The sequence below is a fragment of the Micrasema longulum genome, unplaced genomic scaffold, assembly GCF_059751315.1.
Source record: "Micrasema longulum isolate JH-2025_06_02 unplaced genomic scaffold, ASM5975131v1 h1tg001529l, whole genome shotgun sequence".
Lineage (NCBI taxonomy): Eukaryota > Metazoa > Arthropoda > Insecta > Trichoptera > Brachycentridae > Micrasema > Micrasema longulum.
The window spans coordinates 92,789-164,877 of NW_028278712.1; the positions used below are offsets into that span (position 1 = coordinate 92,789).

Genomic DNA, 72,089 nt, shown 5'->3' on the forward strand with positions numbered 1-72,089 from the left:
CACCATAACACGATGTTTCTTTACAAATTTAATCACCCTAAGACGACGTTTTTTCACGAGTTTAATCACCAAAAGACGGTGTTTGTTTATGCATTAATTTACCGAAAGACTGTGTTTCATTACGACTTAGATCAACAAAAGTCGGTGTTAATTGGTGCTCACCGAAAAACGATTTTTATTGACAACTTAAATCACCAAAAGACGGTTATTATTTGCGCATTTATCCACCAAAGGACGATGCTTACTGACTCTTTTTATAACCAAAACACGAGTTGCATTTACTTTTTTGGTCACCATAACACGATGTTATTTTACATATTGATTCACCCAAAGACAACGTTTTTTTCTTTCTTAATCACCAAAACCGGAGTTTCGTTTCCTTATTTAATCACCATATGACGATGTTATTTTACAAATTTAATTGCCATCAGACGACGTTTTTTAACGAGTTTATTCACCAAAAGACGGTGTTTGTTTATGCAATTATTAACTGAAGGACGGCGTTTTATTACGACTTTTATCACCAAAAGTCGGTGTTTATTTACGCATTTAATCTCCCTACGACAGTGTTTATTTACGCATTTACCTACCGAAAGACGGTGTGTATTTACGCATTTAATCACCTTAAGACGGTTATTATTTACGCATTTATCCACCAAAGGACGATGCTTACTGACTCTTTTAATTACCAAAACACGAGTTGCATTTACTTATTTGGTCGCCATAACACGATGTTATTTTACAAATTAAATCACCCTAAGACGACGTTTTTTCACGAGTTTATTCACCAAAAGACGGTGTTTGTTTATGCATTAATTTACCGAAAGACTGTGTTTCATTACGACTTAGATCAACAAAAGTCGGTGTTAATTGGTGCTCACCGAAAAACGATTTTTATTGACAACTTAAATCACCAAAAGACGGTTATTATTTGCGCATTTATCCACCAAAGGACGATGCTTACTGACTCTTTTTATAACCAAAACACGAGTTGCATTTACTTTTTTGGTCACCATAACACGATGTTATTTTACATATTGATTCACCCAAAGACAACGTTTTTTTCTTTCTTAATCACCAAAACCGGAGTTTCGTTTCCTTATTTAATCACTATATGACGATGTTATTTTACAAATTTAATTGCCATCAGACGACGTTTTTTAACGAGTTTATTCACCAAAAGACGGTGTTTGTTTATGCATTAATTAACTGAAGGACGGCGTTTTATTACGACTTTTATCACCAAAAGTCGGTGTTTATTTACGCATTTAATCTCCCTACGACAGTGTTTATTTACGCATTTACCTACCGAAAGACGGTGTGTATTTACGCATTTAATCACCTTAAGACGGTTATTATTTACGCATTTATCCACCAAAGGACGATGCTTACTGACTCTTTTAATTACCAAAACACGAGTTGCATTTACTTATTTGGTCGCCATAACACGATGTTATTTTACAAATTAAATCACCCTAAGACGACGTTTTTTCACGAGTTTATTCACCAAAAGACGGTGTTTGTTTATGCATTAATTTACCGAAAGACTGTGTTTCATTACGACTTAGATCAACAAAAGTCGGTGTTAATTGGTGCTCACCGAAAAACGATTTTTATTGACAACTTAAATCACCAAAAGACGGTTATTATTTGCGCATTTATCCACCAAAGGACGATGCTTACTGACTCTTTTTATAACCAAAACACGAGTTGCATTTACTTTTTTGGTCACCATAACACGATGTTATTTTACATATTGATTCACCCAAAGACAACGTTTTTTTCTTTCTTAATCACCAAAACCGGAGTTTCGTTTCCTTATTTAATCACTATATGACGATGTTATTTTACAAATTTAATTGCCATCAGACGACGTTTTTTAACGAGTTTATTCACCAAAAGACGGTGTTTGTTTATGCATTAATTAACTGAAGGACGGCGTTTTATTACGACTTTTATCACCAAAAGTCGGTGTTTATTTACGCATTTAATCTCCCTACGACAGTGTTTATTTACGCATTTACCTACCGAAAGACGGTGTGTATTTACGCATTTAATCACCTTAAGACGGTTATTATTTACGCATTTATCCACCAAAGGACGATGCTTACTGACTCTTTTAATTACCAAAACACGAGTTGCATTTACTTATTTGGTCGCCATAACACGATGTTATTTTACAAATTAAATCACCCTAAGACGACGTTTTTTCACGAGTTTATTCACCAAAAGACGGTGTTTGTTTATGCATTAATTTACCGAAAGACTGTGTTTCATTACGACTTTCATCACCAAAAGTCGGTGTTTATTTACGCATTTTATCTCCCTACGACAGTGTTTATTTACGCATTTACCTACCGAAAGACGTTGTTTATTCACGCATTAACTCACCGAAAGACGATTTTTATTGACAACTTTAATCACCAAAAGACGGTGTGTATTTACGCATTGAATCACCTTAAGACGGTTATTATTTACGCATTTATCCACCAAAGGACGATGCTTACTGACTCTATTAATTACCAAAACACGAGTTGCATTTACTTATTTGGTCGCCATAACACGAAGTTATTCTACAAATTTTATCACCCAATGATGACCTTCTTTTCCCGCATTTAATCACCGAAAGACGATGTTTGTTTATGCATTAATTTACCGAAAGACGGTGTTTATTTACGCATTTAATCTCCCTACGACAGTGTTTATTTACGCATTTACCTACCGAAAAACGATGTTTATTTACGCATTGAATCACCTTAAGACGGTTATTATTTACGCATTTATTCACCAAAGGACGATGCTTACTGACTCTTTTAATAACCAAAACACGAGTTGCATTTACTTATTTGGTCACCATAACACGATGTTATTTTACAAATTTAATCGCCCTAAGACGACGTTTTTTTACGAGTTTCATTCACCAAAAGACGGTGTTTGTTTATGCATTATTTTTCCGAAACACGGTGTTTTATTACGACTTAGATCAACAAAAGTTGGTGTTAATTGGTGCTCACCGAAAGACGGTTTTTGTTAACAACTTTAATCACCAAAATACGGTGTTTATTAACGCATTTAATCACCTTAAGACGGTTATTATTTACGCATTTATCCACCAAAGGACGATGCTTACTGACTCTTTTTATAACCAAAACACGAGTTGCATTTACTTATTTGGTCACCATAACACGATGTTATTTTACAAATTTAATCACCCTAAGACGACGTTTTTTCACGAGTTTAATCACCAAAAGACGGTGTTTGTTTATGCATTAATTTACCGAAAGACTGTGTTTCATTACGACTTTCATCACTAAAAGTCGGTGTTTATTTACGCATTTAATCTCCCTACGACAGTGTTTATTTACGCATTTACCTACCGAAAGACGTTGTTTATTTACGCAATTACTCACCGAAAGACAATTTTTATTGACAACTTTAATCACCAAAAGACGGTGTTTATTTATGCATTAATTTACCGAAAGAGGGTGTTTATTTACGCATTTAATCTCCCTACGACAGTGTTTATTTACGCATTTACCTACCGAAAAACGATGTTTATTTACGCATTTAATCACCTTAAGACGGTTATTATTTACGCATTTATTCACCAAAGGACGATGCTTACTGACTCTTTTTATAACCAAAACACGAGTTGCACTTACTTATTTCGTCACCATAACACGACGTTATTCTACAAATTTAATCACCCAATGATGACCTTCTTTTACCGCATTTAATCACCGAAAGATAATGTTTTTTTCTCTATTAATCACCAAAACAGGAGTTACGTTTCCTTATTTTATCACCATAACACGATGTTATTTTAAATATTTAAACACCTAATGTCGACCTTCTTTTTCCGCATTTAATCACCGAAAGACGATGTTTTATTTCTGTCTAAATCACTGAAAGATGATGTTTATTGTCTCTTTTAATCAACAAAACAGGAGTTGCATTTACTTATTTAGTCACCATAACACGATGATATTTTACATATTTAATCGCTCAATGACGAACTTTTTTACGATTTTATTCACCAACAGACGGTGTTTGTTTATGCATTAATTTACCGAAAGACGGTGTTTATTTACGCATTAAATCTCCCTACGACAGTGTTTATTTACGCATTTACCTACCGAAAAACGATGTTTATTTACGCATTGAATCACCTTAAGACGGTTATTATTTACGCATTTATTCACCAAAGGACGATGCTTACTGACTCTTTTAATAACCAAAACACGAGTTGCATTTACTTATTTGGTCACCATAACACGATGTTATTTTACAAATTTAATCGCCCTAAGACGACGTTTTTTACGAGTTTCATTCACCAAAAGACGGTGTTTGTTTATGCATTATTTTTCCGAAACACGGTGTTTCATTACGACTTAGATCAACAAAAGTCGGTGTTAATTGGTGCTCACCGAAAGACGGTTTTTGTTAACAACTTTAATCACCAAAATACGGTGTTTATTTACGCATTTAATCACCTAAAGACGGTTATTATTTACGCATTTATTCACCAAAGGACGATGCTTACTGACTCTTTTATTAACTAAAACACGAGTTGCATTTACTTATTTGGTCACCATAACACGATGTTTCTTTACAAATTTAATCACCCTAAGACGACGTTTTTTCACGAGTTTAATCACCAAAAGACGGTGTTTGTTTATGCATTAATTTACCGAAAGACTGTGTTTCATTACGACTTAGATCAACAAAAGTCGGTGTTAATTGGTGCTCACCGAAAAACGATTTTTATTGACAACTTAAATCACCAAAAGACGGTTATTATTTGCGCATTTATCCACCAAAGGACGATGCTTACTGACTCTTTTTATAACCAAAACACGAGTTGCATTTACTTTTTTGGTCACCATAACACGATGTTATTTTACATATTGATTCACCCAAAGACAACGTTTTTTTCTTTCTTAATCACCAAAACCGGAGTTTCGTTTCCTTATTTAATCACCATATGACGATGTTATTTTACAAATTTAATTGCCATCAGACGACGTTTTTTAACGAGTTTATTCACCAAAAGACGGTGTTTGTTTATGCAATTATTAACTGAAGGACGGCGTTTTATTACGACTTTTATCACCAAAAGTCGGTGTTTATTTACGCATTTAATCTCCCTACGACAGTGTTTATTTACGCATTTACCTACCGAAAGACGGTGTGTATTTACGCATTTAATCACCTTAAGACGGTTATTATTTACGCATTTATCCACCAAAGGACGATGCTTACTGACTCTTTTAATTACCAAAACACGAGTTGCATTTACTTATTTGGTCGCCATAACACGATGTTATTTTACAAATTAAATCACCCTAAGACGACGTTTTTTCACGAGTTTATTCACCAAAAGACGGTGTTTGTTTATGCATTAATTTACCGAAAGACTGTGTTTCATTACGACTTAGATCAACAAAAGTCGGTGTTAATTGGTGCTCACCGAAAAACGATTTTTATTGACAACTTAAATCACCAAAAGACGGTTATTATTTGCGCATTTATCCACCAAAGGACGATGCTTACTGACTCTTTTTATAACCAAAACACGAGTTGCATTTACTTTTTTGGTCACCATAACACGATGTTATTTTACATATTGATTCACCCAAAGACAACGTTTTTTTCTTTCTTAATCACCAAAACCGGAGTTTCGTTTCCTTATTTAATCACTATATGACGATGTTATTTTACAAATTTAATTGCCATCAGACGACGTTTTTTAACGAGTTTATTCACCAAAAGACGGTGTTTGTTTATGCATTAATTAACTGAAGGACGGCGTTTTATTACGACTTTTATCACCAAAAGTCGGTGTTTATTTACGCATTTAATCTCCCTACGACAGTGTTTATTTACGCATTTACCTACCGAAAGACGGTGTGTATTTACGCATTTAATCACCTTAAGACGGTTATTATTTACGCATTTATCCACCAAAGGACGATGCTTACTGACTCTTTTAATTACCAAAACACGAGTTGCATTTACTTATTTGGTCGCCATAACACGATGTTATTTTACAAATTAAATCACCCTAAGACGACGTTTTTTCACGAGTTTATTCACCAAAAGACGGTGTTTGTTTATGCATTAATTTACCGAAAGACTGTGTTTCATTACGACTTTCATCACCAAAAGTCGGTGTTTATTTACGCATTTTATCTCCCTACGACAGTGTTTATTTACGCATTTACCTACCGAAAGACGTTGTTTATTCACGCATTAACTCACCGAAAGACGATTTTTATTGACAACTTTAATCACCAAAAGACGGTGTGTATTTACGCATTGAATCACCTTAAGACGGTTATTATTTACGCATTTATCCACCAAAGGACGATGCTTACTGACTCTATTAATTACCAAAACACGAGTTGCATTTACTTTTTTGGTCACCATAACACGATGTTATTTTACATATTGATTCACCCAAAGACAACGTTTTTTTCTTTCTTAATCACCAAAACCGGAGTTTCGTTTCCTTATTTAATCACCATATGACGATGTTATTTTACAAATTTAATTGCCATCAGACGACGTTTTTTAACGAGTTTATTCACCAAAAGACGGTGTTTGTTTATGCAATTATTAACTGAAGGACGGCGTTTTATTACGACTTTTATCACCAAAAGTCGGTGTTTATTTACGCATTTAATCTCCCTACGACAGTGTTTATTTACGCATTTACCTACCGAAAGACGGTGTGTATTTACGCATTTAATCACCTTAAGACGGTTATTATTTACGCATTTATCCACCAAAGGACGATGCTTACTGACTCTTTTAATTACCAAAACACGAGTTGCATTTACTTATTTGGTCGCCATAACACGATGTTATTTTACAAATTAAATCACCCTAAGACGACGTTTTTTCACGAGTTTATTCACCAAAAGACGGTGTTTGTTTATGCATTAATTTACCGAAAGACTGTGTTTCATTACGACTTAGATCAACAAAAGTCGGTGTTAATTGGTGCTCACCGAAAAACGATTTTTATTGACAACTTAAATCACCAAAAGACGGTTATTATTTGCGCATTTATCCACCAAAGGACGATGCTTACTGACTCTTTTTATAACCAAAACACGAGTTGCATTTACTTTTTTGGTCACCATAACACGATGTTATTTTACATATTGATTCACCCAAAGACAACGTTTTTTTCTTTCTTAATCACCAAAACCGGAGTTTCGTTTCCTTATTTAATCACTATATGACGATGTTATTTTACAAATTTAATTGCCATCAGACGACGTTTTTTAACGAGTTTATTCACCAAAAGACGGTGTTTGTTTATGCATTAATTAACTGAAGGACGGCGTTTTATTACGACTTTTATCACCAAAAGTCGGTGTTTATTTACGCATTTAATCTCCCTACGACAGTGTTTATTTACGCATTTACCTACCGAAAGACGGTGTGTATTTACGCATTTAATCACCTTAAGACGGTTATTATTTACGCATTTATCCACCAAAGGACGATGCTTACTGACTCTTTTAATTACCAAAACACGAGTTGCATTTACTTATTTGGTCGCCATAACACGATGTTATTTTACAAATTAAATCACCCTAAGACGACGTTTTTTCACGAGTTTATTCACCAAAAGACGGTGTTTGTTTATGCATTAATTTACCGAAAGACTGTGTTTCATTACGACTTTCATCACCAAAAGTCGGTGTTTATTTACGCATTTTATCTCCCTACGACAGTGTTTATTTACGCATTTACCTACCGAAAGACGTTGTTTATTCACGCATTAACTCACCGAAAGACGATTTTTATTGACAACTTTAATCACCAAAAGACGGTGTGTATTTACGCATTGAATCACCTTAAGACGGTTATTATTTACGCATTTATCCACCAAAGGACGATGCTTACTGACTCTATTAATTACCAAAACACGAGTTGCATTTACTTATTTGGTCGCCATAACACGAAGTTATTCTACAAATTTTATCACCCAATGATGACCTTCTTTTCCCGCATTTAATCACCGAAAGACGATGTTTGTTTATGCATTAATTTACCGAAAGACGGTGTTTATTTACGCATTTAATCTCCCTACGACAGTGTTTATTTACGCATTTACCTACCGAAAAACGATGTTTATTTACGCATTGAATCACCTTAAGACGGTTATTATTTACGCATTTATTCACCAAAGGACGATGCTTACTGACTCTTTTTATAACCAAAACACGAGTTGCATTTACTTTTTTGGTCACCATAACACGATGTTATTTTACATATTGATTCACCCAAAGACAACGTTTTTTTCTTTCTTAATCACCAAAACCGGAGTTTCGTTTCCTTATTTAATCACCATATGACGATGTTATTTTACAAATTTAATTGCCATCAGACGACGTTTTTTAACGAGTTTATTCACCAAAAGACGGTGTTTGTTTATGCAATTATTAACTGAAGGACGGCGTTTTATTACGACTTTTATCACCAAAAGTCGGTGTTTATTTACGCATTTAATCTCCCTACGACAGTGTTTATTTACGCATTTACCTACCGAAAGACGGTGTGTATTTACGCATTTAATCACCTTAAGACGGTTATTATTTACGCATTTATCCACCAAAGGACGATGCTTACTGACTCTTTTAATTACCAAAACACGAGTTGCATTTACTTATTTGGTCGCCATAACACGATGTTATTTTACAAATTAAATCACCCTAAGACGACGTTTTTTCACGAGTTTATTCACCAAAAGACGGTGTTTGTTTATGCATTAATTTACCGAAAGACTGTGTTTCATTACGACTTAGATCAACAAAAGTCGGTGTTAATTGGTGCTCACCGAAAAACGATTTTTATTGACAACTTAAATCACCAAAAGACGGTTATTATTTGCGCATTTATCCACCAAAGGACGATGCTTACTGACTCTTTTTATAACCAAAACACGAGTTGCATTTACTTTTTTGGTCACCATAACACGATGTTATTTTACATATTGATTCACCCAAAGACAACGTTTTTTTCTTTCTTAATCACCAAAACCGGAGTTTCGTTTCCTTATTTAATCACTATATGACGATGTTATTTTACAAATTTAATTGCCATCAGACGACGTTTTTTAACGAGTTTATTCACCAAAAGACGGTGTTTGTTTATGCATTAATTAACTGAAGGACGGCGTTTTATTACGACTTTTATCACCAAAAGTCGGTGTTTATTTACGCATTTAATCTCCCTACGACAGTGTTTATTTACGCATTTACCTACCGAAAGACGGTGTGTATTTACGCATTTAATCACCTTAAGACGGTTATTATTTACGCATTTATCCACCAAAGGACGATGCTTACTGACTCTTTTAATTACCAAAACACGAGTTGCATTTACTTATTTGGTCGCCATAACACGATGTTATTTTACAAATTAAATCACCCTAAGACGACGTTTTTTCACGAGTTTATTCACCAAAAGACGGTGTTTGTTTATGCATTAATTTACCGAAAGACTGTGTTTCATTACGACTTTCATCACCAAAAGTCGGTGTTTATTTACGCATTTTATCTCCCTACGACAGTGTTTATTTACGCATTTACCTACCGAAAGACGTTGTTTATTCACGCATTAACTCACCGAAAGACGATTTTTATTGACAACTTTAATCACCAAAAGACGGTGTGTATTTACGCATTGAATCACCTTAAGACGGTTATTATTTACGCATTTATCCACCAAAGGACGATGCTTACTGACTCTATTAATTACCAAAACACGAGTTGCATTTACTTATTTGGTCGCCATAACACGAAGTTATTCTACAAATTTTATCACCCAATGATGACCTTCTTTTCCCGCATTTAATCACCGAAAGACGATGTTTGTTTATGCATTAATTTACCGAAAGACGGTGTTTATTTACGCATTTAATCTCCCTACGACAGTGTTTATTTACGCATTTACCTACCGAAAAACGATGTTTATTTACGCATTGAATCACCTTAAGACGGTTATTATTTACGCATTTATTCACCAAAGGACGATGCTTACTGACTCTTTTAATAACCAAAACACGAGTTGCATTTACTTATTTGGTCACCATAACACGATGTTATTTTACAAATTTAATCGCCCTAAGACGACGTTTTTTTACGAGTTTCATTCACCAAAAGACGGTGTTTGTTTATGCATTATTTTTCCGAAACACGGTGTTTTATTACGACTTAGATCAACAAAAGTTGGTGTTAATTGGTGCTCACCGAAAGACGGTTTTTGTTAACAACTTTAATCACCAAAATACGGTGTTTATTAACGCATTTAATCACCTTAAGACGGTTATTATTTACGCATTTATCCACCAAAGGACGATGCTTACTGACTCTTTTTATAACCAAAACACGAGTTGCATTTACTTATTTGGTCACCATAACACGATGTTATTTTACAAATTTAATCACCCTAAGACGACGTTTTTTCACGAGTTTAATCACCAAAAGACGGTGTTTGTTTATGCATTAATTTACCGAAAGACTGTGTTTCATTACGACTTTCATCACTAAAAGTCGGTGTTTATTTACGCATTTAATCTCCCTACGACAGTGTTTATTTACGCATTTACCTACCGAAAGACGTTGTTTATTTACGCAATTACTCACCGAAAGACAATTTTTATTGACAACTTTAATCACCAAAAGACGGTGTTTATTTATGCATTAATTTACCGAAAGAGGGTGTTTATTTACGCATTTAATCTCCCTACGACAGTGTTTATTTACGCATTTACCTACCGAAAAACGATGTTTATTTACGCATTTAATCACCTTAAGACGGTTATTATTTACGCATTTATTCACCAAAGGACGATGCTTACTGACTCTTTTTATAACCAAAACACGAATTGCACTTACTTATTTCGTCACCATAACACGACGTTATTCTACAAATTTAATCACCCAATGATGACCTTCTTTTACCGCATTTAATCACCGAAAGATAATGTTTTTTTCTCTATTAATCACCAAAACAGGAGTTTCGTTTCCTCATTTTATCACCATAACACGATGTTATTTTAAATATTTAAACACCTAATGTCGACCTTCTTTTCCCGCATTTAATCACCGAAAGACGATGTTTTATTTCTGTCTAAATCACCGAAAGATGATGTTTATTGTCTCTTTTAATCAACAAAACACGAGTTGCATTTACTTATTTAGTCACCATAACACGATGTTATTTTACATATTTAATCGCTCAATGACGAACTTTTTTACGAGTTTATTCACCAACAGACGGTGTTTGTTTATGCATTAATTTACCGAAAGACGGTGTTTATTTACGCATTTAATCTCCCTACGACAGTGTTTATTTACGCATTTACCTACCGAAAAACGATGTTTATTTACGCATTTAATCACCTTAAGACAGTTATTATTTACGCATTTATTAACCAAAGGACGATGCTTACTGACTCTTTTAATAACCAAAACACGAGTTGCATTTACTTATTTGGTCACCATAACACGAAGTTGTTCTACAAATTTAATCACCCTTTGATGACCTTTTTTTACCGCATTTAATCACCGGAAGATGATGTTTTTTTTTCTCTTAATCACCAAAACAGGAGTTTCGTTTCCTTATTTTATCACCATAACACGATGTTATTTTACATATTTAAACACCTAATGTCGACCTTCTTTTCCCGCATTTAATCACCGAACATTTAATCACGAACACGATGTTATTTTACAAATTTAATCGCCCTCAGACGACGTTTTTTCACGAGTTTATTCACCAAAAGACGGTGTTTGTTTATGCATTAATTTACCGAAAGACTGTGTTTCATTACGACTTTCATCACCAAAAGTCGGTGTTTATTTACGCATTTCATCTCCCTACGACAGTGTTTATTTACGCATTGACCTACCAACTTTATTTTCAACTTTAACACAACAATTACAACTTTAATCACCAATAGACGGTGTTTATTTACGCATTTAATCACCAAAAGACGGTTATTATTTGCGCATTTATTCACCAAAGGACGATGCTTACTGACTCTTTTACTCTTCTTACTTATTCTTTAAATCGTTTTTGTCATAATACAGAAAAACATTTTTGATCAACATAAAATTTCTGCGCCAATCTTGAAATACTTCACTCTTGAAATTTGAGCTAAGTACGTACATTTACAACTTATATGAAATATTTGATTTCTTGAATTAAATAATTTTCTACCATAAAAAAGTCATATCTATATTTTGTCGTTTAATGTGCATATTAAGAATTTTTAATTATTATGTATTAGTGTTTTGAATAGTTGGAACAAAATGATACACCCTTCCCTTCCCCCTCCGCCCATTTTACGAACCCCTCTCTCAAACATCTTCCACTGCGAGCCCCTTGTAAAAAAATTGGCAGCCCACCCCTGGGTGAGGCAATGTAATATGATGTTTTTTTGTTTTTTTTTTTATTTATAAATCGTAAAACACAAAGTATTTTATAAGTATAATACGTTGAATTAGATTCCCAGGGGTGGTATTCTGAACCACTCTCGTGGGCCTCTCTACCTCGTTAAAATCATTTTGGTATCCTGAACGAATCTCGTAATAGGTATCGTTAAAACCACGCATGCGCACAGCATACGAATAAACTAACCTTGTAAATCTGGCAAACGTCAAACATGCGACCCGCGAGATGTTTTGTTTTTAAAAATGTATGTTTATTTTTTATTGTGAGCTACTAAATTGACAATTAAATATATTGCGTCATCTGTAAAAACTCAAAAGACGCCATTATACAAATTACGACAAATCCATTTGTGCTCATAAATTGGAGGTTCGTAAGTTTTTTTAAATTTGTCTGGACATTTTTAGTCTTTGTCAAAAATAACGGAGTTAATACAGGTAAGTACTCGTAATTAATACATTGAATCAATTAAAACACGTCATATACTGTCAAAATATTAGTCAGATCGATTTGAGGTCTTTTTTCCTCGATCCAGATCTGGCACAGTTTGAGTATGTCAGTCGGTGTTGATTATATTTCAACACTAAATTCGTTTCTAATTTATATTAATTATTAATTTATATATATACATACATTATCGTACGAAACTCGGGATACACATTTAATGCATCTTAATCATGCTATAAAGGTTCCTAAAGATTGCCATATTGAAGCTAATTGAATGACAAGACGATGCATTGATTGATTATTTAGTATTCCCAAAGACATACGGTCGGCTTTTGTACTTTCTACTTTTGCGTAATTCACTATTTCACACATTTAAATAAATTATGTTTTTTACAGATTTTTATCAATAATGCTAAAATTATTCGCTTGCATGCAGGTGCTCCCTCGGCTAACTAGTGATAACTATGTTAAGATAATATGTTATGAGGAAAATAATGAATCAGGTCATTAAGGAAACTGACAAGGAAGGTGTGCCTACATTAAGACAATTTCAGTAGAATTATAATATATGGAACGCAATAAGCAATATTGGATACTTGTGGGCTGAAATAAAAAATGAAAGGTTCCTGTAAACAATTATGCCCGCAAACGATGGATTTTATGAATTTTGAAGAAACTCTGGAAACTATCACAGATGATATAGTATAGGACTTCAACAATGAAGATGTTAATGAGTTAATTGAATATCACTCACAACCTCTGTCAAATGAATGCTTAATTGCAACAACTGGTAAATGAAATACGCAGTTAATGTAAGGAAGAACAATTACATGCAAGAACAATTTTTGCTCAAATTACAATTGTAGCTGTAAGGTTTAAATATCAAATCAAAATGCATATAAATTTTAAATCCTTATTTTCAGATTTGATGTCACAATCTCTGAATGTGTGAGTACAAAATGAACCTGTGCAAGATCTGTTTGTTTGATCCCATATTGTTGAAATATACTTACTCTTCTGACATTCTCAATTACTAAAAGGTGTCAAACCAAAATATAAAGTAACTAATTATTTTCATTAAGGTTGTGTAAGGTATCTCATCATTTCCCTATCCTCACCGTGTGGCGCATCAAATGCAGCATATTTCATCATCAGTTACATGAAGGTAAGGTGATCAATCTTACACTTCAGGTGCTATTCCAGGGACTGAAACATTGCAGTGAACCTCAAGAATAAATATTTTCTGTTGATCCTGCCAGGAATCGAACTTGAGACCTCAAGCACGGTCGGCGAACGCTCCGACTACTACCTTACAAGGCAGACATATCTCTACCCAATTTCCTTTTCCAGAATTTACATAAGAGTTGCAGTAAAGCCGAAAACGCTCGTCCAGGGCTCTGCTTTCATTTTTCAAACAGGTCTGTTTCCTTTGTCAGCTTGGACACGGACAAAGGGTATGCAATATTATGTTACCCAGAGTTTGAGTTCATTGTTGGTTGCCATAAAGGAATAATAGAGCATAATATATTTAATCAATTTATTCTAAATTTGTTGCAACAGAGAGGGAAAACATTTTTGAGAAGGGAATATGGAAGTATGGGCATTTACAGGGCTTATGACCTGTCATTGGCTGGTTTAAGCGGCCACTTTACTTATTGTGTTTAAACATCCAAATTTCCTCAACTCTTCCATCTGTTGACTTTTGTGAAGTAAAAGAGCTGAAACCTTTATCATGTGGGTGAGATTCATCCATCCAGCAACAAATTTAGATTGGAATAACTCCCTAGGTAGGAAATCCAGTCAGTCCGCAAAATTTGGACATACTCAAAACATTGTTGAATTAACTAACTGGTAAAAGAAGAAGTATAAGAATTGGAAAATTGTTTTTTTAGGTGTTGCCTAGTAGGTGATTTCAGCCGGATGATATGAATGACAGGTCATAAGCTCTGTAAATGCCTAGACTTCCATATTCCCTTCTCAAAAATGTTTTCCCTCTCTGTTGCAACAAATTGAATTTTATTAAATTATTTCTCCCTAGGGAGGAAATCCAGCCAGTCCGCAAGTATTTGGACGTACTCATAACATTGTTTTATTTATTTTCACTATGGTACCATATCCATAAAGTCTGTATTATTTTTTTTTTAAATGTTATGTTGAATATGCATATTAACATTTAAGATTGTTTTTATTTTATTTTTTATGGCTTACAAATAATGAACAATACAATAAATTGGTATATCACAATTTGTTATGTTTAGAAATTTTTCATGAATTAAATGTGAATACAACATGCACAAATAATTAATAAAGTTAAAAAAAAAAACTTTTTTTTAATCGACTAAATTTAATTTTTGTAACTTTTTATAATTTTTATGTGTATATAACATTTTATTTGGACTTTAATATTGTTATTTTAATTTCACTAGATTTTTTCCCCTATGCTTATTATTATGGCATAACACGGCAACAGCCTAAAAAAAATCAGTACATTAATATGTAAACTGTGAATCAATTGAGTTAAATCGGGTTGTGATCCTATGACTATCGTCATGGACTCACGGCTCAAAGGTCCGTGGTTAGAATCCCATTCCATCCCAACTTGATTCCTATTTTCTAATAGAGAGTTATTTACAACTCGTCGAAAATGGCCCTCAAAATTAAATGTTTAAGTAAATCATAAGAACACAAATCTCTTTTAAAAAAATATATAGTGAATTTTTATACCGTAGAATAAATAAATGCAGGTAATCATCATCATCATTTCAATTCCGCACCTAATTGCATAGGGCACTGCATTGGTACACCAATCGCAGCGTATCTTGATCTTTTTGTTACTTAAAGAAAAAATGATCAATCGTTCGCTTGGGGTGCCAGTCAAGGGACTATGAAATATTGTACTGTAAAATCACCTTTTAAAATAAATATTTCATGTCTACCATGTCAGGAACTGAACCTGAGACCTCTTGCATGATAAGCAAACGCTTTGAGAGGATGTGAGAATACATTTTCTTGTAACAAAAGGTAATATAAATAAAAATAATTTCAAATGTACTGTTTTCGTAAAACTAACTAACTAAAACTAAAGTAAATACAATTCTTGGCCAGAGCCCTTATTTCTCCCGGTGAAAGTGATCACATTAAGGTTCCTTATATTTAGAATATGTGTTTAAATATTTATGTGTGAGATATGACTATATTTTAATTACGTGTGAAAAGGAAACTAAAACACCAAAATATTTTTTCAATAACAGTACTTGCACTGTAGTTTATAAGTTTTTAGGTATAAAATAATAAAAAAAAACTACAAAAAACTAACTAGAATTTAGCTAATGCTCTACATTTGTGAGAAAAGGTTTGAGTGTTTGATGAAGTTGTTGTAGACTCATTTCTGTAGTCCGCTTTTCTGCTCTGCCACATATTTACTCCCATTTTCTCAGATGATCATAAAGGTGTTAAAAATTGACACCAAATTGCAACATTCGATATTTCCTCTTTGCTAAAAATAAAAAAACAAAAAATTATATAATTTACAATACATTTTTAATTACATTTATTACAAAATGACATACTAAAATAAGCACTTAAAATGGTAAAATATATCTTATTTAGGTTAGTTGGAAGTTATTCATCAGGTATTGCAATAAACCTGCCAATATACATATTTTTGTATATTGTACTAAAGTTCATCGGTACACGCAAAAATCAAACACCTTAATTATTCCGCATATTGTTAAACCTTTTAAAAAGAAAACTTTGAAGGCTATATTTTGTGATTTATATGTTTTATTTCTCAGAGCAAATTATTATGCAGTAAAGGTAATATTTTTAAAGTTGTCTGTAGGTATTGTGATTATGATATTGCAATTCGAATATGTGTAAGCTGATTAATTCTAAATATTCAAAATGATATAAGCGATGTCATATGTAATGGTATAACTTTGTATTTTCCAAATTTCCTTTTGTTAGGACATGCCAACGTGAGCTGTAGAGAAAATATTTAATATAATATGAATTTTAAACTAATACAAGATATTTTAATAGTACTTACTTTATTTTTTAAAAATTCTTATGTACTTTGGCTCTTAATCTGTTTGGTAATAAAAAAACATTTGAAAAAATAACAAATTGGGTATTATTTAAAGCAAATCTAATAAATAGTTTAATATGGAAATAAATGATGATTGATATTTAAATATACAAATGTATAATAACTGTGTAGGTAGTGATATTTCATTGTTTTTACAACATCTTTAATACCCAGACTGGTATCTTAACTATAAAAATACATATATTACAATTTATATAATAATAACTGAAGTATTGTATCCTTTTTTATTTAGATTTATCTTTATAATAAAGATATCAGTCAAAAGGTGTAGCGACGAATCTTGCTACTGATTATTTCAGATTTGTGAATTTAAGTACCACTTATCTTTCATTTTTTAGTAAATTACAATTTAAAATGAGAATTTTCAAGAGTGCACAAAAAACTTGAATTACTTAATAAACAACGTGTCCCACCTCCAAGCAGATGACGAATATATCCTATAGTTTGATATCCATATATTCCATTACAGCATAAATTTAAATAGCCAATCGATATCGTCCCTTCGAAGGATCCGCTTTCCTGGTTTAATATAATCTGAAAAAATACACTTATAAAGGTTAAATTATTTACAGATGTTCTAAAAGAGAATGAGATTTTTTTTAGAAGATAATATCATTAAAAGTCTAGACATTTATAGAGCTTACTATTTACTACTATTATTATTAATATTGATATAATATTTGTTTTAGTACAAAGGTATATTTAAACACCACTATTCATAACATAAATTATATTATATTACAATAACCTTAATAATATTGTATCCTTTTTATAACACATGCTGTGAGCTATTATAAAGGGTGATGGGTTTAGCGAAATTAAATATCTTATGTGTATGCATGTCCAATTGTCTTTCATTGTTTCTTAATAAACATTTGTAATTTTTCACGTCTCCGAGGGAGTTTGTCGTTACAAGATTCTCTTACTTTTTTAAAATATTATTTTCTGGATATTATGTATACCTGTGTTATTTTTATAAATAACCTAATTTTACCTTTTTATTTTCATTATTTCTATATGTGTGAATTAAGATGTTCTATATGAATAAATCAAATTGAAATACCACCACTAAACCACTAATAATAGCCAAGAATTCCTGGCTGCGGCAGCCATTAGAACGCGTTTGACGTGCACTGCAGCCAGAACGAGACAAAGCAAATGTATGTGACTGCCTCAGTCTCCACGCACTTGTCGTAGCAGCCAGAAGTATTTTATGAAACGAATTTGCAATGACTTTCGATACAGAAGATCCATAAAATAATTTTGAAATGAACCCTTTCAAGTAAAGGATGAATTCAATATCTTCTTTTTGGTTTGCGTTTCTTACGAGATAAAATGTAAACAAAAACATCTTCCACATCCATTTTATTTGGACTGGCCGTCAGGCTGGCTGCTTTAACTGGCTGCGCAAAATTTTGACTGCGGCAGCCAGGCTGCCTAGTGGGCGGGAAGCCTAATTATCAAAAAAAAAATAAATGGGAACATAAAAGCTGTTAATATATTACTTGCGATTTTAACCAAACGAAAATACCGCTGAAACGATATGTATTTACATACATAATAATTATTTACATTACGAATATCAACAATTAAAACTAAAAGTTCGCAGTAGCGGTATTGCAGTACCACTGCGGATATGGTAATACTTCAAAAGTTGAAAAAATCAGCACACATGCATGAGATTTTGTATGACTGCAAACGCATGTGTGTTGTATATCCTCTGGCCGTCCCGGGGAAAACGGCTTGGTGGTTTGTTTATTTTTTACTAACACTAGCTTATTCTTAACCTTTTACAATTTATAAATATTATAATGATTAACAACTTGAGAAAAAACTCGTAAGGTAGGTTTAAACCGTACACAATATATAAGTTTGATTAAAATACCGAATTAGATAAACATACCTTCAAATGATGATTCCTGTTGTCGCGCAAGATGTACATTTAGGGACGCTGTGGTTCGTATGCAAGTTTCTATAGAGTACAGTAGGTATTTCACAGAGGTTCTATAAAAATAAACAAAATCCCTAAGGACATGTAGATCCGGGGCATACTTATCATTTACAAAAGTAGTTGAACTGTCACTGTATGTTTGTTTATGTTTTGAATTGTTGCAATATAAAAAGTACAGTTTGGCGTGTAGAAAAAATAAATACCCCACATGGCAAACGTTATAAATTTTCATCAGGATAGCAAAAGCGTTATATTTTGTAATAGGTATATTCATCTCGTCAGTGACGCATGCGCACGAGTATTTTTTCTCATTTTCGCCACTCACGCTGTTGCGGGTAGATATCGAACTATGAAACGTCAATTATAAAACCGTCTAAATAACGAGAAATAACGATTGAGGTTTGGTAAATTCAACATAATTAAGTATTTTGGGTCATTCTTAAGGTCACAATAATGTTTCTATTGAGAATCATTATTTTTGGTTTTATGTGTTCGAATTCATTTACGTAATTTGACATGTAATCATCAGAATTGCCATATAGAATACCAAGTTTAACCGCGTTCAAAAAATAAAAATCCCTAAATTACACCACGTTATATTCTCGTCCGAAAGTCGAGATCATCTCGTGGGTGTCGAGAGTGATCAGAATACCACTGCAGGAGTTACAACTCAATTTGGGACATGAATAATATTAGCATTTAGAAAATAACTCATATTGAGAACAACAAGGAAACAAAGCAAGTTTAGCACCTTTATCACTAAATATAGCACAACAATGTAAATGCCAAAAATCTTTTCTTACAAAAGCAGAATGAATATACAGTGGTGCCTCGCATAACGAACGCCTCGCACAGCGAACGCTGCACACAACGAACTTCCTTTTCGTTCATTTCACGATTCATACAACGAACTTCGCTTCACACAACGAACTTCGCTTCACACAACGAAGTCGCCCACTTCACACGATCACTGCCGATTTATTGCATCCTTCCGCGCAGGCAGTCGTTAGTCACTGAGCAGTACGCTTAACTTACGCACGTGTCGCAGCAATCGTTCATCATTACAACGAAGTCGCCCGATCTTAAAAAACTCTACACTAGAGCCCTCTTTAATAAGGTGTTTGAAGAATGCGAGTTTGGTGGAGACAATATGACTATCCGAATGTTTTGGAAGGAGAAATTTGATATCCTTTTGGCAATACGACTTATACAGAAGGCCTGGGAAGAAGTGTCACAAAAGACCCTCATTTCTGCTTGGAAGATGCTTGTGCCTTCGTGGATTCAGGAAGAAGCAGTAGTTGATGACACAGAAGTGGTGAAGGACATCATCACAGTGGCCCAAAGGTTGGAATTACAGGTAGAGGAAGAGGATGTAGAGGAGCTTATTGAGGAACACAAAGAAGAGCTGACAACTGAAGAGCTCCAAACACTTCTGGCCCAACAACAGGACAATGCTCAAAGGGAAGCGTCATCTGATAACGAGGAGCAACAATCAAACAATCAACCAATTCCAACTGCTGACATCAAGAACATCCTGGTCAAATGGAAAGCAGTTCAGGAGTTTACCAATGCCCACTCTCCGGATTCCGCTGAAGCAAACAGGATCAACGACCTGTACTCCGATACTCTTGTCCGTTATTTCCGGCAGATGTTGAAGAAAAGAGAGAAACAAACGACTTTGGACAGGTTTTTCACTGCACCATCGGCCAAAAAGCGGAAAATGGATGAAGATGTGCAAGATTCGATTATTTCTTAAAATTAAAAAATGTGTGTTTTTTTCATTATGTTTTTAGATGTATCTAAATAAAAATAATAACAAAAAATTTATCTTTTTTTTATGTCATCTTACCATATTTTATGCTACAGAACGAATTATTTTTTTTAACATGTATTGTTATGGGAAAACGCGTTTCACATAACGAACTTTTCGCATAACGAACTTGCTCCTGGAACGAATTAAGTTCGTTGTGTGAGGCACCACTGTATAAAACAAACGCTTCTAAGAATAAAAAAGTTGTGAAAAGGTCATTTACATCACATGCCATGCAAATAATGTTGCCATAGTGATGATGAGAACATATTCACCTCAGTTAGTAAACATCTGGATGCCTAAGAAATGTCGTATGGTACAATAAACACATAATTATTGGAAACATAATTCGGATATACAAAACGTGTGTCAGACAAAATCATGGTGTATACAACAGAGGCGAGGATAGATAAAGTAATGTTTTTTCATTCAAAAGGGGTGCTAAAGAATCAATATATTATTACTACCAGGTAACAGTCGGCGATAGTCGATCGATCATAGCATATCGACTATTCAATCTGCAGTACCCTGTGCGGGCTCTAATGATAACTTTCACTTGATTTCTGCTGACCTTCATTAGGTTGAAGGTAACCTTTGCGAGAACCCTTTTATCAATTCATTTGCATGGTGCTAAACAGGTACTTTTTGCCAAAACATTATGCTCTGCTTCCTGGCCCATGGCCCGAGCTCGTTACGAGGAGCACATTTCCGTGACAGATTGTGTGAAACGACCCGCGTCAAGAATACTGATTTTGTATAAATCGAACTAAACATACAATATTATTATGAGAGTACACATAAAAATATGTGTGTGGGACTTGTTTTATAATTCAGCATTTAAAAAATTTAAAAAAAACTAATTGTCTCAAAAATAACTTCTAGCCGTAATTTCTACGATTGTTTGTGGATTGTCTATACATTACATTTTATACGATTTTATCTGTGGTTCTTATGTCAAGCCCTATGAGCAGTGAATGTCTCCGTTGCGTGCGTAAATAATATATAAAATACAAAATAATCTGGCGATCAAAAGAAGTTTTCAAATACGAATCTCCGTAAAAAGTAAGTAACAATTCGCTGATGCGCGACCAAAGCGACTCATCTTAAGATTCATCATTTTGAGAGAAACATGTTTGAAATTTTAAGAAAATAAATATTTATTTATTGCGTGTGCAATGATAATACTACTACTTCTCGTTTAATTAAGACGTGCATTGGATGATTATTTTCTCACTATTAAACTGTTGATTTAATTAGTCTAGGCATTATATAGATTTTGACAAGAATCAATTTTGACTGACGGTTCCAAATAAGGTCAATAAACTCACTCTCGTGTCAATTAACTTTTAATTTCCTATTTTATAATATATACAAATATATTTGTTTTGAAATGGGGACAGAACATAAGTGAATATTACAGAATAACCACCTCTATTTTATGTTGGAAAAAAAATTGGTACTGTATTTTATATTTAATAAACGCTAACTGTTGCAAATAAACCGCGACGCCTTAAATTTATTAGAAACAAAATATTAGTATCATTGACAAAATATTAATGGGAGAAATTGATTCATTTAACTTTTTGTAAATAATGTTATTTTTACATTGACGGGTTTATTGCCAAATGGCAATTTCTTCTAACCAACCAATAAAATAAGAGTAATAGATTAAATAGCTAAAGATATATAAAAATAGAAATGAACGTATTTGTTTATAAATTACCTTAAATCAAAACTATAACTCAATGGGAAAATGTAAAAAAGTGGAAAGAGGAAAGGAGGAGAGTTTAAGGAAGAAAAAAGAGATGTTTCTTCAGGCATGTTTTAAACAGAGATAATGTAGTAACATCTTCGATGGTGGATGGGAAATGATTCCACAGTCGAGCCGCATGGACACTATATTGAGAGAGGAATTGTGGATGGGTATTAAGAGAGTGCCTTGAAAATTAGAACGAAGAGGTAAACCATGAACTGATAAGCGTTGAAATTTTTCACGTAGGTATATAGGAGCGTTAGGATTATGAAATGCATTAAATAGAAGTGAGAGGGAGTGATAGTTTCTCTGCTGTCTAATTTTGAGCCATTTTAATTGCCTACGATAATCAGAAATGTGGACATATTTCCAAGACCGAAAATGTACCTTATTCATGTATTCTAAAGTCGTTCAAGTTTATCGAGTTGCTCACAGCTTAAATCAGTCATGGACATCAGCGTAATATAGAATGGGTTGTAGTAATGCTTGTACAAGGGTGCATTTAGTATTAATGGGTAAGAATTTTTGCAACCTTCTAAGTGAGTGTAGACTGAAAAATATTCTGTGAGTTTATATAGAAATTACACTGTTGCGCTCTATCACTAAAAATCTAACTCTCCCGCGGAAAAAAATACCAGTGGTATAAATATAATTTGGTTATTGCTTGACAAATAATCACAGAAAGTGTGTTAGTATGTGGATACTATTTATTTGTTTATCATAGATGAAATCCTCTTCTTTTTATTCGTAATGTTTCTTCGGCTGTTTGGTTTGGACGTAAGAGCTGATAAAAGGATAAAAGAAGCAAGTTCATCTCTTCCTCGTCTTACTTCCTGGTTTACGAACTAGGGCTAACTTATCTTTAAAGGTTTCTTAAGGCGTACCTGGGGTTTCGCAAATTTCGAGAAAAACAATCAGCGATTGCATGAATGTTATGGAAATCACAGTGGGACAATATTATGTTACTTGTTAGGGATGTTAGTCGGAATTTCTCTCATTGGCGCGATGTTTGATGTTAGTACAACCGAAAAATTACATCTAATCTCCTTTTTTTCTGTTTCAATTTACAATACGTATTCGGTGACTGCCGTAACTTATCAACAACTGCGCCGTTTATAGACCTCTTTAGCACAATTTCGACTATGCCAAATCATTTTGGGGTATGTCTGTATTTTTCCTTGTTGGAATTGATATCTATATTTTGATAGTTTTAACAGAGATGAAGTTGTAGAGAATATTGATGCCTAGGCATTTACAGAATTTACCTACAACGATTTAGAAAGACAACAAATATTGTTTCAAAATAAGTTAAGAATGTGGAAATCAACTGCCTTTAAGCAGAATGATGAATCTTAAAAAGTATGTTAAGTGATAAATTACTATAAAAATTACGTATTTTTCCAGCATCGAATAACATCATATTATGTAACGCAATTCGTCAATTTCAAATGTAACGAATATTTCATTCTTGCTTTCAACATTTATTATTTTATTTTTAACATGATACGATAAATATTTTTTTTATTTCCAGAACATATTCTTCAGATTAATTAAAGATTAATTTTTTTGTGTCCTTTCTCGACACAGAAATAATGGAAATCGCTCCAGTTAAAGCTGAACCGAGAACTGGCGATGTAGAAAGAGATATTCTCCGTACTGGGAAAGGCAAGGAGCCAGGGTTTGCTACCGATGTAGAAGGAGATATTCTCCGTACTGGAAAAGGCGAGGAGCCAAATGTTGTTACCGGTGTAGAAGGAGATGTTCTCCGTACTGGGAAATGCGGGGAGCCAGGTGTTGTTACCGTGAAGGCTGAACCGGGAACTGGCGATGTAGAAGGAGATATTCTCCGTACTGGGAAAGGCGAGGAGCCAAATGTTGTTACCGGTGTAGAAGGAGATGTTCTCCGTACTGGGAAATGCGGGGAGCCAGGTGTTGTTACCGTGAAGGCTGAACCGGGAACTGACGATGTAGAAGGAGATATTCTCCGTACTGTGAAAGGCGAGGAGCCAGATGTTGTTACCGATGTAGAAGGAGATATTCTCCGTACTGGGAAAGGCGAGGAGCCAGATGTTGTTACTGATGTAGAAAGAGATATTCTCCGTACTGGGAAAGGCGAGGAGCCATGGGTTGGGACCGTGAAGGCTGAACCGGGAACTGGCGATGTACAAGGAGATATTATACATACTGGGGAAGGCAAAGCTCCAGATCTTGCTACCGTCAAGGCTGAAGCGGGGGCCAGTGCTGACCAGCCTAAGATAATCTGTGATACAATTATCTACACAAAAATTGATATTGATTATCCTGAACTCAAACAAAAATGTTTGGATTCCTCTCGTTACAATGATATTGCCCCAAGTAAGTAAAACTTAAACTTAAAGTAAAAGAAATCAAACACTGACTTGAGTCTACTGAACACTGTATTTTATTTTTACAAACATAAAAACGAAAATTTCGTGACAATTGTTTCGCCTTGTTAGGGCAGTTTAAATGTAGGGTTATACAAAATAAACACCAAATCAATCAATAAGTGATACTTCCTTCCACTCTATCTTATCTTAAATACGTCTGTGGACTATGGATGATGGTAAGCAGAAGACGTAAACTCCTCTTGGGTAATTGCTGATAAGTAATTGCGTGATTGAGGTGGCGGCAGAGTGTTATTATTCGTGCTAAACATTTTAAAATTGGATATCATTTTATACGAATTCTTATAGAAAAGTGAATCACGTTGTGATGGAGTGGGGTTCTAACATCGGACCTCTGATCCATGAGTCCGAAACACTAGCCAAGGGACCACAATCTTGTTTAATTTAACGTACAAAACTTTATTTTTAAATTATGTTTACCGCACCTTCATAAAAGTCGATTTGTTTTCTTTTCTAAGGAACGGAGCTGTTTAGCAGTGTTGTAAAATTTCAAAAGATTATGAAAATTCTTGACCTTTTTATCCTTTTTCATTTTTCTTTAAATTTTTATAAAATTTGATGTGCGTCAATATATTATTCATGTTTATTGTTCCAGGTTTACTAGAAAGGAAGAAATATTTTGACTGTTCAAAGTGTCCATATAAATGTCTAAAAAAGAGTAAATTGGTATTGCACGTGGTCAGTCATACCGGTGAGAAACCATATTTTTGCTCAGAGTGCCAATTTAAATGTTCACAAAAAAGTAACTTGAAATCACATATGGTAACGCATACTGTTAAAAAAATATTCTCATGCCCAGAGTGTGAATTAGAATTTTCTTATAAGCGAAATTTAAAAAGGCATTTGTTTACTCATGCTGGTGAGAAACCGTTTTCATGCTCAAAGTGCCAATTCAAGTTTTCACAAATGAGTTACTTGAAATCACACATGTTAACGCATACCGGAGAAAAACCATTCTCATGTTCAAGGTGCCAGTATAAATGTTCTCAGAAAGGGACATTAAATTCACACATGTTAACACATACCGGTGAAAAACCATTCTCATGCTCAGAATGCAAATATAAGTGTTCATTGAAAAGTACTTTAATATTACACTTATTAACTCATACTGGCGAGAAACCTTTCTCGTGCTCAGAATGCCAATTTAAATGTTCTCGGAAAGATACGTTGAAATCACACCGGTTAACTCATACCGGTGAGAAACCAGTGTCATGCTCAGAATGCCAATTTAAATGTTCACTAAAATGTAATTTGAAAAAACATATGTTGACACATACCGGTGAGAAACCATTCTCGTGCTCAGAATGCCAATTTAAATGTTCACAAAAATGTCACTTAAAATCACACATGTTAACGCATACCGGAGAAAAACCATTCTCGTGTTTAAGTTGCCGGTATAAATGTTCTCAGAAAAGTACATTAAAATCACACATGTTAACCCATACCGGTGAAAAACCATTCTCATGCTCAGAATGCAAATACAAATGTTCAGTGAGAAGTACTTTAAAATCACATATGTTTATTCATACTGGCCAAAAAATATTCTCCTGCTCCGATTGTAAATACAAGTGTACCAAAAAGAGTGATTTAATTTATCATTCGTCAAAGCACATTGGTGAGAAAGTGTTGACTGTTAAATTAATAAAAATGATTTAGATTATTTATTGAATGTTTATTATATATATTATTATTATAGTTCACAACGGAGTTCTAGTTCCAACTCTAATGTATGGGAGCGAAGTATGGAATTGAAAAAATTATGATGAAAGTAGGTTGAATGCTGTCGAAATGCGATCCCTCAGGCGAATGTGTGGTAAAACGATGTATGATAGGTGCACAAATGTCGAGATCCGTGAAGTGTGTAAGGCTGAGACATGCATTTTTGACAGAATTAAGAAAGGGGTGCTGCGTTGGTTTGGACATGTAGAGCGAATGGACAGCGAAAGAACGACTAAAAGGATCTACGATGCAAATGTTGATGGATGCAGAAAACGAGGAAGACCGAGAAAGACATGGCACGATCAAGTCCATCAAATACTTGAAGATGGACATGTCAAAAGTAGGAATAACCGGCGTGCGTGCATAAGAAGATGTATGAATGTAGAGGAAGCGAGGTCTGTATGCCAAGATAGAGTGATATGGCGTTCTATCCTCTCTGCCTACCCCTACGGGGAAACGGCGTGATGGTTTGTTGTTGTTGAGTTTGCCCAAATTTTTGTAATCAACTAATGCAACTTCCTGAGGAGCTGTCAATATTGACATATTACTACAGAGATAACGAACATTTATAAGAATTTATTGCCTTTTCCGTTCCAAGACTAATTGTATGGTTATTCGGAAAAAGCCACAAACTTTCACAATGAATTTAAAACTTGGAGCGCAGGTTATTGAGCAATATAAATATTTAGGATGCTGGCTAAATGATAAATGGGATCACTCGCAAGAGATCAAAGAGTATTTTTCTTTATGTTCCTAATGACTACCTTAGACATAGACAGCTTAAGCTGTTTTATCTTCCTGCTTGCAGAACCAACCTGCCGATGGTAATGCCAGTAGGAAGAGCAATGTCTTTACTCAACCGTATCTCTTCGGATATTGACATCTTTCATATTAGTGAAAAAAAGTTCAGAGAGGATTGCATTCTTTTTCTATAATTGCTGGGTATTTTTACCATTTTTGTATATTTAAATTTTAGTGTTCACTTTTTCGTTTTATGTATGCATTGAATTTTTTTGTTATGTACATAAACGTTTTTGAAATAAATTGAAATTAAATAAATAAAATAAATTGAAAAGTCAGAATAAAGATGGCGCGAGACTTCTTTTTCAGGATGCGTGACTTCTTTGCAGTAGAGACTTTAATTTAGACCTCCAAATGCGCATTGCTCGATGTTACGTCTTCTCAGTACTGTTTTACGGCGTCGAAACGTGGACACTCACCCAAAACACTTCAAAAAAGATCGAAGCCTTTGAAATGTGGTGCTACAGGAGGATATTAAAAATCTCCTGGGTGAATAGAGTCCGAAACGATGATGTTCTCCGACGGATGGAATAAGACAAAAAGGTACTAAAGACTACAGCGAAAGCATCTTGGTCCTGCGCTGCTCTTGTATTACGCAGTCAGGAAAACTGCTTATTAGATACTTAATTCCTCTGAAAAGATGACCAAGGCTGGTATTCCAAACGAAATTATAGCGCCGTATAGCGCGTTTTTACGTACTAAATACGCATTTTAGCGCGCTGTAAACGCGTTTGGAATACCAGCCCAGAGTGGTTTTCCGTTGCCTTCTCGTGTGGATTTTTCTGTCGGGGTTACCTTTCCTTAGCTGGATGGTTCGGGTTTGGAGGCGCCAGTAAATCGCCTTTCATCCTCTCGTTATCTGCTGGGATCACAGTGTTATGAGTGTGATCCCATTTTTTAAAGTTATTAATTACATTAAACATACATTTGTTAAGGACAGAGACACAGTTTATAGCGACACAATCAGGAACGACTCATGTCTGTGAACTTGCTCCGACTCGCTAAAAAATCCGTGTTGAGTCGGGGCACTTGTAATTCATTCATAACCATACATTCACACACATATATACATTTATATTCGCACACACATATTTATATTATATTTTATACATACATATACATACCTATATATTAAGTTTATACACATCATTGATACTTAATACATTATTACATTTTACATTTATAAATACATATTAATCATTTACCAGTTAGTCCACATTTGATTACAGAAATGCATTCATGTTCGAGCAAACCAGTTACTCAAACCAGATTTGAATTTCGAAAATGACTCAGATTCCTTTGTCACCTGATCTAGCAAATTAAAAATTCTTGGACCTACCACAGAGAAATGTCTCTTAGCCAAAGTTGTTATACTTTTTGGTACGTAGTAATTTACTTTTGAGGAATATCTTGTTATTATTTCCTGTTGTGTTCTTTGTTTGCTACTTGTGAACATTGCCCAGGGTTTACGACGTGGACGCTAATAAGTAAGACTATTCAATTGTGTAGCCGGTGGAATGCAACTAGACGTTCGCAGCATTTAATAGAATCACACCCTCCAGCAAGATGTGACTCACTCCGACCCTACTGACAGTTTGAACCCCTTCGTTTGAACTTTATAAACGTAGTTATTATTGTTATCTATCACATTACATTTTATCGATTCCATCTGTGGTTTTCCTACCAATCACTATAAACTGTATGCGTCCCATTGCGTTGGCAAATAATGAATAAAATACAACATCTGGCGATCAAATATGAATTTCCGTAAAAAGTAAGTAACAATTCGCTGATGCGCGACCAAATTGACCATCCAAAAATGTATCATTTTGAGAAAAACGTGTTTGAAATTTGAAGAAAATAAATATATATTTATTGCATGTGCAATAATATTACTAATACTTCTTTTTCTTGTTGAATTGTTGATTTGATTAGTCTAGGCATTATCTAGATTTTGACAAGAATCACTTTTGACTGACCGTTCCAAATTAGGTCAATAGAATCTCACTCTCGTGTCAACAAACTATCAATTTCCTATTAAAAATTCTTTTTTTTTAATTGAGACAATACAGAAGCGAGTATTAGAGAAAAACTCCTTTTATTTTACGTAGGGAAAAAAATCAGAACTCTAATTTATATGTCATCAGCGCTTACTGTTGCAAATCGACCGTTTATTAGTATTAATGTCAAAATATTAATAGGAAAATCGCACTGTTGCGCTCTATAACAAAAATCCAACTCTCCTACGGGAAAAACACTAGTGGTACGAATATAACTCAATTGAGTTATTTGCAACTACACACGTAGGTACTAACTATGGACGAAACTTTTCGATTCCGCGTTTACATTCCTTAGCCAAGAAATTTACGTGTGATACAGACATTTTTAACTCATGTGTGGCTATGCGGTAACGGATGTCTACCTCGGGTAAAAAACATTTAATAACTCTCTTATTTTTTTAAATAACCAACTCATATTTTTTGTAATCTTTATATGGACTTTTTTACACCAAAATAAGGAAACATTTTTATAAAAAATGCACGGGCTTTTTCTATTAAAAAACATTTTCTTCATTTTGTAAAATAAATTAAAACAAACGAAAGAGATGCCAGTATTATAAGTGGTTTATTAAATTTTATAAGAAAGAGCACGAGAATATAGCATATCAGAAGACCGACAAGGACACTATTAGTTAGGGGCGGAGCTTGAGTGACCGAGAAAACAATACCGAAAGAGTACGATACAGAATTATACCACTTGTGGGACAGAGAACACATTAGTCGCGTGAAGTTTTTTGTAGTATATTGAGCTGACGCTGTATTTAACACACCGTGTTCCCGAAATGTTTCTACAATTTATTCACAATTTATCTGATTTAAATTACTTTTTGACAATTCTTGATGGAATTTCATTGTAATGATGTAATATTTACATACATTTACATATAAGTTATTAATCAAAAATAATTGGTACACTTTCACTCATTTCCACACTTAAGATAATATTTTGATTTCTGTAAATCATCCTTACATTGTATAATATTCGCCAGTCTGAAGATGTCCATTAGAGGATGAAAGCGCTAATTGGTCAAACAAATAAGTGGAAGTGTGCCCAAGGATTTTTGATTAAAACCTTATATGTAAATATAAGTTATTACAACATTACATAATTTATCATGTCGCTCATCCGGTGCAATAACGACATAACTGCAGTGAATATGATTTTATTTTATTAAAGATTGTTATAGTCATAAATTACTTTTTAAAATATATTTTCACAATTTTTTTGAATATTACGTTAGTTTGGACTGTTAATTTGTTAACGGATTGCAAAAAGTTTTCAAAAATTACTTCAAATGATCTTAAAATATACCAATAAAAATATTAATACTTATATTTACGTCGTTGTTGTACTGGGATAATATATTTTTAGACAATTATGGCAAGTTATTACCTGTGGGTGAAAATAAGATCAACTGATAATATATATTTATTATTTAAATTTACTTATCGAAAGACTATTATCTCATTATTTAAAAAAAAAAATCTCAATACTATTTGACATTATTGGTTGATTATTTTAGTTAGGGTTCCTTTAATCATTATTTGGCTCATCGCGTATGATTGATACATCAGTACTCGAGCTACTCGATGATGAGCTTCAGTTTGATGATGACGATGATGAGCTTGATGTTGATATAAGGCTTCTTTTTTCCTTTTCTGCAGGCTTAAATTCATCACCACTATCAGTTAGCGAGAAATCTTCGTCATAATTACAGACATTACTCATCCAATCTCCGTTAATATTTTGTGGTGCTGATGGTCCTCCATCAGTTTTGTGGTCCTGAAAAATCACAGTAGGGTCGTTGTTACACAAAAAAAATTACAAATAGTTTGTCACAATCACCTTTATGTCTACACAGGCACAGACACAAGCGCTTTCGGCAGGTCCCCGCGCGCAACTTACAAATCAGGCGTTGTTGTCACTAGTACTTACAAAATTGTTCAAATTTTTCATTGGCACAAATGCTCCCTGGTAGTTTGTAGTCAAACTATCATTCTGCCGTTTTTGCACCGGATAAAACACGTATTTATAAGACTTGTGACATACTTATCACGGTTTTAAAAAAAAAGTTAGTTGTGTCGTTTTTGCCCCGGATGAGCGATGTCTCGAAATTTTAATAACAAAGAAATTGAGAACATTTAATATGCAAGTGATGAAAGTAACATGGAGATGGAAAATAGAGAAGATGTATTAGACGTGGAAGACAATATTGAGTGTGAAAATACAGAAAGTGAAAATGAGCCTTCCAAAGGAGTTTGAGGGGGGACCAAATTTTAGAATCAGATAATGATAATGAATAAAGAGAAACCGTTTTAGAGGGGAGCGAAAAATCCAGAAATTATACTTCACTACAACCCTACAAAAGTAGTTGTGGATATTGGAGACAAATTAACAAGATAATATTCTTGTATGAGAAAAACTTGAAGGTGCCTGCTTAGAGTTTTGATGGAGCTGATGGATATTGCTTGTTTAAACTCCTTTATTTTTATTTATTTGACACTTTATATATATATATGTATATATATATGTATAAATATATATATATATATATATATATACATGTAAGGGCGGGCATATTACCTTAAGGCAATTTCTTTCTACCTACTTAAACCGTTCAGTTTGAGAAAATTATAAATACATGGACATATTGAATCTTACAATTTTATACAAAAATTAAAAAGAAAGATTAACAAAATAAACATTTAGTTAAAAAATATATACTTTACCATGAAGAGCGGAGAGGGGGTGGGAAGGAAAGAAGAAGGATAAAGGAACAATTTAAATATTTAGATAGTGACATTTTAATCTTGACTTAAATATAAATAAAGTAACTGTATTATGGATAAAAAAAACACTGATTAGAGAATCAACGATAGAAGTTTAAGAATATTCTTTCCGCGGTCGTTAGCTTTACAATTTGTAGTTTCTAACGTAAATACACGTAAACATAGTGTGTGAAATTCCACCGAAAGCAAACGAACGCTACCGAAATGTTTTTAGAAACGCACTATTCATGTTCTTTCTCTTCTTGCACCAAACCATCAATTTCCATGATGTTGAATTGCCAACACACGAAAGTTCAGAAGATGTAACAAGAAAAACAGGATGGTGTAAAAATGCCCAAATAAACATAGTGCACGTGTTTTTTCTGAAACTCGTCGAAACTAAATCTGCAATATTTATCGACGTTAAAGGAAAACAATTGTGTGTTTTGAGGTGCCCAAAAAATTAATTAAGTAATTATAATGCTTCAGAGTTTTGACTCAATTCTTGGACAGGCTTTTATAATTTATATAAGCGTTTATTGAAGAAGCGATTTGTAATGACATTAAAAAGATTTTTCAACTCTACGTATATTTTTTGAAGTTATAACAAACTGTTGTAAAGTATGTTCAAAGCTTTTTTTAACCGTTAAATCTATTTAACGTTAAATCTAAATAACTTTGGTTCTAACCAAAGTTATTTAATTTAAAGTGTTCAAAAAATTTGTTCGTAACTAGTTTTAAAACACGTGTTTACGTTGTCATTTTTGTGTATGTGTAATTATGATTTAATTATATTACGTATTACGTACTATTATTATATTTCTTACAAGTTTTTTTTTGCTATTTTTTTAGGTATTATTTCAATATTATTCTAAGAATATGTTTTAACAGCGTTTTTATTTATTCTAATAAAATCTAGTATTTATTTGCAATAAAAATTTGATATTCTTTTTTGCATTAAATAAGAGTTGTATTAGCAAAGCATACTTTCTAGTCTCCCGGTTGATCTATTTCCGCTAAATTCAGTCGTAAATGTAATTCGGAATTCAGTCGACAACCAGACGCGAGCGGTAGCACTTGCTGGCGGGATTTTAAAAGGAATGAACACAATTTCTAACTTTATTTTGCATAAATATGCTTTAATTTTATATTTTTTATGTAACATCTTTGAATAAATATCATTTTTAACACATACCATTGTAAATAATTTGGTATTTTAGCTTACATTTCAAAATATCTCGACTTATGCTTGTGGTCACATTGTGTTACCACACCGGCTGCAAAGGGATTATTCAGCACAGTCTTTTAAGAGTTAATACAACAATGATTCATTTTCAAACGTTTTCAAATGCATCGTTTAAAACTAATTACTAGTCGTAATAAAACTTTCTTTTTCATGCAATTTTTTCTCTGTTTCTGATGTGTATTATTATTATTTTATCTCTTTCTGAAATTCATTTATCAAATATATATATTATTATCTTATTTATACTTACTGTAAACTAATTTCATTATTTGTTTTTAAGATTAATTTGGCAGCCTCCGTGATGTAGTGGTCAAGACGCTTAACTCACAGACGGAAGGTTCCGGGTTTGATTCCCGGTGAGAACAAAAAAAATAAATTGATTAATCTCAAGCCTGGATGTTCTGTGATGTAATTCACCACTGTATTTGGGCCTCCTGGCCTGTTGTGGTGCAAAAATAAAATAATATAAAAACCATTTTTGTTTAAACTCTTCACAAGTTATTTACTATGTGTTTTTTAATTCTAGCACTTTTCTTATATCCATATTTATATTTTTTTATTATCAAGTTTTTACTTTTTATTTTGCATTGCAGCATGCTTTTTCGTTTCTACATGTATACAAAAAAGTGTTGTTTATTTTTTTAATTATTACTTACTATGCTTGTACTTACTTCTATATATTTTTAATGCCCCTTGGACGTATTGTAAAATTAATTGAAAAAATAAAATAAAATAATAATAATTGAATGATAAAGAATCATAACAAGTGTGGTAGAATAAAGATACTATTTAGTTTTTATCAAAGATAGAATCCTCTCCCTTTCCATATGATTATTTTATGATTATTTTTGTTCAAACAAGTCAAAGATGGCACAGTTGAGGAAATGTGGATGTTACATAGTGCGTAAAGGGGCCACTTAAACTAGCCAGTGACAGGCCCTGGAAATTCGTAGACTTCCATATTCCCTTCTCAAAAATGTTTTCCTCCTCTGTTGCTACAAGTTTAGAACTTATTTATAAATTTATAACAAACCTGAAAATGTTAAAGAGCCCCTACCTAATTGTTTATAATACCTGGGACGGTATCCTGAACCACTTTCGTGGCACTGAAGAGCAGTTTTTCTCGTTTCTACTACCCCTAATACTTTATGGATTCGAGTGAGTCATAAAAACATTAATATTTATTACAAAAAATAAATTTTATTACTCAACATCATTGGATACCAAATAAGCATGCATTGAAAGCACTCTAAAGTATTAAAAGCTGTGTAAGTAATTCGTATTAACCAAAACGTGTATTAAACATACTTTAACTAGCTTCTAGTGCTGCAATTTATGTTTCCAAACCAGCGTAACCCATTTTTGGCAATTACATAAGGGAAGGCTATAAAATTACCACTTTTATGAGAGATGAGGGCATTTCTTGAAGGTGAGACGCATTTTATTTGTGGAACACAACGTCCATAGGTGATTCAAGGCTTCCCGTATTATTGTATTACGGATGTAATGAGATGAAATACCTATAATTGAATCATAAAGTATCCAATAAAGACGTAGTTATTCTAGCCGTAATTTCTGTTTGCTTCTGGATTGTCTATAACATTATATTTTGTCTGTGGTTCTTGTGTCAAATACTTAACAAGCAGTACAGTTTTAACGTGTCTCTCTTTCGCAGATAATTATAGAAATTACTATATTATTGGATTATTTAACGAAGTTTTTACATTCAAATTCCTGCAAAAAGTAAAAAACAATTCCAGTAAGTAAAATAGAACTATGTATATTGTATTTGTAGCACCACAACAGACTAGGCGGCCCAAACAGACGGGATTCATATCAATATTTAGGTATTTTCGGCAGAGATGAAACCGCGGAACAAACGAAAGTCTTGGCACTTACATACATCAATCCGGAATTTGACTACAATAATTAAGACTTATTCAAACATTGTTAAAAATATGAAGCGAATATGGAAGTCAACTGCCTTCACGATGAATGGTGAATGTTACACATAAAAAATACGTAATTGTTTATTCCTATCATCATGCTACATCATATTATAAGACGCAATTTGATGATTTCAAAACTTGACAAATCATTTTTTCTTGCTTCTGGCATTTACAATTTCGTTTTTAAAATAAATCTTTTTTTTTTCAGAATATAAATCTTCAGATTGATCAAAGATTTATTTTGTTACCATTCTCGAAACCAAAATACTATGGAAATCGCTTCAGTTTATATTAAGGCCGAACCGGGGACTGGCGAAGTAGAAGGAGATATTCTCCATACTGGGGAAGAGGTGCCGAGTCTCCCCAGCAGCGGGCAGCCATGTGTTGCTACCGTGAAGGCTGAACCGGGGACCAGTACTGACCAGCCTAGGATAACCAGTGATATAATTATATTCACGGAGATGGACATCGATTATCCCGACATTAAACAAGAATGTTTGGATTCCTCCCTTAAAAATGAAATCGCCCCGAGTAAGTAATACTTCCTTTCACAGTATCTGCTCTTAAATTTTGTCTGTGGTCTATAGGTTATGGTACACAGAGGACTTAAACTCTTTTTGCATTATTTCGGACAGAAAATTAGTGGCAGCAGAGTTGTGTTATTAATGCAATGTATCGGAAATACATATTGATAAAATGAGTCCTCATTATTTATGCCGTAAATAAATGTAAGTATTATATGAAAAGAACCCTTGCAAATTATTTTAACACTGTACAATTGGTTTATTTTGTTTTATAAAAAATGAATATTAGCGTTTATATAATTAACCCAAATATATCAATTTTGATGGCAGTTACAATTTTTTACAAGAATTACATTATTTATTCATTTTTTCGTCCATTTTTTGAAAAAATTTGTTTTATTTGGGCGATACATAAAAATTTTGTTTATTTTTATTGTAAATCGGTTTTATGCATTATTCTTGTTTTTCAGGTTTACAAGCAAGCCAGAAATATTTCGCCAGTTCAGAATGTCAATATAAATCTTCACGAAGAACCAGCTTAACAAGGCACCGCTTTACTCAAACTGGAGAAAAACCGCTTTCATGCTCAGAATGCCAATTGAAATGTTCTATTAAAGGTACATTAAAAAGGCACATTTTAACCCACACCGGTAAAAAACGGTTCTCATGCTCAGAATGCCAATTTAAATTTTCTCAGAAAAGAGATTTAAAAAGACACATCTTAACCCATACCGGCGAAAAACCGTTCTCATGCTCAGAATGTCAATATAAATGTTCAGACAAAAGTAGCCTTAAATCACACATGTCAACGCATTACAGTGAAAAACCGTTCTCATGCTCAGAATGCCAATTTACGTGTGCTTGGAGGAGTAATTTTAAAATCCACATGTTAACCCATACCGGCGAAAAACCGTTCTCATGCTCAGAATGCCAATTTAAATGTTCTCGGAAAGCCGGCATAAAAAGACACATCTTTATCCATACCGGTGAAAAACCGTTCTCATGCTCAGAATGCGAATTTAGGTGTTCTCTTAGAGATAATTTAAAAATCCACATTTTAACCCATACCGGTAAAAAACCGTTCTCATGCTCAGAATGCCGATTTAAATGTTCTCGGAAAGCTGGCTTAAAAAGGCACATCTTTACCCATACCGGTAGAAAACCGTTCTCATGCTCAGAATGTCAATATAAATGTTCAGACAAAAGTAGCCTAAAATCACACATGTCAACGCACAACGCAATGTAACTGTTAACGGTAACGTACAACTCGCGGGCTTAGGGTCATAAGGGCGAAACTACAAAAAGTGCTGCTTTGTGTTAAGTACTAACCTGATATCCAAACAAAATATCCTGTTAGTGACAAAAAGATGAAACTCATCCGATAAGTAGTTACCTAGATAAATTTGTGTGAAACTACAAATGAAGCGTTTTGTTTAAAGTCAGAAGAATAAAACACCTTTTACATCATTTTGTTAATTTACTAATGTAAGCGCAAGTTAGGGTCATATAGACGAAAGCGTAGTTTCATATTTTTGTCTCTAAAACATTTTATGCTCTATTAACTGTATTTTTTATTTTCTTTATTTGTTACCCTTAAAAGACAGTATTGTTTTTTGAAAACTGTTTTATCATTTATCTCAAAACTGTGTTTTTGTAGTTTCGCCCTTATGACCCTTAACCCCCGAACTGTCAAATGCTGTATCCTTGGCAATATTTAATAAAAAGCAAAGTTTTAACCGTACTATTCAGCTTATCATATTACAGTCTTCATAACCAAACTTGTTTCAATACTTCGCATTCAACTATAAACTCATTTTGTGAAGTGCTTCATGAACAAAAGTGATTTTTTGATTTCGTTTTTGTGTTGTTCGAATATTGTGACATTTCAGTACTGTATTGTCTTTTGCAACATTATAACTAATTTAATAAATAGTTGGTGTTGTGAAAAAATATATACTTACAAACGTTTTATCAAATTGCGGTTAATGTTCTGTGTTGTAAAAAAAAAACAAACAAACAATAAAGAAAAATTCAAAAAGTAACATTTGTGTGCTTTAAATACAAATAATTTGTCGACCTGCCGCAGGTGGCCCGTAGTTATATTGACAGAGGCACTACAACTCGATCCTCATACCTGGGTTCGAATCCACTTGTCGACTTCGTATTATTTTATTTTTTTTAAATATTACTTAACATAGATTTACACCTTTATCATTGATTAACTTTACTTATTCATATTAAAGAATTTAGTATTTTCTGTTTCTGACAGATGTCTCTATTTATAAAATTATTAAATTTTCGCAGACATCAATAAAACAATATAATTTGAAATGAAAATATTTATATAATATTAAAGGGAAAATGGGTCCAAAAAAAGATCTGAAAAAAACTCCCGACAATCTACCAGTATGCTGTCCTTGGGGCTAGTTGGCTAACGCCTTTTTCTATTAATCTCGATTTTAGTAATGCAATATCTGCACTTTAAACTGAAATGCGCAAAATCACCGAAGGTATCGAGGATCTGAAACGAAGTGTATCAGCCGACATAATGAAAATCGCACTTAAAATGGACTCTTTCGAGAGTAGGCTGTCAGCTTTAGAAGCCAACAAGAATACTAACCAAACTGAGTGCACCCTGGCCGAATTAAGAGATCGCATTAAAAGGGAAAATAATGTAATTATTTACAATTTACCAGAAATCCCCGACAGTGCTTCAGGTGTTGCTATTTCTGACTGCCAAAGAGTTCTTGATGTATTCAAAGATCTATACACATCAATAAAATTAGACGACATAAAAACCTACCGTATTGGTGCAAAAAAGAACACCCACCCTCGTCCTATGAAAGTCATTCTTAAAAGCTCGATGCAAGCAAATACAGTTTTAAGAAATCGTAAACTTGTGTCCAACAAAGAAATATATATTTATTTATTTAATTTTACAATACGCCCAAGGGGCATTTACAAAAAATATACAGTTAAGTACAAACATAGTGCGTAAAAATTTAAAAGATAAACAATGCTTTTTTGTATACATTTAGAAACAATAAGAAGTATACTGCCATGCAAAATAAAAAGTGAATCTTTACATAGTAAAAAAGAAAAAAATAATTTTATATGGATATAATAAAAGTAATTGAATTAAAAAGCAAATTGTAAATAACTTCTAAAGAATTCAAACAAAAAAATATATACATTTTCATATACTTATAAGTATAAAAAAATGGTATCAACAAATTATTGTTAAAAACAAATAATGAAAATTAGTTAACAGTAAGTATATATGTGAAAATAATATAATATACGGTACACAAAAATATTTGATAAATTAATATCAGAAATAGATAAGATAATAATAATACACATCAAAAACAGAGATAGAATTGTATGAAAAAGAAAGTTTTATTATGACATTAATAATTTGTTTCAAACAGTGCATTTAAGAACGTTTTAAAATTAATAATTGTCGTATTAAAAATGTCTATTTCACAAGTAAATTTGTTGGCTAAGGAATGTAAACGCGGAATCGGAGAGTGTCGTGCATAGTTAGTACCCACGTATGTACTCGTAGTTGCAAACAACTCCGTACTTCTAGTGACTCGATTAGGTATTTTGGAGTTAATGAGATTCAGGAGTTCACAACAATCGAGCTCCGAATTTAAAATTTTAAATAAAAAGGAGGTCATTTATTTTTCTACGATCTTCTAATAAAATTAAATTTAAAGTGTCTAATAAATACGTGTAATTTATGTTATCTAAGGGAATATTTAATTTAAAATTTACAAATCTCAAATACTTTTTTTGAATTCTCTATATGTTCTTAATGTGCAATTTATACAGAGGAGACCACACAATGGAATTATATTCTAACTGACTGCGAACTAGTGCTACATACAAAATATTTATTACTTTAAGTGAATTAAAATCTTTGACAGTGCGAAGCAGGAAACCTAATGTTTAAAAACGATTTGACACGTAATCAACAAATATATTTGGCCGATCTTAGAAAACAACTAGAACAAAAAACTATGAATGGCGAACAAAACCTTACCATCAAATACATAAATAGCTCTCCACAAATTATTAGATCAACTTAAAAAAACTGAAAGAATTCTACTTATACAGAACGTTAAGGGACTTAAATCTAAAATTTTGGATTTAAGAACATCAATACCTGTCTTAAACCATAACATTATCTGCCTTACTGATACCTGGCTTGACAACAATATCCTTTCTGATGAACTGGGATTCCTCAGTTCTAACGTGTATAGATGCGATAGAAATAAGTCTTCGAGCAACAAATCAAGAGGAGGTGGCGTTCTTATTCCCGTCTCGAATAAATTTAAATCATCGGGAATTCCCATACTTTTTAATAGCATTGAGCAAGCACCTTTGATTAGCACCTTACAAGAAAAAAATATCATTAGTTGCGTATACATACCTCCAGCATCACCATTATCAATTTACAGTAACCACGCAGAGGAGGTAATAAACATTAAAAGAAAGTACTCTGATGCTAAAGTAATCTCAGTGGGTGACTTTAACTTGCCAAATGTTAACTGGAACTATGAGGTTAATGACTTGCCCACTGTATCTGCAACAGGATGCGCTCGTGAAATCATGGATATGTCTAACTTTGTAGGGTTGTCACAAGTGTGTTCAGTGTTTAATTCTATGGGCCGTCAGCTTGACCTGGTATTTACTAATATACCTAAATTTGTGCCGCGTGATTCTGGTACTTTATGTGATAGTGAAATTAACGTGTCAACATCGTCTACAGAGCTCCTTCCTCAAGATCATTTTCATCCTCCTCTGGATATTGTATTTTTTAGCTTAAAAAACAAAATTAATCGTGTCAAGGAGCCCAAACTTAACTTTCATAAAGCGGACTACGCAAAAATTGTAGAATCACAAAGGGGAATTGACTGGTCTTTTACAAATCAAAATGACATAGAAGATACGCTAGAAACTTTTTCTCGAATTTAAATAATATTATTAATAAGTATGTCCCATTATGCACTGCCAAAACTTCTACTTTTCCAATATGGTTTAGGAAAGATGCCATTGTTGCTGTACATAATAAAAAAAGTATCCACAAACGCTTTAAAGAAACAAACTCTCTTTCACATTACTTGGAATTCAAAAAGTCACGTGCCGATTGTAAAAAGTTATCTAGGGCATGTTATGAATCTTATATTAATAAAATAGAACTTTCTGTCACTAGTAATCCTAAAACATTCTGGAATTTTACTAATTCTCTTAAAGAAGGTGAATCCAGTATCCCCAGTTCAATGTTTTTCAACGACATTAGAGCAGATGACCCACATAGAGTTGCTGACTTATTTGCAGATTATTTTAAAAGTGTTGTGTGTGAGGACAGCTATGGCTAACGCTAAGATGTTGGCCGGATGTAACTTTAAAAACTGGAACCTTTCACATAATACTCCGGCTATTTGAAACAGAAAAAAACTTTGAATGTCTACAAGACGATTTTAAAGAATTTAACGTGGATGATTGGTGTCAAGAATCAAATATTTAATATTTATTTTCAGTTTCATTAAATTTCCAAATCATTTGCAATTAGGTCTTCAAGATTTTTTATTTAGCTCGGTTATCGCACAAAACTTTATAATTTTTGCTTGTAAGAATAAAATTGTAATTTAGAGAAAATGCTTTTGTTATTTTGCAATTACCTTCTTCACACCTCTTGTGGGAAGGTCAGACATAATTATTGTCCACATTTTGGAGAGATTCTCATCTTTACTGGTTGAACGACACTAGTGAATAGCGTATATTTTGTGATGGATTTAATCTGCATTTATTTTTTCGGCTCACTTTTTTGCATAGTCTCACAACATTTAATTTTTCTTTATAATTGAGTTTCAATTTTTGTGTAAATCTTTGTAATCTGTTGATACATTGAGTGTTGACATTCTTTTATTCCAAAAGGAAAATTGGACATCTTTCACACTCCTCACAAGAGGACGTTACAATATATGTTCTTGGAAACGTACATTAAAATCACTCATGATAACCCATACTTGTGAAAAACCATTATCATGCTCAGAATGCAAATATAAATGTTCATTGAGAAGTACTTTAAAATCACACATGTTGACTATCACACGAAAAAAATTCTGCTGCTTCGATTGTGAATACAAGTATACGAATAAAGTGACTACTTACACACTTGCAATGAAGAGTGAAAATGCTGAATACTGGAATGAGGAAATTGAAAGTAAATAAATATCATTGGAAATAAATGATTCATATTTTTTTTTCCATTTTTAAATATGCCTTCAAAATAGCAACTAGCAGATTTATACACGAAATGATTATTTGTAAATTCAATTCAGAAGCTACGTAATATGAAAGATTTATATAAATTATAGGGTAAGTTGATGTTATGTGATATGATGTAAATATAAATTACTTAATGTTATTGCATTCTGGAAGGATGATAAGGAAACAATATATTTATATTGTTGTAATATGTGCTTTTATTATAAATAGTATAACAATTTTAAATAAAAGTGATTTTGGTAAATTGATTTTGTTTTTTTGAATTAGTAGATTTGTAAGCTAAAATAACAATATTATAACCTCAATTAAAGCTGGGCAGATTGTCTTATTTCTATTAAGAGCGTTTCATCAAACAAGTTGTCAGATCTTAACTCACGACTAATCGTTTCATGGTAGGCGAAAGTACCTAGTCAATATTTAAAAAAAACCGTACCGGCACCCGAGTGATTCGCTCTTCAAAGAATTTCAAGTGCTAGATATTCGTTAACAGTATATATTGAAGTCAGTAGCGGTCACACATCTCAACAGATCTTTTAGCTAGCTCCTAGTGCTGCGATTTATGTTTCCCAACCTGCGTAACCTATTTTCGGCGATTACATAAGAGAAAGTTATAGAATTACTACTTTTATGAAAAATCATTGCAGGGTATTTCTTGAAGTTCCGACACATTTTATTTGTACAACACAACGTCCATAGGTGATTCAAGGCTTCCTGTATTATTGTATAACTTGATGTTATGAGATGAAATACCTATAATTTATTATGATTTATAGATAAATTTCAAATATCTGTCTTCTAATAATATACAAAATGATAAATCAAACCGCTCATACACGCGTTTGTGTAAAATTCATTAAAAAAAATTTTACAGGAATGTTGCGTCTCATAAAACTAAATAATACCGACCAAAATAAACACCAAGTCGTTGGAACAATAGGCATAATCCCCCAGTAACTACACACGTGCGTTTACAGAAATTATCAAGCAGCCAGTGGGCCACATGGCGACGGTATTTACCTACTGTCTACAAAAGCTTCTCTTTGGACATCTATCTCCCTTTGTTAACCGTGGAGTTGATGTTTCAAACACTGTTGTGTTTTATTTGTTTAGTTTTTTATTGCTTACTTCTTGGCTTGAACACTTGACAAACTTACTACTATGCTCTATTTTTTGGAAATTTATTGATATCATTTAAACTTTGCTAGAATCCCACTCGTCCATGTGCTTTGTAGCTGTACGATGATTGGTTATCTAGCTTTCATATATCTACTTTAAAATACCTTTATTTTGTAAATGGAGTCTAGAATTCCCATCGTCTATGCGCTTAGTAGCTGCAAGACGTGTTATAATCTTACTCCTTTTTATTATTCATTTATTTTTTTGTACAATTTATACACTAAATTTATTTGTCAATTTTTTAAATGTGTAAATGGGGGCTAAATTTCTAATTGTCCATGCGCTCTGTAGCTGCAAGACGCCCTGTAATCTAGCTCCTGTCTGTTATAATTTTTGATTGATCTTAATTGAAAACAAAGAACTAGAATCCCAACCGTCCATGCGCTCAGTAGCTGCAAGACGTACTGGGATATTTATTAATTGTACAGCGCCCTTGAGGTGATTTTCACAAAAATGGCACTATATAAATTATCCAATTATATAAATATATATGAATCATTCGGTATCCAATAAAGACGTAGTTATTCTAGCCGTAATTTCTGTTTGCTTCTAAATTGTCTATAACATTATATTTTATCTGCGGTTCTTGTGTCAAATACTTAACGAGCAGTACAGTTTCCGCGTGTCTCTCTCTCGCAGATAATTATAGAAATTACTAAATTAATCATCCGATTTAACGAAGTTTTTACAACAATTCCAGTAAGTAAAATAGAACTATGTATATTGTATTTGTAGCACCACAACAGACAAGGCGGCCCAACCAGACGGGATTCATATCAATATTTAGGTATGTTCAGCAGAGATTCCGTGGAGAAAACGAAAGTCTTGGCACTTACATACATCAATCCGGAATTTGACTACAATAATTAAGACTTATTCAAACATTGTTAAAAATATGAATCGAATATGGAAGTCAACTGCCTTCAGGATGAATGGTGAATGTTACACAGTAAAAATACGTAATTTTTTATTCCTATCATCATGCTACATCATATTATAAGACGCAATTTGATGATTTCAAAACATGACAAATCTTCGAATCTTGCTTCTGGCATTTATTATTTTGTTTTTAAAATAAATCATTCTTATTTTTCAGAATATAAATCTTCAGATTGATCAAAGATTTATTTTGTTACCATTCTCGAAACCAAAATACTATGGAAATCGCTTCAGTTTATATTAAGGCCGAACCGGGGACTGGCGAAGTAGAAGGAGATATTCTCCATACTGGGGAAGAGGTGCCGAGTCTCCCCAGCAGCGGGCAGCCATGTGTTGCTACCGTGAAGGCTGAACCGGGGACCAGTACTGACCAGCCTAGGATAACCAGTGATATAATTATATTCACGGAGATGGACATCGATTATCCCGACATTAAACAAGAATGTTTGGATTCCTCCCTTAAGAATGAAATCGCCCTAAGTAAGTAATACTTCCTTCCTTTTATTTCGCTCTTAAATTTCGTCTGTAATCTATATACGTTATGGTACACAGAGGACTTAAACTCTTTTTGCATTATTTCGGACAGAAAATTAGTGGCAGCAGAGTTGTGTTATTAATGCAATGTATCGGAAATACATATTGATAAAATGAGTCCTCATTATTTATGCCGTAAATAAATGTAAGTATTATATAAAAAGAACCCTTACGAATTATTTAAACACTGTACAATTGGTTTATTTTGTTTTATAAAAAATAAACATTAGCGTTTATATAATTAACCCAAATATATCAATTTTAATGGCCATGGTCAACGAGTTTTAAATAAGTATTTTACTTATCAAATACTGTTTTGAGCTTTAAGCTATCTTTCTTGTTTTTTATTTCTTTGGGTAAAGCGTTCTATAGTTTAATTCCCAAGTTTACAAATGTTGTTCGCTCCAGACTTGCATATTTCCAGAAAAATGAAAACTGACAAAAGTCACTCCAATTCACAAAAAGGGCAGCTAATCAACTGTTCATAATTACCGACCAGTAGTCGTATTACAGCTCCAGCAAAAGTTTTAGAGATGATTATACACTCCTATCTATAATATATCTCCTGAATAATTTAACCCATATTCAAAATTTGTTGGGAAATTTTTCGCCTTTGAAAAGGCTTTTGCTAAGGTAGATCACGATATATTACTTGAATAATTATAAATGAGGTATATTTTTAAAAATCGGTTTCACTTCCAAACTTTTGCCATTCATGTCAAATTATTTGCATTAACGTCGATAGTATGTCACCTACGGGAACTACGTATTTTATGAATGCAACACAATTTCTCGAATTCCCCAAGGGTCTAACCTGGGGTCTCTTCTTTTCCTTCTATTTATAAATGATATTGGTTATTCAATCGACAACTCTGACTACCTTTTATTTGCTGACGAAGTCAATATTTTCAAATCTAATAGAGAAGCTGAGAACGTATCTTGCCTCTAGAATAATTCGAGTAATTTATGGCATTGGTTTGTATCTTACAAATTACCTTTTGGCATACCAAAATGCTGCGTTATCTCGTATACTCGCTCCAAAGAAACAACTCTATTTCCTTACAACATAAATAAAGTAGTTTTACCTCGCAATGACCAAATTGAAGATCTTGGTATTATTTTTGAAGCGAATTTCACGTTATAGTCCCATATGACTAGTGTTGTAGATAAATCTAGTAAAACGCTTGGATTTGTTTTTCGAAACTCTAGATTTTTATTTCAATAATACTTCTGCAATTCGCACATTGTAAGATACACTTATCCGAAGCTTACTAGAATACTGTTCCTTAATTTAAGGCCATTCTGAATCAAACCACATCCTTGAAATAGAGAAGGTTATGGATCTGGAATATGAATATGGAATATGGATCTTTTTGTCTGTACTACTCATATACTTCTTACTTATATTTACAGACTGCATTACGTTATGAGTTAAACAACCCGTACAGTGAAACTGTCAAATAAGTTAATAAATAATCAAGTAACAAAATAAAAAACAGTCAAAAAAAAAGAAATATATATTGAGTTACAATTTTTTACAATAAATACATTATTCATTCATTTTTTGAAAAAATACGTTTTATTTGGGCGATACATAAAAATTTTGTTCATTTTTATTGTAAATCGGTTTTATGCATTATTCTTGTTTTTCAGGTTTACAAGCAAGCCAGAAATATTTCGCCAGTTCAGAATGTCAATATAAATCTTCACAAAGAACCAGTTTAACAAGGCACCGCTTACCTCAAACTGGGGAAAAACCGCTCTCAAGCTCAGAATGCCAATTGAAATGTTCTATTTTAATAGAACCTTTAGGTACATTAAAAAGGCCCATTTTAACCCACACCGGTAAAAACCGGTTCTCATGCTCAGAATGCCAATTTAAATGTTCTCAGAAAAGAGATTTAAAAAGACACATCTTAACCCATACCGGCGAAAAACCGTTCTCATGCTCAGAATGCGAATATAGGTGTGCTCGGAGAGGTAATTTAAAAATCCACATGTTAACCCATACAGGTGAAAAACCGTTCTCATGCTCAGTATGCCAATTTAAATGTTCTCGGAAAGCTGGCTTAAAAAAACACACCTTTACCCATACCGGTGAAAAACCGTTCTCATGCTCAGAATGCGAATTTAGGTGTGCTTTTAGAGGTAATTTAAAAACCCACATGTTAACCCATACCGGTAAAAAACCGTTCTCATGCCCAGAATGCCAATTTAAATGTTCAAAGAGAAGTATTTTAAAAAGACACATCTTAACCCATTCCGCTGAAAAACCGTTCTCATGCTCAGTATGCCAATATAAACTTTCTCAGAAAAGATATTTAAAAAGACACATCTTAACCCATACCGGTGAAAAACCGTTCTCATGCTCAGAATGTCAATATAAATGTTCAGACAAGAGTAGCTTAAAATCACACATGTCAACGCATAACAGTAAAAAACCTTTCTCATGCTCAGAATGCCAATTAAGGTGTGCTCGGAGGGGTAATTTAAATATCCACATGTTAACCCATACCGGTGAAAAACCGTTCTCATGCTCAGAATGCCAATTTAAATGTTCTCGGAAAGCAGGCTTAAAAAGACACCTGTTAACTCATATCGGTTAAAAAGCATTCTCGTGTTTAAGGTGCCGATATATTGTAACGACTATATTTCATCCTGCCCTATTTAAGCAGCGCGTAATCAAGCACGGGTCTAAATGATATTTATGCTACGTTAAAATTCAAGTAGGGCAACAACACGTCAGACTGTGCATTTTTAAAAAGCAAAAGAGCGCCCGTGACAAGCGGAATAAACGTGTAACGTAACAAAATCTAAGATGTAGTTCTTTTATATCGAGGAAGCATCGCCTTACGGCATGTAAGTACTATGTAATTGAATATGTAATCGCATTGCCCTTCCAATTTGACAGAACACGGAATCTAATGATGTGTTTTTTTCCATAATTATAGGCTTCCTAAATACCCTATTTTTTTTATATATTAAAAATATCTTCATAATGGACTTCCATTACATCTGTCTAAATCTTGACAATTTACGTAAATTTTTATACATAAAATCTGAATTATTTAACCCGATGCCGAATCGACGACAATAAGATCGGTCGAAGTTTTATTAAGAGAAATGACGCGGACAGCTATGGCTAACGCTAAGATGTTGGCCGGGTGTAACTTTAAAAACTGGAACCTTTCACATAATACTCCGGCTATTTGAAACAGAAAAAAATGTTGAATATCTACAAAGAAGATTTTAAAGAATTTAACTGGATGATTGGTGTCAAGAATCAAATATTTAATATTTATTTTCAGTTTCATTTAATTTCCAAATCATGTGCAATTTCGTCTTCTAGATTTTATATTTAGCTAGGTAAACGTACAAAACTTTGTAATTTCGAGAAAATGCCTTTGTTATTTTGCAATTGGCTGGTCTACACATTTTAATTAGCAATACACAGTGATTATTGAGGCTCTAGGCTTTAAATTTTAAATCCTATATTTTTATTTAACATCTTGTGGGAAGGTCAGACATAAGTATTGTCCACATTTTAGAGAGATTCCCGACTTTACTGGTTGAGCGACACTGGTGAAAAGCGTATATTTTGTGATGGATTTAATCTGCATTTATTTGTTCTACTCATTTTTTTGCATTGTCAACAATGCCCGGAGCGTGGCTGTCAACCAATAAAGGCATCATTTAATTGTTCTATATAATTGAGTTTCAATTTTTGTGTAAATCTTTGAAATCTGTTGATACATTGAGTGTTGACATCCTTTTATTTCAAAAAGAAAATTGGACATCTTTCACACTCCTCACAAGAGGACGTTACAATATATATTCTTGGAAACGTACATTAAAATCACTCATGATAACCCATACTTGTGAAAAACCATTATCATGCTCAGAATGCAAATATAAATGTTCATTGAGAAGTACTTTAAAATCACACGTGTTGACCATCACACGAAAAAAATTCTGCTGCTTCGATTGTGAATACAAGTTGACAAATAAAGTGACTACTTACACACTTACAACGATGAGTGAAAATGCTAAATACTGGAATGAGGAAATCGAAAGCCAATAAATATCATTGAAAATAAATTATTCATATTTTTTTTTCCATTTTTAAATATGTCTTCAAAATAGCAACTAGCAGATTTATGCACGAAACGATTATTTGTAAATTTAATTCAGAAGCTACGTAATATGATAGATTTATATAAATTATAGGGTAAGTTAATGTTATGTGATATGATGTTAATATAAATTACTTAATGTTATTGCATTCTGGAAGGGTGTTAAGGAATCAATATATTATTGTTGTTGTAATTTGTGCTTTTATTATAAATAGCATTACAGTACAAGTGTTTTTGGTAGTGATCTTCAATAGATTTGTAACATATTTTACACCGAAAATACATAAAAAACGTAATATTAGATTCTAGAAGAAGCCACGGATGTTGAATAATATTTTTTTTAGTTTTACATTATTAATTGTAATCAACAATCGAATCTCTTGTGGGCGAATATGAGATATAATTTGTTATTTTTAATCTATGAACATACCTAATATGTTATCATATTTGTCAATAAACGCGATAAATATGTTGACCTATTTATTTTCAAAATGTTTTGATGTCTCATTCAATTTATTTCTTCATGGTGGTCTGTAATGTATATTGATGTAGTTTCTTTCATTAAATCTGTTTATGAAGAACTGCCAGAGTTTTACTTAAATACAGCCTTAACCTGGTCTGCGATTCGTAGATAAAACAATCATCTCGCATTTATATTATTTGTGTAAACTTCCTAATTGAGCTAGCTGGTGGAAGAAGTCCCGTCTCTTCACAATGTGCGTTGCCGTTATAAAATACTTACTTAGGGGACAAACTATATGTCAAAGAGATATTATTATTATCATAATCTAGATATTATTGTGAATGCGAGTAATTTAAAGCGCTGATTAATTGTTTTTTCATCTCATGATGAAAAACAAACAAAAAATGGAACACTTAAGTTTGAACTTGCCAAAAAAGAGTCCGGCATTTGGTGTCCAACAGATAGCACAGTTGATGAAATGTGGATGTTTGAGCGTCGGCGGGGTAGTGAATGTTACACAGTGCGTAAAGCGGCCACTTAAACCAGCCAGTGACAGGTCATAAGCCCAGGAAATTTTTAGACTTCCATATTCCCTTCTCAAAAATGTTCTCCCCTCTGTTGCTACAAGTTTAGAACTTAAATTATAAATTTATAATAATCCCGAGAATAGTTAAGGGCCCCTACCTAAAAGTTAACAATACCTGTGGCTCAATCACAAATAATTATCGACGTGCTTAAAAACATGCTAAGCATTTGAGCGATCACAATGAACAATAATGAACGTGCTTAAGTTGTCGCAGTCTAAGTCAACGCGTGTGTAATCTCTAAGTCAACGCTCGTGTCGGTTTGTTTTTTGATTTCCTCGTAAATAAATACAGTTCATTGGCGAAAAATCCACGTTTACCATAAAAAAAATACAATATATTGCATTTGCAAAATAGTAAGGAGTAACGTATACAAAAAAGTGAAAATTAAATTACAATTACTATGGCGACTGCTTTTCTTGACATTAGGCTCGCCAACCGCCGGCTAAATGCAATAAATAGCATGATAAACAATAAATAAATAAAAACAGCAGTTTTAAAATATTTTCCGTATTTACACCGGTGAAATTTAAATACGTGATTACGCAGCAGGATTATACGTCGCGAAACGTCAATATTTTGACATTTAATATAAGGTGTTCACGGATGTTGCGTTGTGATCGCGAATACGATAAACAACCATGGTGAGAAATTGTTATCACGTCGCTTATTAGCACATCGATAGTTATTTGTGATTGAGCTACTGATACTTTATGGATTCGAGTGAGTCATAAGGACACAAATATTTATTTAAAAAATATATGTTAATATTACTCAATATCATTGAACACCAAATATCCGTCGTATTTAGAGCACTCTTAAGTATTATAAGCTGCGTAAGTAATTCGTATCAACCAAAACGTGTATTAAATAATATTAAGCTAATATTTTTAATTGAATAGGCATTCATCGGTTTTAAATCACCCGTCGGTGAGAGGAGTGATCTCCCGAAACTATAGTAGTGTTCTTGTAAAATAAAAAAATTGTGTAACACTAATAAGTTTTATTTTCCGTTGCTCTCTACCCCTGAATAAATATAAGTTTTATAGTGAGAAGATATTTTAATATAATTATGTATCCCCGTTCTGCGGGCCAACTGTTTGTGACACCTAATTTTTATAATTCTAATCAATTTTATCAAACTTATATGTTATTCATATTTACATATTATTTAGGTGCATATAATATGTATTTGTATGGTCGTTTTGAATCAACGTTCGTACATTTTTTTTTTCTTTTTGAATTATTAATTTCATATTGCTGTCAAACTAATTCCATTAGTGATGAGAAATTACTGATCACTGATCAAATCGATGTTATCAGTTATTTCATGCAATCATGAAACTCTGCTTCCGAAAATTGATATAAAAAACGCAAAAACAAGGCTATTATAGTGTGTTTTACACAATTATTCACCAAAAAATGAAACATTTATACTTTTTTCATTAACAACATCGAATAAATTATTTTTTTTTTGATTTACATTGATTAATTTTTCCCATCGCTAACGTTTTTGCAAAATGATATTTTGCAATATTAATTTTGATTTATGTTTTAAGCTAACTAACTAACCATCACGCCATTTCCCGGGAGGGGTAGGCAGAGAGGATAGAACGCCACATCACTCTGTCCTGGCACACTTCCTTTGCTTCCTTCACATTCATACATCTTCTCATGCACGCACGTCGATTATTCCGACTTTTCACATGACCACTTTCAAGAATTTGTTGTACTTGATCATGCCATGTCTTTCTCGGCCTTCCTCGACTTCTACAACCAGACACATTCGCATCATAAATCTTTTTAGCCGTTCTTTCATCATTCATTCGCTCCACATGACCGAACCATCGCAAAAGACCTTTCTTAATTTTGTCAATAATGCTTAACTCAGCCTTGCATTCTGCTCTAATTTCGAAATTAGGGCATTGTTTTAAGCATTGTATTAAAAAATTTAATTATCACGCCAGATACAAATGATTTTTCGTGTGTAATAAATAACTCCTTTGACGTTACTACAAAGTTAGGTAATCACTTTTTCTGACAACTGTCATTCTAATCATGTTACATTTTAAGGAATATAGTGTGGGCTATTTTATAATGCAAAATAATTTAAAAAAAAACTAATTGTCCCGAAAATAGCTTCTAGCCGTAATTTCTATGACTACTTGTGGGTTATCTATCACATCACATTTTGTTCAGTTTCATCTGTGGTTCTCCTGTCGACACTATTAGCAGTATGCGTCTCCGTTGCGTGGGCATACATAAAATATAATATAATCTGGCGATCAAAAGAAGTTTTTAAATACGAATCTCCGTAAAAAGTAAGTAACAATTTGCTGATGCGTGACCAAAGTGGTTCGTCCCAAAATTTATAATTTATGAAAAGCGTGTTTGAAATTTTAGGAAAATAAATATTGATTTATTGCGCGTGCAATGATAATACTACTACATATTAAATTAAAAACTGCACGGGATTATTATTTTCTAACTATTAAACTGTTGATTCGATTAGCCTAGGCATTATCTAGATTTTGACAACTTTTGACTGACAGTTCCAAATTAGGTCAATAAACTCGCTCTCCTGTCAATAACTATTAATTTTCAATTCTAGTTAAAAATAATTTTTTTTCAAAATTGGGATAATATAGAAGTAAATATTAGAGAAGTCACTTCTTTTCACGTTGGGAAAAATTGAGTACTATAATTTATATTTAATCTAACTTGTTGTAATGTGTTAATATAAACAGCTCCCCAGGGAGTTGAATCCAGTCCTTGTCTACAAAAATATTTGCATCGTAGATCCTTTAAGCCGTTCTTTCGCTGTCTATTCTTTCCACATGTCCAAACCAACGCAGCACCCCTTTCTTGATTCTGTCGATAATGAATGTCTCAGCCTTACACAGTTCACGGATTTCGACATTTGTGCACCTATCCTACATCGTTTTACCATACATTCGTCTGAGGGATCGCATTTCGACAGCATTTAACCTACTTTCATCATATTTTTTTCAATTCCATACTTCGCTCCCATACATTATAGTCGGCACTAGAACTCCATTGTAAACTGCTAGTTTAGCCTCTTGCGATAATTTGTTTACCAAAGTACATTTCAGTGCACCGTTCACCCTGTTCCCGGCACTCACCCTCCTTTCCATCTCTAGTAAACATACTTCCCAGATACACAAATTCTTTTACCTGATTCAGAATATCTCCGTTCACACTGATCTCACATTTAGTTATATTTTTATCCCTTTCAAAAACCATAACTTTGGATTTATCAACATTCATAAACAAATCGCCTTTCTTGCATACATCGTAGAAACTTGTCTACAACGATTCGGAAATACTAAAAATTCTTGCTTTTGGCATTTATCATTTATCACGTGATAGGATATTTTTTTTTTTTGTTTCCAGGGTATATTTTTCATATTAATTAAAGATTTACCTTCATCCTTTCTCGACACCGAAATTATGGAAATCGCGTCAGTCCATATTAAGGCTGAACCGAGGACTAGTGATGTAGAACGATACATTCTCCATACCGAGGAGTGCGAGAAGCCAGGTGTTACTACTGTGAAGGCTGAACCAGGGACTGGCGATGTAAAAAGAGATCTTCTCCGTACTGGGGAAGGAGAGGAACCGGGTGTTGCTGCCGTGAAAACTGAACCGAGGATCGCCGACGGAAAGGGAGATATTCTCCATACTGGGGTAGGGGCGCCATGTCCCCCTAGCAGCGAGGGGCCAGGTGTCGCTACCGTAAAGGCTGAACCGGGGACTGGCGATGTAAAAAGAGATGTTCTCCGTACTGGGGAAGGAGAGGAACCGGGTGTTGCTGCCGTGAAAACTGAACCGAGGATTGCCGACGGAAAGGGAGATATTCTCCATACTGGGGAAGGGGCGCCATGTCCCCCCAGCAGCGAAGGGCCAGGTGTCGCTACCGGGAAGGCTGAACCAGGGACCAGTACTGACCAGCCTAGGATAACCAGTGACATGATTATATTCACGGAGATTGATATTGATTGTCCTGAAGTCAAACAAAAATGTTTGAATTCCGCTCGTTACAATGAAATTATCCCAAGTAAGTAAACAATATTTTGAGTTTGTCCAAATTGACAAGGACTGGATTTAACAAAATTACAAAAGAGATGAATATTATTTTAGAGAAAGTAATACAGAAATCAAGGCATCTACAGGGCAATGACCTGTCATTGGCTGGTTTATGTGGCCACTTTACACACTGTGTAACATTCACCATTCTGCCCATATTTGAACATCTAATTTCTTCAATTCTTTCATCTGCTGATGTTTAAGAGCTGAAACCTTTATTTATGCGGGTGAGATTCATGTAATTAAATTATTTCACCTACATACTAGGCAACGCCTGAAAAATTATTTTTTTCAATTTCTATACTTCTTCATAGACCAGGTAAATTTATCAACAGTATCTTGAGTTTGTCTAAATTTATGTAGACATGGACTGGATTCAACTCCCCGGGGTGCTGAATATCTTTTACTTCACAAACATCAACAGATGAAAGAATTTAAGGAATATAGATGTTCAAATATGGGCAGAATGGTGAATGTTACACAGTGTGAAAAGTGGCCACTTAAACCAGACAATGACAGGTCATAAGCCCTGTAGATGCCTAGACTTCTATATTACCTTCTTTGAAATGTTTTTTTCATTTATGTAGTAATATTTTAATATTAACAGCTCCCCACGGAGTTGAATCTAGTCCTTGTCTACAAAAATTTGGACAAACTCAAAATATTGCCTAATTTATTGTCATTTTTACTGTGAGTTTTCATACAATTGTGACAACTCGGGACCAAGTTTTTCAAGTGCATTCTTTAGTTTTGTGTTCTTCGGCAAAGAACATACATCTAGACTTGTTCATCGGCTGTTCACATTTTACTTCAGCATTTTTCTTCTTTCCATTTGCTTCGAGACACGTCTATGGACTATTGGGCCTGCCACACACTCGACGAGTGGCATGGGAAGTAGCGAGGAAAGGAGGCAGAGACGTAGTGCGGCAATATTACTCGTCATGCTCCTCGTCTTGCCCACCGCTCCCTATTTAGTCGGTTTTTGAGTGCAAATCAAAAGACCGGCAACATGAGCGCGAGTGGATGGCACATAATCGCGTGGTCGCAAAACGCATCGACCGCTCACACAAGACGCACGCGTCATTTTTGAATGATATATATTTCTTTGTATGACATTGATATAATTAGCCATACTAAAAACGCATAGCGCGTACGCTACCACAGTTTCATCGTCCATTGCGCGAGTAGAACAGTGTGTGGGCAGAGAGGGTAACATCGGACGAGAGGGCGGCAGCGCGAGGACCATAGTGATGAGCAGCGCAAGGAGCATAGTGTGGCGGGGCTGTCAAAGGACCGGCAATATGAGCGCAAGTGGCTGGCCACGTAATCGCAGTAAGCATCGAGCGCTCACACAAGACGCACGCGTCATTTTTGGATGGTGTATATTTATTTGTATGACAGTGATATAATTAGCTATCAAACATCTAACTATCGAACATCTACTGGTATATTCCTTCAATTCTTTCATCTGTTGATGTTTGTGAAGTTAAAGAGCTGAAACTCTTATTTATGTTCGAATTTAGGCAGAATGGTGAATGTTCATGTCAAAGGCCCTGTAAATGCCTAGACTTCTATATTACCTTCTCTAAAGTGTTCTTTATTTATGTTGTAATATGTTAATATTAATCGCTCCCCAGGGAGTTGAATTCAATCTTTGTGTACAAAAATTTAGACAAACTTAAAATATTAATTATGCTAATTGTAAAAAACCCAGTTAAAGAAAATGTGAATCAAGTTGTGGTGCAGTGGGGTCCTAAAGTCGGATCTCTGATCCGTGAGTCTGAGACTCTAGCCACGGAACCACTATATGGTTCAATTAAACGTATTAAAGTTTATTTAATTTTAATTCTATTTACCACGCTTCAATAAAACTGTAAATGTTTTCTAAAAACGAAATTGTAGAGAAGCATCATTGCGCAATTTTATCAAGTACAAATACAGGCTTGTGAGGTGATTATAGAAATTGTTTAACGTTTAAAATTTATGGTGTTTCATACATTATTTGTTTTCATTGTTTCAGGTTTACTAGCAAGAAAAAAATATTTCAACTGCTCAAAATGTCAATATAAATGTCCAAAAAAGAGTAAATTGGTGTTACACATGTTCAGTCATACCGGCGAGAAACCGTATTCATGCTCAGAGTGCCAATTTAAATGTTCACAAAAAAGTAACTTGAAATCCCACATGGTAACGCATACCGGTAAAAGAGCATTCTCATGCACTGTGTGTAAATTTAAATTTTCAATTAAGAGTAATTTAAAGAGGCACATGTTAACTCATGCTGGTGAGAAACCATTCTCATGCTCAGAGTGCCAATTCAAGTGTTCACAAAAAAGTTCTTTGAAATCACACAAGTTAACTCACACTGGTGAAAAACGATTTTCGTGCTCAGAATGTCAATATAAATGTTCACTAAAAAGTAATTTGAAAGCGCATACGTTGAGACATGCCGGTGTGAAACCATTCTCATGCTCAGAATGCCAATTTAAATGTTCACAAAAAGGTACTTTGAAAGCGCATACGTTTAGACATACCGGTGAGAAACCATTCGCATGCTCAGAATGCCAATTTAAATGTTCACAAAAATGTCACTTGAAATCACACTTGTTAACGCATACCGGAGAAAAACCATTCTCATGTTCAAGATGCCTATATAAATGTTCTCTAAAAAGTACTTTAAAATCACACATGTTAACTCATACTGTTGATAAAAAATTCTCATGCTCAGAGTGCCTACTCAAATATTCTTGTAGGGGTAGTTTAAAATCGCACATGTTAACTCATAATGCTGAGAAAACATTCGCATGCTCTATGTGCAAATATAAAAGTTTTTTCAGACATAATTTAAATAGGCACGTCGTGTCGATTCACACCGATGTGAAACCATTTTCTTGCTCAGAGTGCCAATTTCAATGTTCGCATAAAAGTCGATTAAAATCGCACTTGTTTAATCATACTAGCGAAAAAAGATTCTTTTGCTCCGATTGTGATTACAAGTTTTCTCAAAGAAGTGATTTGATTGATCATTCATTAAATCACATCGGTGAAAAAGTTTTGACTGTGAAATTAATAAAAATGTCTTAGAAGACTCAGAGTCATTAGAATGAACATTTTTTGAAAATTAAATAGGACTTGTTGACTAACTCCTATAGCGCAATGCCCGGGTTCATCACTCTTGCGACATTTTTTACTTACTACAGACAGAAGCTCAATCACAAATAACTATCGACGTGCTAATAAGCGACGTGATAACAAAATAAAATTCTTAAACTAACATACAACCTACCCTACCTGACCTCTACGACTGAACTGTACAAAAAAACACACCAGTTTGACATAAACTACTTGACTAAAATTGAGACCTTAAAAATTGTGCACAAAATAACACTGGGAAACATACAAGACGACGACATAATATTAGTCAAAAATGCTGACACACACAAATATAACACCAGACAACAACAACACTATCATATTGAAAAAGCAAAGACAAACACAGGACAGTCAAAAATACTACATAATGGACTTAAACACTACAACGACCTACCTTACTACTTGAAAACTTTTAATGGAGACAAATTTAAAATCAATCTGAAAAAGCACATGATGACTGAACTAACTAGACTAGACGAGACATAAAATGACTAGACAATATTAAATTTCTAATGTAACCCTAACGGGTTTTTTAAAATTGTAAATAAATAAAAATAAAAAAAATAAAAAAAAAACAATTTCTCACATGGTTGTTTAACGTATTCGCGATCACAATGGAACATCCGCGAACACCTAACATTAAATTTCAAAATATTTACGTTTCGCGACGTATAATCCTGCTGCGCAATCACATATTTGAATTTCACCGGTGTTAAAATAGAAAATATTCCAAAAATTCGATTTTCATTTATTTATTCATTATTTGTCATGCTATCTATTGCATTTAGCCGGCGGTTGGCGAGCCAAATGTCAAGAAAAGCAGTCGCCATAGTAATTGTCATTCAATTTTCACTTTTTTGTTAATACAAATGATACTCCTAATCGTATCTAATGATACTCCTCACTATTTTGCAAATGCAATATATTGTATTGTTTTTATAGTAAACGCTGATTTTTCGCCAATGAACTGTATTTTTTTACGAGGAAAACAAAAAACAAACCGACGCGAACGTTGACTTAGAGATTACTTGAGCATAACTTAAGCATGTTCATTATAAACAAATTACAACAGGGATGGAGAATACCTTAAATAAGGGAATATGGCAGTCTAGGCATTTACAGGGCTTATGACCTGTCATTGGCTGGTTTAAGTGGTCACTTTACACACTGTGTATCATTCACCATTTTGCCTTTGTTTCAATGTATGGAAGAATTTAAGAAATATGGTTGTTTAAACAACGGAAAAATGGTGAATGTTACACAGTGTGTAAAGTAGCCACTTAAACCAGCCAATGACAGGTCATAAGCCCTGTAAATGCCTAGACTTCTATATTCCCTTATTTAAGGTATTCTCCATCCCTGTTGTAATTTGTTAATCTTAATGACTCCCGGGGGGATAAAATCCAGTCTTTTGTCTACGAACATTTGGACAAACTCAAATATTGTAATGTTCATTATTGTTCATTGTGATCGCTCAAATGCTGAGTATGTTTTTAAGCACGTCGATGGTTATTTTTGATTGAGCTACTGGTGTGGTTTTACGAAGCGTTTACTATACCTTGACTCTCGATCGATTGCAGCATATTATTTGTTGTTCCGTAAGCCACGAGTTTATTTCTTAAGGTATTATGCGGCTCAAAGCACACACTACGCAGGTTTTGTTTTTTTTTTTTTATATTTAATTTATTCGTACCATGATATATTGTGATATGGCAACATTTTACCGAGGAGGGGGATGATGACAGCCAATCAGGGCGATGGATGTCCGCCATGTTGCCTGGAACGTCCAGAAAAACGACCGTTGGTGGCCTTCACTTCCTTCCCGGATCGACACAGTCGCAGATCATTTTCTGTTATTTTGTATAATTCTTAATAAAACTTTTTACATAACCGCAGTCTTTAAATAATTAAGAATATATTACTAACAAATGATAACGTATCCCTCATTATATGAGGCCAAGTGCCCTCTGTTGAGCTGTGATACAACATAACGGAAAGCAAAAGCATACATATTATTAAAGAGTACCAAAAATAAAAATGATGTAAACATAAATTGTAATAAATATCTGGACAACACGCTTAATAGTATATAAATATATGCCACGTCTCGTAGCAGTCTCCTCCAATGGTCTCTTCCCTTAGACAAAATCCAAACAAAATCCAGATAAGAGTTGCTTATTTTTGGCTTTGCCTATTATATATTTATTACATATACGGCCTAAGCTATTACAACAGTTACATGAAGAAACATAAATACAAGAAACTGAACAAAAAGAACATAAAACTCTTTGGCACAGACAAACAAGGGCAAAACAATAATTGTATACAATATATTCATAACAACGAGCTTTCAAGCTAAACCATGCCAATCCAACTTCATCCCACACTGTTTAGTCGCGAAGAGATCTACGAAAAGCCGGAAGATCGATCCCAAAGAATTCCAAGTCGTGTGATGAATTGACTAATCTACACATTCTGGACATTGGGGCATTATGTACAAGGCTTAGAATAACTGCAAAAGGTATGTTCCTTCTAATTTATCTGACTATGTGAGGATCTGGTGGGATAATCGGTTGTGGCCTTTTTAAGGAACTTCTCCGCATTTTCTTTAAGAACAGGGAACCACAGAAAACTCATTTAGAAGAAGCTGGACTATTGACAGACGTCAACAAACCTTCCGTTCCACTTTGACTTTGAGAGCGTTCGGCATTTTGTGTCCTATTTTTATTTATTTCAACAATCACCTTTACTATTTTTACCATGTATGATATTACCTCACGCGATAAGTCTTTATGGCTTATTACTGTTACGATATCTTCTTGGTCCTCACCCAGACTTCTGCATCGCGCCTCCAGCTGCATTCGCTCTAAGCTGAAAATGGGACAATGCATCAACAAATGATGGACATCTTGGGGTGTCTCGTCATCACATGGACAGCTGTTGATTTCTGGGAGCTTAAGACGGTGAAGATAGCTCTTAAAACCTCCGTAGCCTGTAAGGATTTGAGTCAGTTCGTAGCCAACTTGCTGCGTTTTCCTGAAATCGAAGTCATGAAAGATTGTTGGAAAAAATATTTAGTTACCTGTCCAGTAGTTTCACTTAAATACCCGTCGTTCCAGAGCTTAAGAGTCCTGCCTCTTATTTTCTTTTTGGCAAAACTTAAAGTAAATCTAGCAAAATCAATATCTGTTTACTTGAGAGTAGCTTCTAGAGCTTTTTCATCTGCTTTCCATTGCGTTGAATTCCGCAGTGGCCTCTTTTGGAGAACTTAATATGTTTACATAGGACATTGAACACTCTCGGGGCCACGAAAGATCAATTTCTCCGAGCGAAAGTCGTACATGTTTTTGGAATAAAATAATTCAAATTTCAGAAAACCCTCGTACGAGTATTCTGCTGGGACTTCCTCTTGTAACTGCGTGACCATAAATATGTCAAAGACTCATTTTTGTCAAATTGTCTAGTATCCATTACCTTCATGAATTGAAACAATGTCCCGGATGGAAAAGTGGGAGGACATCGAAGCATCTCTAACAGAAGTATTATTCTTTGGACATTTGTCAAAGGGTTCATGATAGACGCCGTGCAACCTCCCCATCCCACTATACTAGCTCAGAGTTAAAATGCGCCAAGCTATAGAGGAGCTTAAACGTTTCTATGACTATTGGGTATTAAAAATTAATAAAGTAAAATGTACTTTAATTTTAAAATAAAGTAATACCTAGAGTAAAACTTGAATCGACCTCTACTCAATAAAGACTAGTGCGGCACCGACATATTCTCCTTAATCAAGTCATTATCAACAGTAAACATACTTTGATTCCCAAATTTATCTATAAAAACTTTCCTTATATCAACATGTTTACTTCAAAAACTATTTTTTTCTCAATTTAGGAGATAAATTTGTGAATTAAAGTATGTTTACTGTTGATAATGACAGTTGCTTAAGGAAAATATGTCAGGGCCGCACTAGGCATCCATAAAAAGTTTGAGTTTTTATCGAGTAGAGGTACTACTACTACTACTACCATCACGCCATTTCCCCGTAGGGGTAGGCAGAGAGAATGGACCGCCACACACGTCTATCCTGGCATACACTCCTAGCCTCTTCCCACATTCATACATCTTGTCATACATGCCCTTCGGTTCTGTCTGCTTTTGACATGACCAGACTTAAGATTTTGGTTTATCTGATCATGCCACGTCTTCCTTGGTCGTCCTCGTCTAACGTTGCCGTTCTTTTGCCATATATACTTGCTTTACCATTCTCTCGTATGTAGTCGGGAGTAGAGGTAGATTCAAATTTTACTCAAAAATAGCCTTGAAATCGCATCTAAAATGACGTGTCCAGATTTCAGGGCCGCTACGACTCGCTGTTCGGAGATGTGACGGACAAACAACCAACTCAACACAGGACTTTGGTTCCATGGAGTTGGGATTTATGTCTCAATAAACTTAACATAAGCATATTGTAATAAAATAAATGAATAAATATAAAAAAGAAACACACACATGTATTTTCAGTTTTATAAATAAATATAGGTGAATTACAGAAAAATAACGATAAATAAATACATTTAAATATGTACACAGGTATATATTTAAAAGTATTTACAATGCAAATTAACATCCATTTGGCCAGTTCTCGACCTGAGTACGGCCCATTGTTTTGCTGCGAACGTAGCTAACTTAATACCGAATAGTCATAGAATTGTTTTTTACGTTTGAGCTCCTCTATAGCTTGGTGCATCTGCTGAGATTTTACTCGCTAGGTGTTAGATTGGTACTAAAAATTTATGTGTTTTGGCACCCACGCATAGAATTATTGTTACGTGGAGTGCGCTTGGAAAATGGGAATGACTGGTTATTTGGTTGAGAGATGGTCGGAACACATACCTACTATTAGAGATGATGAACATTCGATGAAGAAGCGAATTTTTCGCTTCGTTTGAGAATGTCCTAATGACGCGAAACAATTTTAAACAAAAATAAAATAAAATAGATTCCTTTATAGGCACTAGAAAATCGTGTGTTCTTTCTATCTTACAAGCTATTTAATTAAATACATGACGATTGTTATTTTTTCTTTATTTAAATTGTTCTAAAGATACAAAAAGATCGAATGCATTTTTTTTATTTATTTATATTACACTTTATATACATATACAATTTATATACATGTAAGGGCGGGCATATTGCCTTAAGGCAATTTCCTACCTACCCAAACCGTTCAGTTTGAGAAAATTACAAGTAAATGGACATATTTTAACAGAATCTTAAAATTTTATACAAAAATTAAAAACAAGAATTAGCAAAAAAGATTACACTATACTATGTAGAGAGATTAGGAGAGGTGATAGGATGGAAAGAAGGAGAGAGGAACAACCCAAACATTTAGATAGTGACATTTCAATCTTGATTTAAATGTAAATAAAGAAGGGTCTCTAACATTAGTGGGTAGATTATTCCACAATCGAGCAGCTACAACTGTGAAAATAGAGCGGTGAAGGGACATTAAAGGGGTTCTCTCGTTACTAGAGCGAAGATATGTACAATACATGGCGGGCCTTAAAGTAAAAATTCTTACTTACAGACCTCGCATAAAGTTATACCCGATAAAGAGATGGAATAGCAACCATAGAAATTTATTCTACGTTTACACCTGCGTCCAACGTGGTATAACGCTGGAAGTTTACATCACATTCAGATAATTTTATTGAGCATTTGTTTTGAAAATGATCCTTGATATATTTTGCAGTATTTATACAAAACATATAATTAAAAAAAAAAAATACAGGTACACTTCTTTTTTGCGCCGGTTCGATTTACGCCGATTTACAATTACGTGTAAAGTGGCCAATTAAACCAGCAATGACAGGTCATAAGCCTGTAAATGCCTATACTTACATATTCCCTTCTCAAAAATGTTTTCCCTCTTGTTGAATGAATTTAAATACGCTTGACACTTGTTAAGTTCGTTTTGTGTCGTAACTGATCTATTTATTCATTTTGTTTTGTTATTTTTATTTTCGTTGAGAACATTACATAGCATTCAAATTATTCTCAATACATTACCAAATATACATAACAGATTGATTGACTAACAAAGAGCTACACAAATAAATGAAAATCTGAAACTTAAAAATTACTCACCAATAAAAATAAATTACTCCTTGGATCACAGACAATTTAGTAAAATGTATAAAAAAACGTGATCACCTATATATTTTACCCAGAAAACAACAAACAACACTCCTCTACTCCATTATTATAAAAATAAAGACATTCATGTACCAGAACTATAAAAAAAGTAAAAGACATATATTGCGCAATAAAATAGTAACTAGTTGTAATGATACCAAAACTATATGGAAGGTTATTAAAGAATTAACAATACGTCTAACAAAAACCAGACTTTAATACCGAGCACAGTTGAAGTGATAGAACGTCACATAATAAGAATATTGCAAATGCACTCCAACCAGCTTCTCTCCTATAGGAAAAGAACTAGCTGATAAAATACTTAACAAGTTAAATAAAACATAGTGGGAGCTAGAAAACACTAAAAATATTGAATTAAGCTCCCAAGAAACGTTTACATTTAAACAAATTACAGTAGACGAAACAAGAAAAACCTAGAAACCCTAAAAACCGACTGCCCAGAAGGACTTGATGGTATAGATGCTAAACTTTTGAAGAGTTTGTATGAAGATAAAGCAATACCAATCTGTCACGTGTTCATCGGAGTATAAAAACAGGTGATTTCCCAGCCAGCTGAAGGAAGGTGGTGTGATACCATTTTTTAAAGAAGTAAACAAAATATAACTAAATAATTATAATATTATGTTAATAAAATTTGTATAAAACCACTCACCGACTTATCTGTCTGCCGGTTTCGAGACGTAACCCGTCTCTTCGTCAGGACAACAACACTACACCAACATGCAAATACCACTACACACCTTCACCATAGTAGATTTGCAAAAATATATAATCGACATGCAGGTTAGACACATGCTTCACTACGCCACCACCGAGGGTTAATGACTTATGAAGCTAATATTTCAAAAGGATTAACAATCGGAAAAGGAGGAAAAGGGGAGGGGGAGAGTAGGGTGACCATTACAATGAAATATCGAATAATGGACTATATTGGAAAGTTACTTGATTATTAATTAATGGGACATTATTTTTCAAAGCCTTCTTTATGTTCCGTCTCGAAACCGGTAGACAGATAAGTCGGTGAGTGGTTTTATAACAAATTTTATTAACATAATATTAAAATGTTGGACAAAAGTTAATGCTTTGAATATTAATAATATAAATAATTATAGACCAACATGTTTGCTAGACATTCTAAGTAAAGTTCTCGGAAAAATTGTAAACACACAACTGATTATATCTTAGAGAAAATAATTTGTTTTCAACAAATCAATACGGATTTCGTAAAGGAATAGGAACGCAAGATGCCATATTAAACATAACTGAATACATTTATCAAAATGTAGACCAAAATGAAAAAACCTTAGAATTTTTCCTTGACCTTGCTAAAGCCTTTGACTCCGTGTCACCAAACACTTTGGTTAAGAAATTACAAGCATGTGGAATAAAAGGTTTATATCTAAAGTGGTTTGAAAGTTTCAATTTCAATAGAAATCAAACTGTAAAATAGGTCTACAATTAGTGAAAATCTTACCGGAAATTTTGGAGTACCTCAGGAAGTACATTAGGGCCTGTATTATTTCTGATATATGTGAATGGACTATGCAACTGAAATATTGATGGACGCATTGTCGGCTTTCGCAGATGATACGGTGCTTCTAGCCTTCTGCAGCCAGCAAAAACTCCTACCAGTACTCTACAGACATACTTATTACAGAATTTCCACTACTAGACTTAAGGGAAATATATATAAAGACAACTTTAAGACACTTTCATCAAAAGCCTGACAGACATAATGACTGACAACAAACTTATGACACTAGGCAAAGACAAACATCAATACATCTGCTACCAAAGAAAAAAAACAAATTAGGCAGTTGGCAAGCAAAATGTCAAGAAAAGCAGTCGCCGTAGTAATTGTAATTTAATTAAACTTTTTTGTATTAGATACTCCTTACTATTTTGCAAATGTAACTTATTTTATTATTTTTTATAGTAAACGCCGATTTTTCGCCAGCGAACTGTATTTATTTACGAAGAAAAACAAACAAAAACCGACACGAGCGTAGACTTAGAGATTACACACGCGCTGACTAATGACTGCGATAACTTAAGTATGTTCATTATTGTTCATTGTCATCGCTCAAATGCTTAGCATGTTTTTAAGCACGTCGATAGTTATTTGTGATTGAACTACAGGCGCCAATTACGGAACTCTATTTAAACAAATATTTCATGTCGACAATGCCAGAAATCTACACCAGACCTGTTGCATTGTAGCCAACGCGCAGACCATTTGACTACGATGCGACAATTATTAAAGACTAGAAAATAAAAAAGATTACAGGAATTATTTTAAGTATTTTCGCAGCTAGGACATTCGCACCAATGTAACAAAATTAATGACAAATTAAGTCACATTTTCAGAAAATCTTTATTCCACAATCGGAGAAAAGTTAGCGGCCAATATGAATTAACATGTGTGATTTCAAATTTCCTCTCCGTGAACACTTATATTGGCACTTCGAGCAGGAGAATGGTTTCTCACCGGTGTGCTTTACCATGTGGGATTTCAAATCACATCCCCGTGAACACTTATATTGGCATTCTGTGCAGGAGAACGGTTTCTCGCGTGTATGAGTTAACATGTGTGAATTCAAAGAACCTCTCTGTGAACATGTATATTGGCACTCTGAGCATGAGGATGGTTTCTCACCTGTATGAGTTAACATGTGTGAATTCAATGTAGCTCTGTGTGAGCATTTATATTGGCATTCTGAGCATGAGAATGGTTTCCTCACGTGAATGAGTAAGCATGTGCGATTCAAAGAACCCTTTCTGTGAACATTTGAATTGACACACTGAGCATGTAAACGGTTTTTCACCTGTGTGAGTTAATATGTGTGATTTTAAGTTATATTTCTGTGTACATTTAAATTGGCACTGTGAGCATGAGAATGGTTTTATACCTGAATGAGTTAACATGTGAGTTTTCAAATTATTTCTTTGTGAACATTGAAATTTGCACTCTGAACATGCGAATGGTTTCACGCCTGTGTGAGTTAACATGTGCGATATCAAAGTACTCTTCTGTGAACATTTAAATTGACACTCGGAGCATGAAAATGGTTTCGTACCCGTGTGAGTTAACATATGTGATTTCAGTTATTTTTCTGTATACATTTAAATTGGCACTCTGTGCATGAGAATGGTTTTTCACCTGTGTGAGTTAACATGTGTGATTTCATGTTTGTTTTCAGCGAACATTTAAATTGACACTCTGTACATGAGAATGGCTTCTCGCCTGTGTGAGTTAACATATGCGATATCAAAGTACTCTTTTGTGAACATTTAAATTGGCACTCTAGGCAAGAGAATAGTTTCTCACCAGTGTGAGTCAACATGTGCGATTTCAAAGAACTTCTCTGCGAACATTTGAATTGGCACTCTAGGCACGAGAATGGTTTCTCACCTGTATGAGTTAACATATGTGTTTTCATGTTGTTTCTCTTTGAACACTTAAATTGACACTCCGAGCATGAGAATGGTTTTCTCACCCGTGTGAGTAAGCATATGCGATTTCATGTTACCTTTCTTCGAACATTGAAATTGGCACACTGAGCACGAGAACGGTTTCTCACTTATGTGAGTTAACATGTGTGACATCAAGCTTCTATTCTGTGAGCATTTATATTGACACTCTGAACAGGCGAAATATTTCTGCTTTGCTGGTAAACCTGAAACAAAACACAATTATAGTTGAAATCGCTGTAAATTATATAAGGAATGAATGAAATGACAAAAATATGAAAAATTAGTTCTTTGGTCAATGAGAAAATTATTGCTTTATAAAAAAGAGAAAATGGGTCTCGTTAAAAAGAAGGGGTTGTAAAATAGAAAACGAAGGAAATTTAAGGGGTCAGCTTCTAATAAAAGAGACAACAGCCGAAGTGTTTCCTAAGGATCCATTCTAAGACCTAAACGGTTCATATAATTTATGAACGCGTAATTAAACACATGACTAAGTGTGAGATAATAAAGGAACATACAACAGAGATGGGACATCACTTATAGCATTAAGTAGTTTGAAAATGCGTATATCATTTATCATTTATTTATTCATATATATGTAAATTACAAAATGGAATATCTTAATTCATACATATAGAAATAATTAGGTAAAATTAGGTATATATAAAAAAAACACATTAGTATACATAATATCCGAAGAATAATATGTTTAAAAAGTAAGAGAATCTTGTAACGAAAAACTCTCTCAGAGACGTGAAAAATGTCAATGTCCAAAGTGATATTGTTCAACATAGAGATAGCCCTTCCAACAGGCATAACCATTGGCAGGTTGTATATAAGGCCATCTCAGTTCTACGTCTCTCCAATGAAGACGGATTACTTACTCTATTGTTGCAAGAAGCGATATGTATTATTACGAGCATTTTGGAGCGCTGTGAACGCTAGGATCGCGTGGTTATCGTGCCGGCAGCACCCCCAAGTGGCGACGAAGAGAAGTCACGAAGAGGGTCACGTGGTAGACGCACTAACCGTGAGCAGTGTGAATATATGATGGTGCCATATCATAGTTATACCGTTGAAATACTCAAGGTGTATTTATTTATTGTGGATAACTTATATAGCGCCATTTTCGTAATAAAATACCTCAAGGGCGCTTTACATGGTGATTCTACTGTTAAGTTAATTTAATTGAAGCTTTAAATTTGTAATTTGATTAAAATAATTTATTTTGTTGTCACGTGCTACGGATTTATTCAAATGATTTAGAGAACAAGTGGGTTTTAAGTTTTTTCCGAAACATCACTTCACTTTCACAGCCTCGCACCTCTGCTGGGAGAGCATTCCATGCCATAGGGCCTGCGACCGCAAATGCGCGCTCACCAAATTTAGTGCGCTGTTTGCGTAGAGGTATAATAACTTTTCCTCTCGCCGTAGACGTAGCTGATCTAAGCGTGAGACGCCTGTCAGCTAGTTCATCTGGAATGCATAGTTCCCTTAGATATTCGGAGCCGAGTTGTGCAGTGACTTATACATAGCCAACAGAGTTTGTATTCAGACCCTCTGTGGAAAACGTAGCCAGTGTAGTTCCCGAAGTAGTGGAGTGATATGACTGAACTTAGAGATTCCGAAAATAAGTCTCGCTGCGGCATTCAATACAGATTGTAGGCGAGTCATTTTGTTCATTGGTAGACCTGCATAGATACCATTACAATAATCGACTCTAGACACTACAAACGCATTTATTAATTGACGGGCGGCATCAACCGCAAATTTTTGCGTATGCATTTAATTTGTCTCAGCTGGTAGAAGCATGAACATATCGTTCTACTAATTTGAGCGTCAAGAGATAGGTCAGAATTGAGTAAAACTCCCAGTAGTTTAACGGTGGGTAAAACGGCACTCCCTACATTGGGTAGAGCCGTATCCTGGATCAAATTCTGTCGTCTGGCTGAAGCCACCCACAGTTGTTCAGTTTTTGATGGGTTTAATGTTAGTCTGTTTTCAGCCATCCAGTTTCCTATTTTCTTGATGCATCCATCAATTAAATTGACAAGCACACTTCTCTCGCCTGGTTTGCAATAAAAATAAATCTGCGTATCATCTGCATAGCAGTGCGACCACAATCCACATTCTTGATAATGTTCTCTATATCTTTAGTGTAAAGGAGATAGAGAAGTGGTCCGAGTACTGACCCTTGAGGCACTCCTGTAGACACCCGAAAGTTGGTTGAGCTTTTACCCTGGAACACGACTGCATATTCTCTTTTATTAAGATATGAACTGAACCACATATGTGCCTGATCACGGATACCATAAGTTTTCTCCAGACGTTCAAGCAAATATTATGGTCTACAGTATCAAATGCAGCACTCATGTCCAGAAGAGCCATCAACACCAGATTACCAGAGTCCACCGACGTTATAATGTCAGACAGTACTCTTATCACTCCCGTCTCCGTGGAATGAAAACGTCGGTATGCCGATTGCCTTACCGAAAATAAAGAATTCCGCTCGATATAGTTAACGAGCCTGTGAGAAACTATTTTTTCTAGTATTTTTGATACGATGGGAAGATTTGAAATAGGGCGAAAACTGGAAAGATCTTCCACATCTAGTTGGGAATTTTTTTAAAAGTGGAGTTACATTTGCTTTTTTTATGGCTCTCGGAACAATGCTGCGCTCCATGGATGTATTAAATAAATCTGTTAAAAATGGAGCTAATACGTTAATGCATTTTTTCAAAAGCCATGTTGGCATCGGATCTAATATACATTGTTTGTTGGGTAATGCCGCAACAATTTTTTTAACCTCATTTATAGACGTTGGTTCAAATTTACTGAATTTTTGAAGGGCATTATCTAAAATACAGGTTTTTTCGCTGAACTACACGCCAGTCTGATTTTTTCGACTTTATTTGTAAAAAGTCGGCAAAATCAGTGGCAGTAGCGCTTGTGTTAGATGTCTCTGCTATACAGTCACCACGAACAGATGGAAGGCTTCGCCAGAGTTGTTTTGGAGACTTTTCTGTTCAGTGATTTTTGTACACCAGAAACTAGATTTTATTTCTTTTATAAATGTCCTATAAGAGGCTTGCATATCTAACCATATTGATCGGTCCAAAGTTGACAGTGTGTTTCTGTATTTGCGTTCTAGACGTCTTAGCTCTTTCTTTTTGAGTCGACAATTTTCGTCAACCATGCATCAGATTTCCTTTTTCGAATAGTTTTCGTAGTAAATGGTGCATGTTTGTCTATCAGGTTAGATAGTACCTCATTGTACAACCCAACCAATTGATCGACGTCGTTTGAGCGACGGTCAATGTCCGGACCAATCAACGATGTCAGAAGTTCGGATTTAAAATGTTCTAAATTTAATTTTCTCCATGCCTTGATGCGAGTGTTTTGTAAGTTGGTGTTGGTTTTTGGATATTAATTTTACAGTGCACTAATCTGTGGTCTGAAAGTCCGATGTCTGTTACAAAAACTGTGATTTTTTTATCACAATTCCGTCGTATTATAACATCAAGTGTACCTCCCGCATCATGTGTAGGGGTATTTACTTCTTGTGAACAATCGAAATCACTTAAAAGTGCATTAAAACGAACCGATTCTGAATCCGTCTTGCGGTCGAAACGAATGTTCAGATCTCCAGTTACGTATGTTACTTCTGTACGAGTGATGGCCCATTCAAGTAAGATTTTATTTCCGAATAAAATTTCCGAGGTGGGTGCTTTAGAACCTGGTCTATAAATTGTGATTAAGGTAAAATGGTTGCTGCCTGCGCTAACCCTACAGCCAATGCATTCAAAAGTTGTGTAGAGTGGTATTTTAATTTTTGTTAATTTAAGCTGATTTTTTGTTAGTACAATAATTCCACCGTGGTCGTCCATGTTATATTATTTTTCTTATGAACGGTTTCAATGGATGGTTTCCGTGCCTCTTCAATAACATTGAAACCCTTACTACGAAGTAGATTAATGGTAACAGAATTATGGTCTTCATGCCAAGTTTCCGTTAATGCAAGAACGTCTAGATTATTATCGTTAATTATGTTGGGGATATCATCAATTTTATTTTCTGATTGAACGTACATTCCATGTACCAAGTGAAAGAGGACAAGGTGTGTTTGCGTTTCTATTTATTTTTACGTGTTTAATTGTTTTTGGTTGATTTTTATCTTTATTTAAAATATGTGACTTGTGACTTAGAAATCTGATTAATAAAAGTGTTATTTGTGTTATCAACTGTGTTTGTTTTATTTTTATTTTTTATTTTTCTTCCCCCACGACATCCTCTATATTTCTTAAATAGATTTGAAACTTGTCCTGAAGAAATTAATTATATTTATATACTATATCGATAACATGCTGATCTAAGCGTTCTTTTACATTTTTAAACTGAAGCAATGAGTCTGTTGTGTAGGTAATGTAAGGTAATGAAGAGACTCCTTTGCACATGCCTTAACTTTAGAGAATCGACAAATTGTTAACAATTTTTGTCGACATATCATAAATCAAGTAAGGGTATTTGTAACTTCCCTCAAGGGTACGGAGTGGCGGAGTGATGAACATGTGGCAGTTCTCTGTCCGCTATCCCGTCCACGTGCTCGTCTTAGGTTCCGGTGGCTCACGAGTCCGATGGTTTAGTACGCACAAAACTCAACTGAACTAACACTAGCGATAGAAAATTACTTTATAATTTAGTCAAAATACGCGGATGTACAAACAAATAAACTATTTTATTCACTTAAACTGAGGTAATAATGCTAATAAATTATTGTTACAGAATACGGATTTTAGAAGTCAGATTTCTTTAGAAAAATATTGTTTTTTGAGGAGCGAGTAAAAACACGTCAGGCCGCTACAGAGCGCCAGAGACTATATTATAAGTAAATATTCTATTATACCTCTAACAGTATAAATAAATCGAAGTTAATTTTAAAAAGTATCAACATGGTTTTTTACAATATTTTA

General features: G+C 33.9%; 1 protein-coding gene and 4 long non-coding RNA genes across 6 annotated transcripts; 4 read left to right on the forward strand and 1 right to left on the reverse strand.

Moving 5' to 3' along the window:
• Nucleotides 1–12,585: 12,585 nt before the first annotated feature.
• Nucleotides 12,586–15,941, forward strand: LOC148275013 (uncharacterized). Its single transcript, XR_015824136.1, has 2 exons — nt 12,586–12,911; nt 13,318–15,941. It is a non-coding gene; the product is annotated as an uncharacterized LOC148275013 (long non-coding RNA).
• Nucleotides 15,942–16,155: 214 nt separating this feature from the next.
• On the reverse strand, nt 16,156–19,150 carry LOC148275014 (uncharacterized). Of its 2 annotated transcripts, none has more exons than XR_015824135.1 (3): nt 18,933–19,150; nt 17,422–17,563; nt 16,156–16,417 (listed from the first exon to the last, which is right to left on the reverse strand). It is a non-coding gene; the product is annotated as an uncharacterized LOC148275014 (long non-coding RNA). The 2 variants fall into 2 exon arrangements; XR_015824134.1 differs by having other exon boundaries at nt 17,443–17,563; nt 18,933–19,147.
• Nucleotides 19,151–21,728: 2,578 nt separating this feature from the next.
• On the forward strand, nt 21,729–26,633 carry LOC148275015 (uncharacterized). Its single transcript, XM_088236275.1, has 3 exons — nt 21,729–21,852; nt 24,075–24,898; nt 25,565–26,633. Exons 2-3 carry the CDS (start codon nt 24,136–24,138, stop codon nt 26,623–26,625), a joined length of 1,824 nt encoding a protein of 607 aa, XP_088092401.1. The 5' UTR covers nt 21,729–21,852; nt 24,075–24,135; the 3' UTR covers nt 26,626–26,633.
• An 8,446-nt stretch (nt 26,634–35,079) lies between these two features.
• Nucleotides 35,080–37,403, forward strand: LOC148275016 (uncharacterized). Its single transcript, XR_015824132.1, has 3 exons — nt 35,080–35,323; nt 35,722–36,044; nt 36,508–37,403. It is a non-coding gene; the product is annotated as an uncharacterized LOC148275016 (long non-coding RNA).
• A 7,205-nt stretch (nt 37,404–44,608) lies between these two features.
• On the forward strand, nt 44,609–49,700 carry LOC148275017 (uncharacterized). Its single transcript, XR_015824133.1, has 2 exons — nt 44,609–44,932; nt 46,640–49,700. It is a non-coding gene; the product is annotated as an uncharacterized LOC148275017 (long non-coding RNA).
• Nucleotides 49,701–72,089: the final 22,389 nt, after the last annotated feature.

What these genes read in the sequence shown, in the direction of transcription:
- LOC148275015 (XM_088236275.1), top strand. Translation starts at nt 24,136, where the DNA reads ATGGAAATCGCTCCAGTTAAAGCTGAACCGAGAACTGGCGATGTAGAA. An exon ending in TTACAATGATATTGCCCCAA is followed by an intron (nt 24,899 to 25,564) that starts GTAAGTAAAACT and finishes TTATTGTTCCAG; the next exon opens with GTTTACTAGAAAGGAAGAAA.